Source organism: Equus asinus, chromosome X, assembly GCF_041296235.1.
Source record: "Equus asinus isolate D_3611 breed Donkey chromosome X, EquAss-T2T_v2, whole genome shotgun sequence".
Lineage (NCBI taxonomy): Eukaryota > Metazoa > Chordata > Mammalia > Perissodactyla > Equidae > Equus > Equus asinus.
This window is the reverse complement of record NC_091820.1, coordinates 137,176,995-137,237,942: the sequence shown is the minus strand read 5'-3', so window position 1 is coordinate 137,237,942 and position 60,948 is coordinate 137,176,995. Positions and strand designations below refer to the sequence as shown.

The 60,948-nt window shown below is 48.7% G+C and overlaps 3 protein-coding genes across 3 annotated transcripts; 1 reads left to right on the top strand and 2 right to left on the bottom strand.

Annotated features, from left to right (window-relative positions):
- Positions 1-4,165: 4,165 nt before the first annotated feature.
- Positions 4,166-5,390, bottom strand: LOC123282707 (melanoma-associated antigen 10-like). Its single transcript, XM_070503225.1, has one exon. The coding sequence runs from the start codon at positions 5,388-5,390 to the stop codon at positions 4,284-4,286; it is 1,107 nt and encodes a 368-aa protein (XP_070359326.1). The 3' UTR covers positions 4,166-4,283.
- Positions 5,391-16,209: 10,819 nt separating this feature from the next.
- Positions 16,210-17,502, top strand: EOLA2 (endothelium and lymphocyte associated ASCH domain 2). Its single transcript, XM_014846980.3, is given in 2 exon segments — positions 16,210-16,462; positions 17,279-17,502. Coding segments are annotated over 2 exon segments (477 nt in total).
- A 1,270-nt stretch (positions 17,503-18,772) lies between these two features.
- LOC123282544 (heat shock transcription factor, X-linked member 3-like) lies at positions 18,773-20,273 on the bottom strand. The gene is made up of 2 exons (XM_044763908.2): positions 19,779-20,273; positions 18,773-19,363 (listed from the first exon to the last, which is right to left on the bottom strand). The coding sequence occupies exons 1-2, from the start codon at positions 20,271-20,273 to the stop codon at positions 18,773-18,775; spliced, it is 1,086 nt and encodes a 361-aa protein (XP_044619843.2).
- Positions 20,274-60,948: the final 40,675 nt, after the last annotated feature.

Sequence of the window (60,948 nt, the reverse complement as noted above, 5' to 3'; positions counted from 1 at the left end):
TCTGTCAGGAATAAATTATGTAATTGGTCCTGGTACATACATACTTTAGCTTCCAGGGAGCAGTTTCAAAAGTGAAGTTGATCTGCATGTGCTGCCAGGGGAAGACCCTCCATCCTTTCTATCAAGTGACAGAGGCGAGAGGCAGATCAATATGCATATCAGACCCTATGGACGTGGAATAAAACAATATGTTTTCATAGCATATCTATCTATCTATAGAAAAGACCATGGATGGCTTTAAAATAACACACACTAGACTTTTAACTGTGGTGACCTCTGAGCAGGAGGCTGGATTGTGGAGAAACTTTGAAAAGGGAATGCTGTGATTTATCTGTATTTTTAGAATTTTTAGCAATAGGAACACATTCACTACTACCTTTGCAATTAAAAGATTTATATAAAGCTCACAATAGAAAGTAGCTGTGTCAAAGCAACTGCTAGTTGATACAACAGACCAACCCTGACATTTGAAAGGCTAACACAGGAAAGTGTATTTGTTGTGCACATAAATTCTGACATGGTTTGCGAGGGGCCTTCCCCTCTAGGTGACCCAGGGATCCAGGCTGCTTCCATCTTGTGGTTCCACCATCTCAGTGCGGGGTCACTATGTTTACTGGTGAATCGAGGGAGAGAGCATGGAACCGGCATACTGGTTCTCAAATGCCTGGATGTGACAAACAATGTTTCCGCTCAGGTCTCCCTGGCAAAGGGTCGTCACATGACCCTCTGTAACTACAAGTGGCCTGGCAATGTAGTGTCTCCTGTGTCCAGGAAAGGCAGCTAGACAAGATATGGGTGAGCACTCTACAGGACGCCATGTTACATAGTAGGTGCCCAACATAAAGCAACCATTATAACTTGTTATGACAACAACCATGCTCATTGTGTGGAGGAGTTTCTGAGGTTACATTTGCCTTCAAATTCTCTGAAGTGTTAAGTGCCTACTATGCAACAGATGCTCTCAAATACAGAACCACATCTCACTCTAAGAGGATCCTGTCAATCTCAGCAGGTAGGGTCGCCTTCTTCACTCTATGGCACTTTTCTGCACTCCCTTTGCAATACCGTCTATAATCTCAGTAGGCTTCCTTCTGATGCAGGGGTGAAATCTTAGCCTGTGAGTCTCGGCTACCCTCCACAGGACTGAACTTCCCTGAACAGCGTGACCTCAGGCTCACTGAAAGCCAGGACTTTCCTGTGTGGCAGGTACCAGACCAGAGACAGTGGGAGAATGGTTGTTTTTTCTTTGTAAATTTGACCTAACACGTTCACAAGGGAACCATTTCTCACCTCCTAGGAGGATTCCAGGGTTCATAGGAATTCAGCTTCATTGGATGATTCCTCCTCATCTACTGCTTGTGATGAGGCGTTAGTTTCTGACCACTTTAATCAGCTCTTTCATCTGTGTATGTGTTCAGTTTCCAGCATCAAATAAGGAGCCTGTTAAAGTCCTACTGCAAACACCAGGATGGCTTCTCAAACCCTCTATGTAACTTCAGGGTTGTATCCCAGGCCCCAGTAGATTATAGGCACCATCAGACTCTACACACAGCCCATTTGGCAAACAGCAAGTGTGTCGAAGGCTCCCAGGGAGGGATGACCAGGTGTCTAAACGTCACAGTCCAGAGTAACCTTTTCCATGAAAGCGGCTGTGGCTCTCCGGGATCGAGGGTGAGCTGTGGGAGGGCACGGGGACCCCTGCGGGGAGTAGGAATGCTCTGTGTCACGGGGAGGACAGGAGGTTCTGTGCAGCCTCCAGAGGAGGCAGCAGTGACGAGTACGTCAGCCAACAGGTTCCAGAGTTGGATGGGAGGACACACGGGGGAAGACCAGAGGAAGGGTGCTGTCACACCAGAAAGAGCTGGGACTGGACAAAAATGGCGAGACCTGGAGTCAGCTCTCAACAAGCCTCGGACAATCCCCAAATTGTATTTGATTCTCATTGTTGCCTTCCTTCTTTAGGCCTGTTTTCACTAACCGGGCCTCAGGGTCCTAATTTTGTCACCTGAGAGACATCATGGATAACTGAGAAGAGAAATGAATGATGAGTCAGAAGGCGGGCCAGAGGCTGGGATGGGTGGGAACAGCATGGCTCTAGATGAATCTGGACAGGGGTCTAATCTGTCTGTCGCTTACTAGCCATGTGATCCTGGGAAAGTTAGCAAGTGCTGTGAGTCTCTGGCTCTTCCCCTTGAAGGCAGTGGGTTGGTGAGCCCTGTCTTGTAGGACTGCAGGAATGGATGGGATGTGTGGAAAACATCTGGCACAGTGCCTGGTATATATGGGATCTTTGAGGACTGGCACTTATTTCTAGGATTGTTTTTCTTTTTACTGAGGAAGATTGGCCCTGAGCTAACATCTGTGCCCATCATCCTCTATGTTGTATGTGGGATGCTGCCACAGCATAGCTTGATGAGTGGTCCATAGGTCCGCACCCAGGATCCAAAGCTGGGAATCCTGGGCCGCAGAAGCAGAGTGTGCGAGCTTAACCACTATGCCACCGGGCCAGCCCCTCTAGCATTGTTTTGATCCCAGATTTTCCACTCTCTCCTCTGGAATTTTGCTTGTTTGTTATCCAGGTCATATCAGAGAATATGTAGCTTAAGAGGACATGGAAGAGCTAATCAGCCAAAAAGGATGTTTCATAAATAAAACTCAGTAAATCTTCCCAGCTAGAGGATATATGTGAAAATTCGGGGGTGGGGGAGTCTTCCCAGCTGGATGGAACACAGAGCTCCTAGAAACAGAGTCAAGGACCGACTCCTTGCCTCCCTCCAAGCTGCTCTTCATCCAGACCTCTACTTCCTTTCATTTCACCCCACCAAAATCTAGCCCTTGATTACAATTGGCCAATTAAACTCAATTAAGATTAACACCTAATTTATGCTGTGGGCTCTGGTTCTCCCAGGCCTGGGAGAGGAGTGCCAGGCCACTGACTTCTGGGAAACACTTCAAAGGAATGTCACCGTATTTCTCAGGAAATCCTTGGAGATGATGGCTGTCAAACACCACGTTCTTCACTGTGTTCAACGGCAATGCGACAAGAGCCCAGGACACCTTCCCTTCCTGCCCAGGTGGAGATTTCTCTCTGGTTACCTGTGATCCCTAAGAAACTCTTCAGAGAAATTTTCCAGTTCAGACTTGCCCCTCAGCCCTAAGACACACTGTGAGTCTGGCCATTGCCACCACCAAGCTTCATGACAACCAACTCCCACAGAAGGAATCACAGTTTCCCGAAGCCCCACACTGCCCTGGCTCGGGGCGTTTACACGTGAGCGCGCTCTCCTCGGGCCGCACCACCTCCCACCTTCTTTGACTTGTCCTGGAGGGGACACCTCACCATTTTCCTTCTAGGACTGCGGCTCCTAGACTCTCATTCTATGGTTGTGAGGGGCCCCTGCTTACCCTCGTGTCCCCACAGCTGACACAGAGCCACCAGAGAGCAGAGGCTCAGCAAATGTCTGGGGACGAAATGAGCCAGTGAGCAGAGAGTTGATTTGCTGCTATTTAATTTCTTCTACATTCTTGGATAAGTTAAGAAAATCTTGGTATATATCTCTTCATTTTACACAATGATAGTCTAAAAATGATAATTCAAAAAGGAACCATTTAATTTTTTTCTCTTTTACTGCTAAGTTCTTTCACATTTCCAGTGAAATTCCTATTCCAATGTCAAGTTATCTTGTTACAGAAGAAATAAAACAGAAGGTATTCCTCTTTTATTTTTTCACAAAATGGCAAAACTTTCTTTTAAACTGGATAAATAGCAATAAATGTGTGACCAATGTCATTCATAAACTTAGATTTGGAAGCTAACACATGTTCAATTAAAAGTAACAACATTTTAAAATGTAAAAAATAAAAGAAGAGGGGCCCGCCGGGTGGTATAGCGGTTCAGTTAGTGCCCTCCACTTTGGTGGCCCAGTTTTCATGGGTTTGGATCCCTGGCACAGACCTATGTGCTGCTAATCAAGCCATGCTGTGGTGGCGTCCCACGTACAAAAGATAGAGGAAGACTGGCATAGATCTTAGCTAAGGGACAATCTTCCTCAAGCAAAAAGAGGAAGATTGCCAACAGATGTTAGTTCAGGGCCAATCTTCCTCACCACAAAGAAGAAGAAAAACAGAAAGAAAAAGAAGATGATACATTTCAAAGTCACCCCTATGGAACAGGAACACAAAGCTGTTATGCCCTATAATACCCTCAGCCCCAGCCTGGCCCTCCACTGCTTAGATCATTGACTGCCTTCCTAAAACACAGAGTGAAGAATCTGCTTTAGACTTCACTCAGGGCAGGAGGAGCTACTGGGCACGGTACTACAACTTGCACTGGCCGTGTCAGTAGCATTATCCGTGCTGGCAATTCTGGCCTGAACTCTCTCTTCCTGATCTCTCAAAGCTTCCTCATACGACACTGGGAAGGACCTGGGGTCACCCCCAATGGCACTGGCCAAAAACTCCAGGACACTCATCTTGCTGGTTTCAGCATGGGCCCTGGGACCCCACAGGAACTCGTAGCGAGCAGGATCGCTGCTGGGCACCTGCCGGTACTCCACGTACTGCTCCTGCACCCAAACTTTAGTGATAAGCTCCCTGGGCTCCCCGTAGATGAAGTGCTCCCTCCCGGCACGCACCCCCATGACACTCAGTGCTTCCCAGACGTCCTCCTCAGGGGCACAGTCGCCCTGCAGGAGGATGACGCCCAGGAGCATCACCAGGAGGCCGGTATTGGGCATGCTCTGCTCATCGCTCAGCATCCCATCGTAGGTGAGGCCCAGGGTGGTGACCAGGACATAGGCGTGGTCGCTGGGGTCCACTTCCTTCACGTCAACGCCAAAGATGAGCTGCATGCACTCAGAGGCTTCACTGAAGATCACAGGGAAGTGGTCCTGGTAATCTCTGAGGACCATATTCAGCATCTCCGCCTTTGTGGTCGGCTCCTTTGTGTGATACTTGACAAGCAGGAACTCCACCAGCTCAGCCACCTTGCCATCAATCACATTTCTGGGAAAGGACGCAGTGTATGGCAGGGCCTGTGAGGTGCTCGGACCCTCCTCTCCTCGGCTGCTGGAGCTGTCGTCTTCAGACTGGCTCAGTGGAGGGGAGGCCATGGCAGTGGGGGAGGGGCGGGCACTCTGAGGGCTCTGGGGAGGACTCGGGGCCCCAGCGACATCATCAACCTCCTCTGGTGTGCTCGACAAGAGAGGATAGCAAGAGGAAGAGGAGGAGGAGGGGAAAGAGGAGGGAAAAGAGGAGGAGCAGGTGGAGGACGAAGAAGTATCCTCTTCCACAGCCACAGGAAGCAGTGCACCCACTGGGCCCTGCGTCTCGCTTTGGGACTGAAGGCCTTCCTCAAGCATGTAGCGCCGTCGCTTTGGAGCACGAGGCATGATGACTCCTGTCAGGGCAGCCGACAGGAGCGTGGGCAGGAGGAGACCAATGGGGACCCACGGGCCTGGGGGGAGAGGGAGTGTGAGCAGCCTTAGGTGAGAAACACACCCTTGGCGGCTCTGACAGAGGTGACTTACGGGCCTCCTCTTAGGGGCGCTCTCGGCTTCACAGGGCTCTGTTGTCCAGGGCGGCCTGTGTCCTAGGGATCTGAAGGAAGAAGTGAGTCGGCCCCTCAGGGAGCACCCAGCACAGCCCGAGGTTCTGGGGCTGACTGTGGGCTGGGGTGGGGTGGGCTCCAGATCTGTGGGGTCTGACAGGAGGGCTGGGCTGGACTCTGTGAGGTCGCCAGTGTTCTGGGGTGGGCGGTCCCCTCTGAGCTCACTCAGGGTCCTCACCTTTCCCCTGGCTGGTCCTGGGCCCCACCGTGCTGCTGCCCTGAGGCAGACCTCTCAGAACAAGACCATGCACCACTAAGACTGAGTAGAAGGAAGCGAGGGGGCCCACATCTGGCCACAGTTGCAGAGGGGCTAACAGGAGGCACCAAGGGACAAGAAGTGAGACCCAACTCTGTGGGTTCCATCTGTCCTGGGACGGGTGGTCCACTCAGTCTTCACCTCGACACCCTGCAGGGCCTGGGTCAACTCCTCTGTTGACCTGAGGCCACCCTCCTTCGGCCAAGGCCTGGATTCCCGAAGACACCGGAAGGGGAAGTGAGGGGGACTGAATCCACCCACCGATCCCGGGTGTCCCCACGGCAGACAGCAGGGTAGGGCTGGCCTGAGCTGCACGTGTCCCGGTGTGTGGGGGGGTCCCCAAACCCTCACCATGACCCCGGCCAGGGCCTGGGATCCTGCCTCTGCTGACCTGAGTCCAGACCCTCACATCGAGGCCCTTGCCCCCTTCCCGAGACACCGACCTGGAAATGAGGAGGGGCTCAGCCAGACAGGCCCTGCCGGGGGTGCCAGGGCTGACAGTAGGGCCAGGCCAGATTTCCGTGGGCCCCCTCTTTGTCCTGGCGATGGGGGTACCCTCACTCCTCCCTCGGGGTCCTCACCTTGACTCCTGGAATGTGTGTCAGCTGAGCAGATGTGCTTCCTCAGATGACCTGATGTCGTCCTCGCAGACCAAGGTCCTCACCTCCCTGAACCTCTGAGAGAAACCGGAGGAGATTGCACATCCACGCCCACCCGCCTGCCCCCACCGCCGCCATCCCAAAAGGCTGGCAGCAGGGACCAGCCCTGTAGCCTGGGGTGGGACTTCCCCCAGTACTCCTGTAGGTTATTCGTCTTTCCTCCTGGCCCCCCGTCTGGGACAGCTGACGTCTCCCCCTTAGACCAGGCCCTCTCCTCCTGAGGGCCCCCCACCTTCCTGCCCAGGCTAGAAGTGAGCATGCCATGTGGGACCACCGCTGACTGTTCCTTCCAGGGCTGAGAACAGGGAACAGCCAGATTCTGTGCCGTCCTTTCTTTGCTGAGGTGGGGGTACCTTCAGTCCTCAGGAAGGGTCCTCACCCTGACACCGGGCAGATCCTGGGACTCTGCGCTCGGCTGACCTGTCGTGTCCCTCAGACCAAGGCCTCACCTCCCTGACATCCCCCATCCCCAAGCATGTGTCAGGAATCCCAGCAGGCCACGTCCAGCCCTCCCTGCCCCGGGGCCTCCCTGGGCCGAGAACAGGGGAAGCTGGCCTCTGTGAGGTCCCTTCTCTTCTGGGGTGGGGGGAACCTCCATGCCCTCCGTTCCTCCCAAAGGCTCCTTGTCTGGAGTCCGGGCAGATCCGGGACCCCTTCCTCTGCTGACCAGATGTGGCTCCCTCTGCTGACCCGCCGACGCCCCACAGAACAAGGCCTCACCTGGCAGAGCTCGAGGCAGAGGTGAGTGGGCTGCACCACCTGCCGCCACCCCTGCCTGGGGTCTTCAGGGGTGACAGGGGCAGGGCCGATTTCAGTGGGCCCCCCTCTGCCTGGGGTGGGAGTCCCCTCATTGTCCTCAAGGTATTCCTAGTTACTCCTGGCCAGGCCTGGAACCTTCCCTTCTGCTAACCCGAAGTAGCATCCTGCAGGCCAAGGCCACCACGCCACTGAGACCCCGAGCAGGAAGTGGACGGGCCACCCCTCCTGACATCCTGCCTGGCCTCGCAGGACTGACCACAGGGGCAGATTTCTGCTGGGGTCGCCTATGCCTGGGCTGGGAGTCTGCTCAGTCGTCTCTCGGGGTCCGGGGACCCCACCCTCAGCTGACCTGAAGTCACAGTCCTCACCTCCCGAAGACTCCGGAGGCAGAAGGCTGGACACGCCTCCTCAGGTGGCCCTCTCTGGGGCCTCCCAAGCCCGAGCGCAGGGCCACAGGCTCCCTCTCTGTCCTGGGGTCCAGGGTCCTCAGCCCTCTCGGCGTCTCCCAGGGACTCCAGCAGGCCCTGGGCGCCCCCCTCTGGCCCCTCAGGTGCTGCTCTCTGACCCAGTCCCCGGTCTCTCGGACACCCGGATGCGGAAGGCGGGAAAGGCCGCCTCTGGTAACGGCGCCCCGGGGCCTCCTGGTGCTGACGGCAGGGGCGTGTTTCTGTGCCGTCCCCTTCTGTCTTCCCTCAGGGTCTTCAGCCTGAGCCCTGGCAGGTCCCTGGATCCTCCCTCTGTGGACCCAAAGCCCTCACTGCTCTGAGACCCCCGGGGAATCTGTGGGGGTCACCTCAGGCCACTAAGCCAGGGGACGCTCAATGCTGAGGGCAGGGGCTGGGAGGGAGTCCCTGGGGTCCTTGGCCGCCCTCTGCTCCTTCCTCAACCCCCAGCAGGGCCTGGCTCCGCCTCTGCCCCAAGTCCGCTCCCTCCCCCGGGCCCTCCCCAGCAGGCTCCTCTGAGGAGGGGGGCGGGGGCTCAGCAGGACCACCTCCCGTCCCCCAGCGTCCCTCAGGGCTGACAGCAGGGGCAGAGGTGGACGCCGTGGGCCCGGAGTCCTCCCTCCCGGGGCTCCCTGGGCACCTGGCTGAGCCTCGGCTCCTTCCTTCTGCTTCCCCGGATCTGGCCTCCCTCAGTGAGGCTCTCAGCGACCCCCGATCCGAGGCGGAAGCCGGGGTACACGTCACATCCGAACACCGTGGCCAGGGGTCTCCCAGGGCTGATGGCAGGGGCAGAGCGGCGTCTGGGGATCTCTTGGCCAGCCTTCTGCTGCTCTCCTTGACTCTCGCCCGCCCTGGGCCGCAGCCCCGCCCTGCCCCGTGTGTCTGCACCCCTCACCCCCAGGCTCTGACCCGTCGTTGTCTGCAGAGGGGGCGGGGAGCCCTCGGCTGACAGCCCTGCCTGGGGTCCCCCAGAGCGCACAGGAGGGGCGCGGGGCTTCTGTGGGCCTGTGCTCTGGGGCGGGGGCAGCTCTCCGGCCTCCCTTGGGAGGGTCCTCGTCCACCCTGGCCGAGAAGGGCTGCCGTCCCGGGGAAGGGCTGGTTGGGGGCTGCGGTGCCCAGGGCCGAGGGATTCACGGGAGAAGCCCCCTTCCCGTGGGGTCTCGACACCAGCCAGCCGGACTCTGCGAACCATTTCTTTTCGGGATCGCGTTTGTGCTGACGAGGCTGAGCAGCTGCGGGGGCTTCAAGATGCTCCTCCGGGTTTATGGTGACCTCCTATTGCATGCTCAGTGCAGGGATTTTCACTCATTTATCCTCCTTCCTAGTAAGAAATACATTGTACATGTCTGCCCACTGCGGGAGCCCTGTATCTACATCTAGAACACATTTGTAGCTGGTATGTGCTTCTAGACACCTGTTTGTACATATCACAGGAGTATGCAGCTATGCACATGTATATGCACGTATGTTCCTATTAGGTCTTTATAGCTATATGTAGACTATACGTGTGTATGCTTATTTCGTGAAAGAAAACCTTCTCTTTATGTGATTCGCTCTGATACTGCCTATTCCGTTTCTTGTCTATTCTTTAAATTCTATTAAAATGAGAATCTTTTGAAAGCCCAGTCCTCACGTGCTAAGATGGTTTCAGGTCGTTATTAGCACAGACTCCGGCCTCAAATGCCTTAATCAACCCATCTTTCCCGCCGTCCTGGTTTTGCCCCAGGGCCACTGGCCTGTGTGTCCTGAGGGCCTGCTTCAGATGTGTGCAGTGAAGCAGGAGCAGAAGTTTGAAACCTTTCCTCCTACCCATCCCGTCATCTGCATCTTTCCAGCCTACAGCCCTTCCCAACTTGACTGCCACTGCCCACGCCCCCACCCAAACACAAGCACCAGCTCACCACAGTCTTCAGTCTCCCCCAGGGCTTTCTCCTGTTCTGTTGTTTAGATGTCATTCATATTGTGTGTTGTTTTTGAAGGCTTTATTCTTTTTTAGAGCCTCTTAGGTGCCCAGACAAATAAGAAGGAAGGTACAGAGATTTCCTGCTTACTTACACCCTGCCCCCTCACATGCATCACCTCCCCCATTATTGACATCTCCCACCAGACTGGGACGTTTGTTATCATCGATGAACCTACATTGACACATCGTATCCCCCAATGCCCATCAGTTACATTAGGGTTCACACTTGGTGTTGTGCATTCTGTGAGTTTGGGCAAATGTGTAATGACATGTGTCCATCATTAGAGTGTCATCCAGAGAAATTTCACGGGCCTAAAAGTCCCCTGTGCTCTGCCTGTTGCGCCCTCCCCTCACAACCTCTGGCAACTGCTGTTCTTTTGACCATCTTCATTGATTGCCTTTTCCAGGATGTTCGTATAGTTGGACTCACACAGTATGGAGCCTTTTCAGATTGGCTTTGTCCACTTGGCGCTATGCCCTTAAGGTTCTTCCATGTCTTTCCATGGCTTGGCAGCTCATTTCTTTTTTGCACTGAATCATATTCCATTCTCTGGATGTACCACAAATTATTTACCCATTCACCTACTGAAGGACATCTTGGTTGCTTCCAAGTTTTGACAACTATTGGCAAAGCTTCCCTAAATATCTGTGTGCAGGGTTTTGTGTGGACATACATTTTCACCTCTTTTGGGTAAATACGCATATGATTGCTGGATCATATAGTGAGAATACGTATGTTGGGTTTTGTAACTGCCATACCATCTCCCAAAGTGGCTGTACCATTTTACATTCTCATGAGCAATGGATAGGAGTTCCTGCTGCCGCACTTCCTCGACAGCATTTGGTGTTGTCAGTGTACCAGATTCTCACTATTCTAACAGGTGTGTAGTTATTGTGTGTGTGTGTGTGTGTGTGTGTGTTTACTTTCATTCTCCATTCTGTGGCTTCCCAGGGTTGATTTTGGGAGTGGAAGACAGAAGTCCGAGCTTGATTGTCATCTTGGTCCCTACAGCCTTTCAAGCAGAACTGACAACTTTGCGCTATTCTGTCCTCGAGGAACATAGCATACTGCTCCCTCTGGGAGGACTTCGTCTACCTGAATTGATCAGTAAACTTGTATCACTGAGTTCATAAAGATCTTGTGTGTTTTCGTTTGGCTTCTTAGTTAAATTTTGGATCTTGTTGCTGTCGTGAATGGAGATTTTCTGTTACTGCACATGCTAAATAGTTTTTGCTGTGTTGTGGCAAGGCTCTTGATTTTCCTATAGTCGTGATCTGCCATCCACTCTTTTCCTGAAGTCTGTTTTTCGCTTGAATATTCAATGTTCCCATTCCTCTCAATTTTCTAGAAAGGTGATGATCTTCTCACACCCAATAGAAACTCTTTCTTTTCGATGCTCATACCTGACACTTATTTGGACACCCATGGCTCTGGCTTTGTGTTCCAGTGTGGCTTCAGAAAGGAGAGGTGACATCATGTATCTGTGACTTGTCTCTGACAAGAGTGCTTCCAGCATTGCACACTTCAGCGTGTTTTCTGTTGCTTTCAGGAAAGCGAATTCCCCTTCTAATCTTCTTCTGCTGGAAGTTTTTTTCCACGCACTTGTGTTGAATTTCATTCAAAGGATTTTTCTGTACCCATTGATGGGATCAAAGGCTTTCTCCTTCTTATCCCTGCTAATTTGTAGGGAATTACAATTGAAAGTGTTTTCTACTGTTAAATCATATTTTCATTCATTGGACACAGCCTGTTTGTCCATTTAATTCTCTACTATGTTGATTATGCTATTCATTTATTTAGAATAGCTGCTGCTATGTGAGTGATTTTGTCCTAAGTGTTCTTTTCATGGTGGGGTCCTCCTCCAGTGTTTAAATCAAGGGGAATTTGCTTGGGAAAATGAGTTGAACAATTGCTTGTATTTTCTATGGTTTGAAAGAGTTTACATAAATGATAACGAGTTCTCCCTGACCGTTTGGTAGAACTGGCCTCCAAAACTGCCCCATCCTGGAATGCTTGAGGGCAGCTTGAGCTTAAATACAGTTTCAGTTTCTATCATACTACTTTGGTTTTCCATTTTTTCTGTGGATCCATTTGGTCATTTTTAATGGTCCATTTTAGCTAGGATATCAAATGGAATGGCATATTTATGATAAAAGCTTTGTATTCCAGAAAATCTCAAACATGTAAACAGTAGATAATCGTGTCTTGCACCCGTCTACCTGACACCCAGTGTCACCGGTCTTCCGCCCATTTTCCTCCCAGATTCTCAGAGGTCATTGACATGCTGAGGGTTTTTAGGTCTTTCAAGCGACATTGCAAGCCTGCAGATCACTTGGGTCAAGCGGGGAAAAGGCACAGCCAGGCTGACTAACTTTTGAGGGTCTTACCCAAAGCATTGGCAGCAGCTTCCAGAGCATCATGTGCACATACTCCTGTCCTGGGGACGTCGTCCCTTTTCTGGCTGCTTTCTAGGAGGAAACACAGAAAAGGAAATTGGAAACATCACAGCAAAAGGAAGTTTAGGGCTGGCAATTAGGAGCTCAAAATGTTTCACACCTTGAAAGAGCTTGTGTGAGCACAATGGTTTCAAAATGACCACGTGGAGGGCAGACCCTCCACGTTCGTGCTGTGCTTTGGGGGAGAATTGGGAAGGTGGCTCCAGGGCTCCAAGTAACCGTGCAGATGGGAGCTGGGGGCAGGCCCGAGGTAATGCGTTCCTTTCAGCATTCAGGGCATCCATCCACCAGGAGGACCCTCCCTCGCAGAACTTTGGGGTGCAGAGTTTCGAGCAGGAGGTGGGCCTGGAGGAGGTCTTGATGCCTCCCCAGGGCCAACTCCCACAGCCCAGTGTCTTCTCTCTGTCCCAGCCCAGGAGTGCTGACCATCCCCCCGGCCGCCTCTAGAGCAAGTTATAGCATGTTTGCCCGGTTCTGACATGTCAGATGGACCATCCTCAATAGCAGATTTTCAGCCAGAAAGGAAGGCCACCTCAATCAGTGTACACAGGGGCCAAAAGACATATACTGGTTGAGAGTTGTCACAAGGTGGGGGGAAGGTACATCTTAGACACACAGTGACAAGACCTACGTCTACTGACCAGCTAACTTGGGCATCTTACAAGAAGGTCACATCGTGTATAAACTCACACCAACGCTTTGAGCTTGTGCTGGTGCTGCGCCCATCCTACAGATCAAGAAATTGAGGCGCAGAGAGTTTACGTGATTCGCTCGGCTTATGAGCAGCAGAGCTCATATTCAAGCTGAGCTTTCCACGGGTGCAAAGCCCTGTCCCTGCACTGGCCTGAGCTGTCTCCCCCACAATCAAAGGGGTTCCAGCGGTCCTCCCTGGTGACCTCATGTGTGACGCTTCATGCCACATAATTTAGGGACTGCAAGGAGGCCAAGCAGTGGTGGCAAGGAGAGCCTGACACTGGACCCTGCCTACAGGGCCTCTCCTAGCCTCATCGGGTTGCCATTTCTCCTGACATGGAGATGGGGGCCTAGGAGAGAGGCGGGGTCTAGGACGGAGGGTGTGAGGATAGAGAAGGTTATACTGGGACGTGGATGTTGGAAGTGCGGCCCTTTGAAGGCTGCTCCTATTTTCAGGCATGGGCCATGCTCTCCCAGTCACCTGCCCAGTCTGCTCCCCTTCTCTCCCAGCTGGTTTGGGGCTCGATATTTTCCTGAAGGCTCACTCCTGCGGGCAGGCTGGACGTCAGGCACATGGCAGGGCAGCAGTCCAATGCACAGAGTCCACGGGGCTGGAGACTCTCATGCATGCACACTGGTTAAGTGTCTGTGGAGCCCTTTGAACAGCCCCTTCGTCTGAGTACTGGGCAGACATGGCTTTGCCCCCTGATGCTGTCTTGTGGCTGTCCCTTGGCATCACACCCTTCATCTGCCATCAGACCAGCCCTATTCCTGTGCCCAGCCCCGGCTCAGGGACCGAGAACAGGCAGAGGCCTGGGACGCCGTACTTGCTCACGAAGGGCCCTGGGGCAGCGGCCAGTGATATTTGCCACAGAGGAGGGCAGGTGAGAGCCAGGGAGGAGGTCAGCCACTTGCCAAGGAGGCTGGAGTTCTGAGCAGGCTTCAGCCACGGCTGGGGAATGGGGGCTTCTTAGAGAAGCAGGACCATGGCTGAGATGCCTCACACAAGCCCCTCAGGGGGCAGGCTCAGGGCATCAGAGAGGATGTCAGAACCTTCCTGCTGATGGGCAGGGGAGCTGCTGTGTGCTCTGCCCTGCCCTATTCTGGACTGGCTGGGGACCCGGTGTCATGTGCCCACACAGAGCCTGCTGTGGAGGACGCTGCACCCTGGAAATGCCTCCCTGACGCACCCTGTGAGGCACTTGGTGCATCCCGGCTGCTGCAGCCCTGTGGTCCATGGCTGCCCTGGGCGAGCGCTGTCCCACACCAGTCAGTTCCCTCCAAGAACGGACACGCGGGGTCCCTGCTTCCATTCTGGAGTGCCCCACAGGGGTCTGGTCCTGGGACTTGTCCCATGAGCACCCACTTCATGATGTGGTCCGGGGATCCAGCTCACCTGTAGCCGCATCTGCTGCCACGTCCCTCCCCTGGGGGAGTTCAGATGTGATCTGGAGGGTCCTCCTCCTTCCACCTCTCCTGGGAGCTGACCCTCTTCACAGCCTGCCTCCTGGGAACCCAAAGCCCTCTCCTGCCCGGCTCCTTTCCAAATACACCTTTGAGTCTAGGGGTGTCTGGGTCCTGGGGAGCATCCTGGTGACCATGCCTGCCATCTGCTAGAAACTTTCGTCTGCTCAAACTCTCTGTTTGGGGACACCAAGGTCCTAGCTGGCTCTGTGAGTGTCTGAGAAGACACTCCTCCCTCTGGCTCAGCCTCAGAAAGCAAAACCTCATAGTGACCCTGACCAGGCCATCATCTTAATCAAACCTTTGGCATTACATAGGGAATTATTTGAAAATGACTTATAATCATAGTGATTTGGCTCACACCCACATGGCAGTGATTATTACTTACCAGCCATTAGGAGACTCAGCAAAAGGCTACATCATGTCCTGCCAGCTCTCCCTGAACTTCAGCTGCGCTGAAAGAGGATTCTTATCTGGGGACCTCCAAAGTCAGATATGTGCACAAGAACATCGGCCCCGGGGACTGAGCGGTTGTCAATAGGGGGACAGGCGGGACAAAGCCCCACGCTGGGCAGACCCAGGAGGCCAGGTTGGGGAGAGAGTGGGCAGAGTGGACAGCAGGGCTGATGGAGGCACAAGGCTGAGCCCCAGGAGGAGGACACCCTCAATCCCTACAGGGTCATTCGGCAGCAGGCTGCTGGCCTCCTAAGAGAGATGCATCACAGTCCTGAGGGGAGTGAGGGGTGTAGCACAGGGGTCTAAGGGAGCAGGTGGCAGGAGGAATTCCTGAAGCCAGCCTCCTGTGGGGCAGATCCTGTTTTGAACATCTTCACCCCTGCCCAGGGCCCCGAAGGCACGGAATCTGGCATCTCACCTCTAAGGGTCTAAAGTGCATGGCTTAAGTCCCTGGGTGGAGAAACAGCGTGGTCAGTGTCCTGTGTTGTCACAGCTTGAGAATTAATCCACAACCCCTGTGGTGCCTTCTATAGAGAAGGCTGTGGCAGACAACGCACCTGCTGCTATCAGCAGCAAAGAGTCCTCATAGGACCCTTCCTGAGCACAAGAGGACTGGCAGTGCAGTTTCCCCATTAGTCCAGGGAGGAGAGGAAGACGAGGTGTGGGGGAGCCCTTGACGTCTCTCCAACACGTACTACCGTCGCGTAATAGATGCTCAACAAAAAGCAGCTGTTATAATTTATTACGACAAAATCCCCTTCATTTGTGGGAGGGGTTTCTGAGAAAGTCAAATTTGCCCCGACATTCTCCACTTTTTGCATGTGCCCACCTACTATGTGGCAGGTGCTTCAAATCCAAGGTCACGTCTAATTTTCACATTATCCTCCAGGTCTCAGCAGGGAGAGATTGCCCTCTTCACTCCACAGCACAGTCTTAGCCTGGGAGTCTCTGCTACCGTCCACATTGCTGAACGGGCCTGAACACGTGGACACGGGCGCATACTGGATCTTTACTGGCCAGTAGTCATTTCCAGGATGATTTTGACCCTGGCTCCTACCACTCTCTCCTCTGGAAATTTTTGGTTTCCGTGACGTCTCAGAGAATTTGCAGCTTAATTGGAAACTGACTAGAAACTCAGCCCCAGTTGCTGCTCTGCACGGTTCCCTCCCTGAGGCTGTATTATTCCATTTCAGTGTGGGGTCTTCCCCAGCCAGGGGCACCTAACTCAAAGCTCCCAGAATTCCCATCAAAGACGGCCTCCTTTCCTCTTTTGCAGCTGCCCTTCCATTCAAACTGCCTATTTTCATCCCTTTAAAATCGAGCCCTTGCTTACAATTGGCCAAAATAAACTCCAGGTAGCAGTGAGCTTGGAGTGCTGATCTGCAATGTTTGTTGATGTTCATTGTTCTGCATTTCCACAGGCCACATGAGGCCCAAGGAGCTCTGGGGAGATGAAGTTCAGCTGCCTCTCCTTCCGGCAGCCCTATGCAGGTTTTGTCTTAAATGGGGTCAAGACCATGGAGACGCGTTGGCATCCCCTGCTGCACAGCCCTCGGGACTGAACCATCGCCATCCACATTGCTCACAGGGACTGTGAAGACGCAGCCTGGAAGGAGCTGCTGGTGGAGAGGCTGGGGAGGACCCCCGCTCAGATTCGGGCCTTGCTCCGGCAAAGGGAAAAGTGTGGCCGTGGAGTGATAGCCGGCAAGTGCTGCTGTGCTGAGCACCGCTCAGACACCTCCCAGGGCCGCCCCCAGGACTTGTTTTCTTTTGAACTGCTGTGTGTGGGGTGTGTGGTTTCTTTCAGCAACACACCTTCAGAGGGGGAGCAGGGGGCCCTGGGCTGGGGGTCTGCCTGCCGAGGTTCCACGACCCGGGGTAAATCTTTTCTCCATCCTGGGCCTCAGTTCCCATTTGTGATCCAAGGGGCAGGGTCAGGTCCAAGTCTGCATGTGGGGTTTGCCTGTGTGTATGTGCTTGTGCGTGCATGCGAGTGGGAGAGACCCTGAGAGGCAGCACAGCACACAGAGCGGGTTGGACCGGCCTCTGGACTCAAGCTGCCTGCCTGGCTTCACGTGCCTGTCCCACCCCCAGTGCCCGCTGCATACTGGGCAAGTCCCCTGACCCCTCAATGGTTGAGGCCCCACATCAGCTCCTGTCCCCTGGTGAAGTGCTTGGGGGCCTGATGGCCTGTAAGTTCCCTGCAGGGGCCGGGGCCCTTGTGATCTGTTCCCGCTGCCCTCAGCAGTCTGGCTGGGATCTGCCCGTTATTTTGGTGGGGTTGTTGAGGACAGGACCCTCTCCTCCTCATTGTCCCTCACTCAGCCTCTCTCAGAATCCCTTGGACAGAGTTTGGCACGTCAGGAGTGCTCACTCAGAGTGACCCACTTCACTCCGTGTCCATTGGGCGATATCATCTTAGTCTCCGGTGGCTGTAACTTTGAATACCCATGTTGTCTGACAGGCAGCCCTTGGTTTATGGAAGGAAAAACATCTCTGTGCTGCTCCCTTTGTGCACAGGGCTCGTTGACATTGGGGAAACTTTGCAGGGTCCAGAAAACTTAGCTCCCGATGAGGTGGTGGAACTGGAAAATCAAGCCGTGCTGACCAACCTGAAGCAGAAGTTCCTGACGGTGCTTCCAAACCCCAGGTGGCTGCTGGAGCCCATCCCTAGGAGAGGCAGAAAGGATGTCTTCCAGGTAGACCTCCCAGAGCACCTGATCCCCTTGGGGCAGGAGGCCTGAGGAGCGTGGGCTCCTCAGAGGAAGGTCACCGAGAGACCAGCTAAATTGTGACCCAGCAGCTCGTCACATGGTGGACGTGGAAATCGGGTTCGGTGTGGATTGGCACTGCAGGGGAGCGCGCTACCCACTATGTGCTGTTCACCTAGACAGATTCTCCACTCAGATGCAGGGACGGGGAGCGGGACTTTCCTTGCAAGATGCCTCTCTGGGCTCAGTGACAGTCTCAAGGACTTTGACCTTCAGGAAAAAGGGAAAGCTGCCAGGGAGTTCTTGGCGCTGCCACTCATTTTGGTCCAGCTGATTTCTGGATGGACCAAAGAAATACGTTTTAAGAGGACTCATTAGTGTTCTCCCTTCTCTTTGTTCTGGTCAAACTCAGAGTGTTTGCACAGCACCCAGGGGACGTTGTGTAGAGGCTGGGAGCGGGCGCTGAGTGATTGCTGGAGAGTGACCAGTCCTGGATGGCCTCATTCCTGATGAAGAGGACCTCAGACTTGGAAACAGAGCACCTGTCTGTCCTTGCAAATGACTCTTTCTCTGTTGTAAAAGAGTCCCTTGGCGCATGGAGCATGCGTGTTAGACATGTCGCACAGCTACTTCATGTGCAAAGAAAGGAGCCTAAATACAGCTCTTTCAGAAAATTGCTAGGTAGTGTTGTTTATTTTGTGGGAAGTCTTTTTTCTTTCATTCTCTTTTTTTTGGTCATTTATTGGGAAAATTTCTAATGGTTGTTACCTATGAGCATGATGGGCTTTCCCCCAGGCAGTGGTCGGACATCCCTCGGCAAATGAAGTGGCCCTACTTTTAGGTGGACCTCTTGGAAGACCCCTGGCTCTTGGGCAAGAAACATTCAGCTGCTATTCAGAAACTTCCTGGCATCATAGGGGGACCCATGAGGAAAGACCCTCCAGTTTCGAGATATGTCAATAGTGGAATAGTGTAAGGTGATACCCCCAATCAAGAACCGGGCTGTTCTGTGTCCTGACCACCAGGCCAGGCTCAGGGAAGGAGATCTTCTTGGGCTCCCCAGTCCTTGGCTGAATGTGTGAAAATGCTGGTTCTTCAAATGAAAGAGGACAACGGGCACCAAAGCCTGTTTGGGGCCTGGATTTCCAGCCTCCTCAGGCTTATCTGGTGAGGTGTGTATAGGATCGCAAGTTAGAAAGAACACTGACTCACAATTCTCATAAGATTGTTTATTTACTCCATCAGAGTTTTGCATCATGGTCATAAAATGGTAGTTTTTATCTATCACCAGTGACCTGTGAGCTTAGGGACCTGGATTGTCCTTGAAGCGCTCACAAAGTGCACACTTGTAATCTGAGGAGCCTTCCTGCTGCTCGTCCTCATCAGGGACCTCATGTGGAGCCATCACTGAGAGGGAAGCCAGCAGGATGGAATAACAGGTGTTGTATAAGGACATCACCGAATCATAATCGGGGTAATCTGGGGGGCTGGTGGGTGGTTCCTCTGCACCGTCTCCCCCGGCAGTAGCCAGGGGCACAAACATAACATTCCTGGATGTGCCCTCCCCACTTGGGCTGCCTGGCTCACTTGGGTGACGATTTTCTGTGGCATGTCCTGCTACACTGCTCACAGAGTGGTTTTCAGAGCACACGAACGACCAGGTGTCACTGGGTCCCTGAGCTTTAGGGCTTTCCTTCTGGGCCTTTCTGTCACCTTCTTTGGTGGGTTCATTGCGATGGATTCGTGGGGAGCGCCTCGTAGCTTCTACCTGCTTCTTTCTCTTTGGAGTTGTTGCGCTGGCCCCCGGCTGAGTGGTAATTCTCAGGTTGCCTCTTCTCCGAATGTTCTCAATGAGCAGAGGCTTATTTCTCTGAAAGTTGGAGTTACGGTACATCTGAAACGAAATCAATCCTGTTAGTCATCCTGGGAGCAAATATTCATTCCCCCCATTTCTAATCATAATGGTCTTGTTTTCCTAGGGAGAAAAGATCTTTTTAACTTGCTGGCAAGTTTCCTTTTGCCCTAGAGCCTGAGCTCACTCAACATACATAATGCCTAGGTTAAGGTGCATCTATCTCCTTGACATTAACTGACCTCTCAGAGTCTTTCGTCACACCTGCAGATTACCTCTGAGGGGGCTGTCCTTTCAAAGGAGCAAATATACCTTCTCATCTTTCCATAAATAAAGCCTCATGTGAAAAAAGTTATCCTCAGAAATTAAACCCTTTCAGTGCATCATTCATCTTGGTCTACTAGGAAGATGTTCGAGGGACGGAGAACATGGGAAACAGAAGGACGTTCTACTTTACCATCATTCTCTTGTTCCCTGGAGAGTGAACCGAAGGGTCGTTTGGACGTATTTTGCTGAAGCCGTAGAGATTCAGTTGGCGGATAAAACTCTTCAAGCTGTCTGTTTCAAAAATTCTCCCTGGGCCTCTCCGTTGAAGAATCTCCCTCTGGAAAAGATCCTCTTCAATGATCACGGTGTCTCCCTCGTCATTCCAGCGCACAGACGTGAAGGCGTCGTCCTCAGCTACCATCCAAAGCTTTCTTGGGAAGGAGAGCCCGAGAAGGTGGTGGTTTTCTTCCACGTGGACGATGCCTTGGTTTGGGTCCTGTGGTCGCAGGTTGTCTTGGGGGCCTGGATCTTGGCTCATGGCTTGGTCACTGTGGGTCTCCAAAATCTCCCTGGAATCCAGATTTGGATCCAGGGATGAATTAGTTGGGACCCCTGTTGCTGGCTCTCCGTCACCCGATGGGGCCTGCTTGACTTCATCTGTCTGGTCGGTACCCTGACTAGCCATGGAGCTAGTCTAGGTCAGGAGCACTTTCTATCTGAGATCATATCCCTGAACTCTCAGGTCAGAAATGCCTTCGGTCAGGGTGGGGATGCCCAGTAAATACTGTCCACAAAATTCTAGAGTCTCGGTAGTGCGGCAACCGGCTGCTTAAGTCATCGTTCCCTTTAGTTGTCACATGATGTCACAAAGGTGGCTCACAGCTGGTCTGGAGAGGAAGTTCTGGCCAAGTGTGGGGGAGGGGAGGGGTACAGGGTCCCAGTTTCTCTCTTTTCTAAAAGGAGAGAAACGCATGGTTCAAGTTCCCAGAAAAGGCTCCCGTCAGTCGCCAGGCACATTGTTTCCTGGGGCCAGGCCCTGGATGGGTTGAGAAAGCACGATCCTATCTCCACTCCCACCCCTAAAGACGGGGAGGGGGCCTGTTGCTGACCCCTCTGATGTACTCAAAGGCCAGGCCCTGGTTAGTCCTAGCTTGGCTCCCACCAAGACTAGGCGGGTCAGATGGGCCCCTGGGGGACCGTGCCTCCCAGAAGACGGTGGTACCTAGCAGGCTGATTGGCAGGGTCTAGGTTGGTAGCCCCCTCCTTCTTCCTCCTACCCCTACTTCCTGCTTTTGTCTCTTCCGGCTCCTCCTGCTGGTTGATTGGTCCTGCTCAGATGGGCCCAAACATAGAGTCCTGTTTTCTTGCCCCGGGTCAAGTTGTCTCCAGATTAAGGCTGTACTGGAGAATAGCGGGAGTGCTCCTCGGGTTCTTCAACCTCGGTGTCACCCAAAGCACCTCAAACACAGTTTTACCCACAGGACCAGCATGTGAGTGGATAGCTGCATCCTCCACGGTGCTTGGGAGGGAGTCTCCTCTTGAACTCTGCTTGCCTCCAAATCTCATCCTTCTCCAGATCACAGTGGGATTGTCTTGAGTTTCCGTTACCTCCCCATGGAAACTCTTCTTCTTGCCCAAGACGTGCTCACTTTGGGAACACCTGTGTTTGCCCTTTTCAAGTCACCTTCCCCAGATGCCCTGATTCAACCTCCTTTGAGGCTGTCTCTACAGCCCTTCTTTAATTTAAAGTCCTTTCTTTAATAGAGTGGTTTGGCTTCTGCTCTCCCAGATTTCTGGCCTCCCACTTCCAAATTGGATCTCTTTTCGTACTACTTCCCCTTTTAATTACTTGATTTGGGGAGTTCAGCATCTATTCTGTTCTGTTGAGACAAAGCATTTCACTGACCCATTCCCCTGAGCCAGCCTTGCTCTCCTTGCCCCAAGCCCACCCCCACCCCTGACCCGTGTGTCCCTCCCCCGCCATTACCTGGTTGGTTAGGTGCACTGAATAATTTTTTTGGTCTTGGGTTAGATACTTTTCAAAGGGCTTACTTTACAGAGACAGGAGTTTTCGTTTGGCTAGCCATGAGTAAAGGAAGCCAATATGAAGGTACCCATCAATGCGTGTTTGAAAATAGATGAGAATCTGGGTGTGGGATGGGACAGAACTCAAATGAAAGTCATCCTTACCACAGAGGAGAGGATACGACAGTGATTTTGGTGATACGTGTTCTCTAGCTGTTGTGGGCAACTTTGTTCTTAATATTCACTCTGCATAGAGAGATAGAATGGTACCATGGGAAGGCCTTGCCTGCAAGGATCCTAGGTCCTTGTCCCAGCTCTGCCACTAAGTAGGGTCCTTTGCCCTCTCTGAGGGTCAATCTTTTGTTTCTAAAAGGGGAGTGCAAAGAGGGATTGAAAGAGAATCTCCCAAGATGCCTTTCAGTCTGGGGACTGTAATCCTTAACGGGGCCACAAGGTCCACATTTGGGCTTGGTCTGTGGTCTTTGTGCTTCTAAACAGGTTTCCAAAGCGTTTATTCAAGAAGTCAGTTTATCCTGTGGGGACATGCCCTCAGAGGCTAAGAATTTAAATGGAGGCCATTGGTGGCTTCTCAGAAGGGGGCTCCTGGAGTCTTTGGATGAACAGCCAGCTTCCTTGAGTTGCACACCAGAGTATTTTTGCCTCAGTGAGTTCTGTAAAGACTGAGAATGAAATTTCCTTGTGGCCTGTGCTAGCTCATGAACTCGGCTGATGACTTACACAAAGGGATTGGGCCGTTTGGTGGGAGAGGAGAAAATGACTTGGGATACCACAGTCTGGCATCCTGCAGAGAACCAGTATTTACTTGATGTGATCTAGGCACTCTTACATCCTAAGTGTTCTGTAGGACCATTAACTCATGTTCTATGTTTCAGGTGTCACCAAATTTCCGCTGGGGTTAAGAATCTAGGACACGAGGCTCATCTTGTCTTCTGAAGATGAACTACTCAGGGTGCTGACTTCAGTCTAGTTGATGAAAGGTGTTATGGAAACAGCTTCCCTTGACTAAGCCTTCTCAGTCCCAGAATTTGAAACCTGGGTCCTGTGGCTGCCAGTCAGACGATCTTTATCAGGCACCTACCGTACTCAGGACCCTTTGAGAGAAATGACTGGTTGGCTCTTCAATTTTCCAGAGGCCCCAGAGATGACTCATAGGTGTCGCTGCCTTATGGATGAAACCCCCAGAGTCAGGTCACTCTAGCAGATCACAGCTGATTGGGCTCTGGGGACAGCCACCCCGGAGGGAAAGTAATTTCAGTCTGGACTCCCTATGGGTTCTGCACAGCCTGCAGCCATGGAGAAAGTGCCTAGCTATGTGGCCTTTTCTGCCTCCCCCTCCTTCCAGCCCCCCTTGCCGCATGGGTCCAGGTGGGAGCTGCGTCCTTACTGGTCTCCCTCCCTCCCGGGTATCAGTTGTGCCGTTGCAGTTGGTTTGCTTTGCACCCAAGGGATTCTTCTCAGCCATGGCACAGACACAGTCCCTCATGACATTGGGGACCTGACTTTTCTAGCCTCCCGGCCACTGTGCTCCTCTTATCCACTCAGGTGTCTGCCAGCCCAGAGGCCCTCCAGCCTCTTTCACTCACCATCTGCTGGTCTCCAGGCCTGGGCCAGCCCCACTTGGCCCTTGGCGCTATTCTTTGACAGGGAATGGTCCTCCTGCTGACCCCTCATATGACAATTTGTTTCTCTGTCCGGGGGCCACTCAGCTTGTCGGGATCTTGCTCCAAGGCTGCCTCCTGCTGAGTGACATCTCTTAGACACGTGGGCCCCCTCTCCAATGCCTCTCTCCCAGCAGCTCCCTTGCCTTCCCCCCTTAACCTGCTCCGGCTGCTGTAACAAAATACCACAGACTGGGTAGCTTATAAACAACAGAAATTTATTTCTCACCATTCTGGAGGCTGGAAGTCCAAGATCAAGGCGCCAGCATGGTGGGGTGAGGGCCCTCCTCCTGGTCCCTAGCCGCCACCTTCTCGCTGTGTCCTCACATGATGGAAGAGGCTGGGGATCTCTCTGGGGCCTCTTATACGAGGTGACTCCCATCCATGGGGCCTCTACCCTCATGACTTAAGCACCTCCCACAGGCCTCGCCTCCTAATGCCATCATCTTTGGGGGTTAGGGTTTCAACAGATGCTTTTGGGGGGACACAAACATTCAGATCATAGAGCTCCCCTTCTGATAGTGCCCTCCTGACCCATAAACCCCTGGACGATCTCATGCTGTGAGGGACTCCCTTCTAATGCAAACCTGTTGAGGCACCACCCAGTAAAGCTTGTGGTGTGTTGCTGCCTCCCCTGGTCATCTCTTCCTCCTGGGTCAGCCTCCAATCCCTCGAACCCCCTACGGTTGGTTGAGCTCTTATGAAATCACGTGTCTGACCCTTAGAGGCTGATGATTATCCAACCTGAGGTGTGTTGTTTTCAGGGGTCAATTGGGAGGGACTCTAAGGCTGACAAGGCAGAAAGGGCTTAGGGAAGCGTTGCTTGTCACTTGGACTTGGACCCCTGCTGTCTGGCCTTGCAGCGTCTCAGCTTTCCTGCTGCTGCAGAAAAGCCACTGACTTTCTTCAGTACCCCAAACCCACAAATCCTAATTGGCGGGCTTTACCTCTCAGCTCAAACCTGAAACTGTCCATGACGGGCTGTTTCGGCCTCAGCATGAGCCCTGCTGAACGGAAAGCCGGCCAAGCTCAATGAACAGGTCTTGGATTCGGGGACTGTTGCAGATTTGGGACACCCTTCTGTGGGTATGAATCTGTCAAAGCATCTTTAGAGCTGTTCTGCACCGTCTGGGTCTTTTGCAGATGCCCACGATGAAGGGCTCGATATCGGATGGGACCAAGTGAGATGGAGCTGCTCATGGGCACTGCATTTCCGAGGCGGACGGTTGCACTCCTAACTTGGAATGCCTGTGGAAGTTGTACATTGGGGGCAGGCCCATCACGGGGACTGGGATCCCTCCAAGCACTCCAGACACATCCCACTTAGACCCCCTCTTGGGACGTTCCTCTGCCATTGACTAGGCGGGTTGGTTGCAGTTTGCAACAAGGACTGACTGTCTGACTGTTTGCCTCACCTTTCTCCTGGTGCACGCACCAGGCAGTGTGAGTGTTAACGGAGCTGTCCCCAGAAAGGCCTTGTCTTCTTCTCCACCCCTCACTGGATAAGCGATCAGGACGAAAAGGATTATGTAAGTCCATTTTGAAAATTGTTGAAAAGTCAGGATTTCATCCTGACCACTTCCTGAATATGATGTGTCTTTCTGGTTCACTTGTATGACAACGTTCGTCTGGGAAAATGCCTTTGCCCCTCTTGCATACAATCCTTCCAGACAAAAGGGTCTGGGGGAGAAGAGGGGATGATGGAAACAATGTAAAGTTTGATCACTGAATGGGACACATTGATTTTGTAACGATGGAGGAAAAATAAAACTGGGCACTGGGGGATATGTGGTGCAGGGGAGAGCTTTTTGATCTTGGTTCCCAGAACTGCTCCTGGAAGCTTTGCTCTCCTCCTGAAGGAAAACTCACCATGCTGCCTTTGCAAGCTGCCGCAAGTGATGGAATCCAAACTGACTGCTGAGCCTGGGAGCACACCTGACAGCACTGACTGTGACACAGCCCGGGGTGGGCCCAGCTCTGGCACTTTCCACTGAGAACAGCTGCACCACACGTCGTCGACACTGGTCATGGACAGCTAAAACTGTTTGTAACAAAACTCCTTCACCACACTCTCTGGCTCCCAGGTGACCCCGTTGTGGTCCTCTAGCTAAAGAGTAGGTCTTCAGTCTCCTGACACTACTGTGCACTTCCCCTGAATGGGTCTGACTGCCTGGCCAAATGGCAGGAGCTTAGAGAGATAAACAACAGAAAGCATTCCTCTCACACTTTTTGTTCCCTCTGGCTTCTTTCAAGAAGTTGTCTTTCTCTTTGATTTTCCTCAGGTTGAATATGGTATGCCTAGATATAGAATTTTTCGGTTATTTATCCTACTTGATGTTCTCTGAACTTCCTGAATCTGGAGTCTCATGTCTATCATTCCTTTTGGGAAATTCTCAGGCATCATCACTTCAAATATTTCTTCTGTTCCTTTCTCTCTTTCTTCTCATTTTGTATTCCAATTATACATATGTTACACCTTTTGCACTTGTCCCACATTTCTTGGATATTATCTTTCATTTTCTTCATTCTTTTTTCTCTTTAAATTTCTGTTCTGGAAGTTTCTGTTGACATTTCTTCAAGCTCACTCATTCTGTCCTCTGCTGGGTCCAGTCTATTGATGAGCCCATCCAAGGCATTCTTCATTCCCGTTATAGTGTCTTTTTTTAATAAAATACATTTGTTATTGTGGTAAAATACACATAACATAAAATTTACCATCATATTTTTAAAAATACAGTTCAGTGGTATTTTTTTTTTTTTTTTGAGGAAGATTAGCCCTGAGCTAACTGCTGCCAATCCTCCTCTTTTTGCTGAGGAAGACTGGGCCTGAGCTAACATCCATGCCCATCTTTCTCCACTTTATATGTGGGACGCCTACCGCAGCATGGCGTGCCAAGTGGTTTCATGTTCGAACCCTGGATCCAAACTGGTGAACCCAGGGCCGCCGAATCGGAACGTGCAAACTTAACCACTGCGCCACTGGGCCGGTCCCAGTTCAATGGTATCAAGTACAATCTTATTCTTGTGCAATCATCACCATCATCCATCTCCAGAATTCTTTTTATCTTGCAAAACTGAAACTCTACGCCCATTAAACAATAACTCCTCATTCCACTTTTTCCAGTCCCTGACACCTATCATTCTACTTTCTCGCTCTATGAATTTAACTACTCCAAGTACCCCATATAAGTGGAATTGTACAGCATTTGTCTTTTTGTGTCTGGCTTATTTTACTTAGCATAATGTCCTCAAGTTTCATTTGTGTTGTAGCACGTTGACATAAACAAATAAACAGCTGGTTATTTTACCAGAAAAATGGGTTCTTTTGGGAACAACAAAGAATTGCAATTGGGGACATGTGGTCTGTGGCAAACCACAAGCATATCCAGAGAAACAAAGGAGGAAAACATTCTCTTATGAAGTTGGGTGGGGCTATTATGTACACAGAGTCCATTGGAGAAACTTGGAAGTTCGAAGTCTAGTGAGTTTTCTTTGGTGAGTTATGGCCGTCTCTCATTGGCTGAACTGTTGCTGGACAAGGAGGAATTTCTTCCTTCCTTCCTTCTGCTGGGGTAGTAAACTATATCACTTCCTGTGGGAGATGCAAGGTATGTCTCTTCCTGTTGGGGTCTATAGTGTTCAATGAGAGGCTCTGGCATGAGTGTTCTCTCTTGTTGCCTCCTGACTCCATTTAAAATGAGGTTTCTTCTTACTAATTTTAACAAGCATATGTCAGAATTTCCTTCCTTTTTAAGGCTGAATAGTATTCCATTGTATGTTTGTACTACATTTTGCTTACCCAGTCACCTGTTGGTTTACTCCTGCTCTTTTAGTGTTCTTAGACTCAATTTCCACATTGGGGTGGGAGGCAATTCCCATACGTACAAAAAGCACTTCTCGGACACCAACAGGGTGTCCAAGAATTCAAGTCAATTCTGATACTATCTACCCAGAGACAGTGTCAGATTCTATAAGTTAATGGTTCAGTCCTACAAGATTGCCCCACCCCCCACTTCAGATGCCAGTCACAAGCTCAGGTTGTTACCTGTGCTTCTAACTGACCAGCTACAGATTTGAGGTTCCAACGACCCCCTCCAACTCAGGGTGCCAATCGCAAGAGCAGGTACTTCTGACTAACTGGCTAGAAATCAGAGGTTCCCATGACCCCCTCCTTCAGTTAAATTAATTTGCTGGAGCAGCTCACACAGCTTTGAGAAACACGTCACTTACTAGATCACTGATTTATTGTGAGAGGATATAACTCAGGAACAGCCAGATGTAGAACTGATAGGCACTAAGGCACGTAGGAAGGGGCATGAAGCTTCCATGGCTTCTCCAGACAGACCACTCTCCCCACACCTCCACTTGTTCACCAACCTGGAAGCTCTCTGAACCCTGTCCTCTTTGGTTTTTATGGAGACTTCATTACTTTGTCATGTTGATTCAATCATTGGCCACTGGTCATTAAATCAACCTCTAGGCCCTGTCCCCTCCAGAGAGTTCAGGGGTCGTGGGGGAGTGGTGGGGTGGGACTGAAAGTTCCAAACCTCTAATCACATGGTTGGTTCTCATGGCAACCAGCCCCCATCCTTGGGTAGAGTCCAAAAGTCACCTCAATAACATAACCAGAGACACCTCTGTCACTCTCAACACTTAGGAAATTCCAAGTGATTTGGGAGCTGTGAGTCAGGAACCATGGACAAAGACCAAATATATTTGAAAAATATATATTTTCCTTATAAATCACAATATAGCACCCACATTTAGCTATTATGAATAATGCTGCTATGAATGTGGGTGTACAAATATCTTCTTGAGATTCAGCTTTCAACTCTTTTGGGTATATACTCAGAAGTGGGATTGCTGGGTCATATGGTAGTTCAATTTTTAATTTTTTGAGGAACCACCATACTGTTCTCCACAGTCGCTGTATCCTCATACATTCCCACCAACACTGCACAAGGGTTCCAATTTCTCCATATCCTTGCCCACACATAACATTATCTAGGTTTTTGGGGTTTTTTTGATAGCAGCCATCCGAATGAGTATGAGGTCATATATCATCATGGTTTTGATTTGCATTTCCCTAATGATTAGTGAGGTTGAGCATCTTTTCATTTGCTTATTGGCCACATGTATCTCTTCTTTAGAGAAGTGTCTATTCAAGTCATTTGTCCATTGTTGAATAGGGATATTAGTTGGGTTTTTTTAATTAATATTTTTTTGAAGCAGATTAGCCCTGAGCTAACATCTGCTGCCAATTCTCCTCTTTTTTGTTGCTGAGGAAGACTGGCCCTGAGCTAACATCCATGCCCATCTTCCTCTACTTTATAGGTGGGACACCTGTCACAGCATGGCTTGACACGTGGTGCATAGGTTCCCAGCTGGAATCTGAACCGGCGAACGCCAGGCCACCAAAGCGGAACGTGCGAACATAACTGCTGTGCCACGAGTCTGGCCACTAGTTGTTTTTTTTCAAGTGAGGTAGATCTTTATGTGCTGTCATGGCAATATCCTGCATCCATCTTATTAAGTGGCAAAGGCATATGACAGATCATCATGTATGTTATTACCTATGTACTTTAAAAACACCACACATTTCATAATGTATATATGTATGAAAAATCCTAGAATAAGCTTTGAAATAATGTACAGCAATATGCTATTTGTGGTGACCTTAGCGGAGGGGGCTGAATTTGGGAAGAATTTTGTAAAGAGAGAAGTTGTGATTTAAGCCTAATTTTAGAATTTTTTGCAACAAGAAAAAAGGCAATATATGTAATATATAATACATGAAATATACTGCAACCTTCATATTATAAAATATTTACATAAACCTAGCAATAGAAAAGTAGCTGTGTCAAACTAACTTCTAGTTGATGCAACAGACAAACCCTGACATTTGAAAGGTTAAGACAACAAAGGTGTATTTTTTGTTCATATAAATTCTGAGGCGGTTTGCCAGGGACCTTCTGCTCTAGGCCACTCAGGGATTCAGGCTGCTTCCATCTTGTGGTTCCACCGTCTCAACACGGGGTTACCATGTTTACTGGTGAAGTGAGAGAGAGACAATGGAACTGGCATACTGGCTCTCAAATGCCTGGATGTGACAAACAACACTTCTGCTCAGTTCTCCGTGTCAAAGGGCTGTCACATGACCCTTCCCAACTATAAGTGGATTGGCAATGTAGTGTCCCCTGTGTCCAGGAAGGACAGGAAGACAAGATATGGATGAGCATTGAAGTTTCTCCCATGCCCCGTTACATAGTAGGTGCCCAACACAAAGCAACCATTATAACTTGTTATCACGATAACCGTGCTCATGGTGTGGAGGAGTTTCTGAGGTCAGGTTTGCCTTGAAAGTCTCTGAAGTGTTGAGTGCCTACTATGCAACAGATGCTCTCAAATGCAGAACCACATCTCACTCTAAGAGGATCCTGTCAATCTCAGCAGGTAGGGTCGCCTTCTTCGCTCTATGGCACTTTTCTGCACTCCCTTTGCGATACTATCTATAATCTCAGTAGACTTCCTTCTGATGCAGGGGTGAAATCTTAGCCTGTGGGTCTCAGCTACCCTCCACATGACTGAACTTCCCTGAACAGCAGCACAGGTGCCCCCAGGCTCACTGAAACCAGGACTTTCCTCTGCAGCAGGTACCAGACAAGAGACAGTGGGAGAATGGTTGTTTTTTCTTTGTAAATTTGACCTAACATGTCCACCAGGGAACCATTTCTCACCTCCTAGGAGGATTCCAGGGTTCGTAGGAATTCGGCTTCAGCGGATGATTGTTCCTCATCTACCGCTTGTGATGAGGCGTTAACTTCTGACCACCTAAACCAGCTCTTTCATCTGTGTATGTGTTCAGTTCCCAGCATCAAATAAGGAGCCCATTAAAGTCCTGCTGCAAAGACCAGGATGGCTTCACAAATCCTTATGTAACTTCAGGGTTGTATCCCAGGTCCCAGTAGATTATAGGCGCCATCAGACTCTACTCACAGTGCATTTGGCAAACAGCAAGTGTGTCAAAGGCTCCCAGGGAGGGATGACCAGTTGTCTAAACGTCACAGTCCAGAGTAACCTTTCCCATGAGAGTGGCTGTGGCTCTCCGGGATCGAGGGTGAGCTATGGGAGGGCCCGTGGTCCCCTGCAGGGAGTAGGAATGCTCTGTGTCACGGGGAGGGCAGGAGGTCCTGTGTAGCCTTCAGAGAGGGCGGCAGCAAAGACCCTGTCAGCCAGACAGGTTCCAGAGTTGGACAGGAGGACACACGAGGAAAGACCAGGGGAAGGGTGCTGTCATGTGGAAAAGTGCTGAGACTGGACAGAAATGGGGACACCTGGAGGAGTCAGCTCTCAACAAGCCTCGGACCATCCCCAAATTGCATTTGAATCTCATTGTTGCCTTCCCTCTTTAGGCCTGCTTTCACTAGCTGGGCCTCAGGGTCCTAATTTTGTCACCTGAGAGACATCATGGAGAACTGGGAAGAGAAATGAATGAGGAGTCAGAAGGTGGGCTGCAGGCTGGGATGGGTGGCAACAGTGTGGGCTCTAGATGAATCTGGACCAGAGTCTAGTCTGTCTGTCACGTACTAGCCATGTGATCCCGGGAAAGTTAGCAAGCGCTATGACCCTCGGGCTCTTCCTCTGCGAAGGCAGTGGGTTGGTGAGCCCTGTCTTGTAGGACTGCAGGAACAGATGGGATGTGTGGAAAACACCCGGCACAGCGCCTGGTATACATGGGAACTTTGAGGACTGGCAGTTATTTCTAGGATTGTTTTGATCCCAGACCTTCCACTCTCTCCTCTGGGATTTTGTTTGTTTGTTATCCATGTCATATGAGAGAATATGCAGCTCAACAGGACACACAATGGCTAATCAGCCAAAAAGGATGTTTCACAAATAAAACTCACTAAATCTTCTCAATTAGAGCATATAGGTGAACATTCGGGTGTGGAGGATTCTTCCCAGATGGATGGAACACAGAGCTCTTGGAATTAGAATCAAGGCCCAACTCTTTCCTTCCCTCCAAGCTGCTCTTCACCCAGACCACTATCTCCATTCATTTCATCCCCACCAAAATCCTAGCCCTTGATTACAACTGAGCAAATTAAACTCAAAGGAATTAAGATTAACACCTAATTTATGCTGTGGGCTCTGGCTCTCCCAGGCCTGGGAGAGGAGTGCCAGGCCACTGACTTCTGGGAAACACTTCAAAGGAATGTCACCGTATTTCTCAGGAAATTCTTGCAGGTGATGGATGTCAAACTCCTCGTTCTTCACTGTGTTCAACAGCAATGCGACAAGAGCCCAGGACACCTTCCCTTCCTGCCCAGGTGGAGATTTCTCTCTGGTTACCCGTGATCCATAAGAAACTCTTCAGAGCAATTTTCCCTTTCAGACTTGACCCTCAGCCCTAAGACACACTGAGGGTCTGGCCATTGTCACCACAGAGCTTCATGGCAATCAACTCCCACAGAAGGAATCGCAGTTTCCCGAAGCCCCACACTGCCCTGGCTCAGGGCGTTTACATGTGAGCGTGCTCCCCTGGGGCCGCACCACCACCCATCTTCTTTGACTTGTCCTGGAGGGGACACCTCACCACCTTCCTTCTAGGACTGAGGCTCCTAGACTCTCATTCTATGGGTGGGGGTGTCCTGCTTATCCTCACGTCCCCACTGCTGACACAGGGCCTTCCAGAGGGCGGAGGCTCAGCAAAAGTCTGGGTAAGAAATGAGCCAGTGAGCAGGGTTCTTATTTATTCAGATTAAATTTCTCAGACTTTCTTGAATAACCCAGCAAATCTGAGTATACATATATTTTTTAGTTTGATAGAACGACAGACGAGAAGGGATAAGAAGCCAAGAATCAAGTGCCTTCTACTTTTATTTCTCTATTTCTTGACCCCATCGTTTTGACTGCTAAGTTCTTTCGCATTTCTAAGGAAATTCCTGTTCCAGTACCATGTCACCTAGTTCGGATCACAGACCACAATGGAAGGTGTCCCAATTTCTTTTACAAAACAGCAAAACTCTTACTCTTGGACAGGATAAGTACAAATTCATATGTGATCAATGTCATTCACAAACTCAGATGCTAAAACTAATTAAACCTTCTATTAAAAGGAACAACATTTGAAAAATTCCTAAGGGAAACCAAGATCCATCTCCAGGATCCACCACAGAGGACAAGAACCCACAGACACTACCCACCGTGTCCTCCCACCTCGGCCCTCCACTACTTAGGACACTGTCTTCTCTCTCTTGAAACACACAGTGAAGAAGTGGTCTCACTTCATGCCCTGGACGTGGGCGTGGACTATACCTGGCTGTACCCAGGCTCAGGCGCCTCTTCTTCATGGCTCACAGCCTCCTCCCACAGGTGGAGGAAGGAACTGGGATCCCGGCTACCGAGGGGGGGATGTGGCCTCCTCCTCCTCAGACCTGGAAAGCTGTGCATCCACCAGGCCCTGGGCCTCTCTTGGGTCCTGATGGTCTTCCTCATGCTTGCAGAGATCTCTTATCTCACAAAAACGCATGATGACTGGTCTTAGGCAGCCAGCAGGAGTGTGGGCTCAAGGTGACTGATGGGGACCTTGAAGCTTGGGGGAGAGAGGGAGTGTGAGTGGCCTCAGCTGAGAAATGCACCCTTGGTGGCTCTGACAAAGGCAAATTAGAGGTCTCCTCTTAGGGGTGCTCTTGGCTTCACAGGGCTCTGTCCTCCAGGGCAGCCTGTGCCTAGGGCTCTGAGGAAACAAGTGACTTGGCTCCTAAGGGAGCACCAAGCACAGCCGGAGGTTCTGGGGCTGGTGGTGGGCTGGGGTGGGATGAGCTCAGGCTCTGCAGGGTCCCTTCGGTTCTGGTGTGGGGGAGCCCCTGGATGCACATTCTGGGTGTGTCCCTCGCCTTGACTCCTTGCACTGCCTGGGCCTCCTCTGCTCTGCGACCTGAGGACACGAACCTCAGCCCATGCCTTTGCTTCCAGGTTCCTTGATCCCTTGTAAGAGGAAACATGGGGCACCTCAGGGTGCAGACTGTAAGCACAGCCCTGGGCCCCCAGGGCTAACAGGAGGGGTGGGCCAGACTCTGTGAGGTCCCCACTGTTCTGGGGTGGGTGGTCCCCTCTGAGCTGACTCAGGATCCTCACTGTTCCCCTGGCAGGGCTGGGACACCATCCCTATGCTGGCCTGAGGCAAACCTCTCAGAACAAGACCACACACCCCTGAGACTCAGCAGAAGGAAGTGAGGGGGCCCACATCTGGCCACATCTGCCCAGGGGCTAACAGGAGTCACCAAGGGACAAGAAGGGATAGCCAAACACTGCGGGTTCCATCTGTCCTGGGATGGGTGGTCCGCTGTCATCACCCTGACACCCTGCAGGGCCTGCGTCAACTCCCTCTGTTGACCTGAGGCCACCCTCCTTCGGCCAAGGCCTGGTTTCCTGGAGACACCGGAAGAGGAAGTGAGGGGGACTGAATCCACCCCCCGATCCCGGGTGTCCCCATGGCAGACAGCAGGGTGGGGCTGACCTGGGCTGCATGCGTCCTGGGGTGTGGGGGTCCCCTCAGTCCTCACCGTGACCCCGGCCAGGGCCTGGGATCCTGCCTCCGCTGACCTGAGTCCAGACCCTCAGACCAAGGCCCTTGCCCACTTCCCGACACCACCGACCTGGAAATGAGGAGGGGCTCAGCCAGACAGGCCCTGCCAGGGTGCCAGGGCTGACAATAGGGCCAGGCCAGATTTCCATGGGGTCCCCTCTTTGTCCTGGCAATGGGGGTACACTCACTCCTCCCTCGGGGTCCTTGACTCTTGGAATGTGTCAGCTGACCAGATGTGCTTCCTCAGATGACCTGACATTGTCCTCGCAGACCAAGGTCCTCACCTCCCTGAGCCTCTGAGAGAAACGGGAGGAGGCTGCACATCCACACCCACCCGCCTGCACCCACCGCTGACATCCCAAAAGGCTGGCAGCGGGGACCAGCCCCCGTGTCCTGGGGTGGGGGTTCCCCCAGACCTCCTGTAGGTTATTCGTCTTTCCTCCTGCTGGGGCCTGCCCTTCCTCCCAGTCCCCCACCTGGGACAGCTGACATCTCCCCCTTAGACCAGGCCCTCTCCTCCTGAGGACCCTCACCTTCCCGCCCAGGCTAGAAGTGAGCATGCCATGTGGGACCACCGCTGACTGTTCCTTCCAGGGCTGAGAACAGGGGACAGCTGGACTCTGTGCCATCCTTTCTTTGCTGAGGTGGGGGGTACCTTCAGTTCTCAGGAAGGGTCCTCAGCCCGACACCAGGCAGGTCCTGGGACTCTGCCCTCGGCTGACCTGTCGTGCCCCTCAGACCAAGACCTCACCTCCCTGAGATCCCCCATCCCCAACCATGTGTCAGGAGTTGGAGCAGACCACATCCAGCCCTCGATGCCCGGGGCCTCCCTGGGCCGAGAACAGGGGAAGCTGGCCTCTGTGAGGTCCCTTCTCTTCTGGGGTGGGGGGAACCTCCATGCCCTCTGTTCCTCCCAAAGGCTCCTTGTCTGGAGTCCTGGCAGATCCAGGACCCCTTCCTTCCTCTGCTGACCAGATGTGACTCCCTCTGCTGACCTGCGGTCGCCCCACAGAACAAGGCCTCACCTGGCAGAGCCTGAGGCAGAGGTGAGTGGGCTGCACCACCTGCCGCCACCCCTGCCTGGGGTCTTCAGGGGAGACAGGGGCAGGGCCGATTTCAGTGGGGCCCCCTCTGCCTGGGGTGGGAGTCCCCTCATTGTCCTCAAGGTATTCCTAGTTACTCCTGGCCAGGCCTGGACCCTTCCCGTCTGCTAACCTGAGGCAGCATCCTGCAGGCCAAGGCCACGACGCCACTGAGACCCCGAGCAGGAAGTGGACGGGCCACCCCTCCTGACATCCTGCCTGGCCTCGCAGGACTGACCACAGGGGCAGATTTCTGCTGGGGTCGCCTATGCCTGGGCCGGGGGTCTGCTCAGTCCTCCCTCGGGGTCCGGGGACCCCACCCTCAGCTGACCTGAAGTCACAGTCCTCACCCCCTGAAGACTCCTGAGGCAGAAGGCTGGACACGCCTCCTCAGGTGGCCCTCTCTGGGGTCTCCCAAGCCCGAGCGCAGGGCCACATACTCCCTCTCTGTCCTGGGGTCCACGGTCCTCAACTCTCCCTCAGCGTCTCCCCGGGACTCCAGCAGGCCGTTGGCGCCCCCTCCGGCCCCTCAGGCGCTGCTCCTCTGACCAAGTCCCCCGTCTCTCTGAGACCTGGATGCAGAAGGCGGGAAAGGCCACCTCTGGTGATGGCGCCCCGGGGCTCCCAGCGCTGACCGCAGGGGCATATTCCTGCGGGGTCCCCTTCATCCTCCTTCAGGGTCCTCAGCTTGAGCCCTGGCAGGTCCCTGGACCCTCCCTCTGTGGAGCTGAGGCCCTCACTCCCCTGAGACCCGTGGGGAAGTCTGTGGAGGTCACCTCAGGCCACTAAGCCCAGGGACTCCCAAGGCTGAGGGTAGAGGCCAGGAGGGACTCCCTGGGGTCCTAGGCTGCCATCTGCTCCTTCCTCGACCCCCAGAAGTGCCTGGCTCCGCCTTTGCCCCTGACTCTTGTCCCACCCCCAGGCCCTCTCCAGCAGGCTCCTCTAAGGTGTGGGGTGGAGGCTAAACCTATCTGCTCCTAGTCCCTCGGGGTCTCTCAGGGCCGACGGCAGGGTCAGACCTGGACACCCTGCGCCCGGAGTTCACCCTCCCGGGGCTCACTGGGCACCTGGCTGGGCCTGGGCTCCTTCGCTCTGCCACCCTGAATCCGGCCTGCATCAGCGAGGCCATCGCCTCCTTCAGACTCCAGAGGGTGAAGCCAGAAGAGGTGACATCTGGATACCATGGCCAGGGGCCTCCCAGGGCCCAAGGTAGGGGCAGAGAGGGCATCTGTGGTGTCTTGAAGCCTTCCGCCTATTCTACACTGTGACTCTGGCAGTGCTGGGCCCCCTGCCTTCTCTGGACATGAGTCAGTGTCCCTCAGACCAAGGCTCTGACTCCCTGAGTCCCCTGAGCAGGTTGGAGGACAGAGAAGTACAGTTTCCCACATGCAAACATCAAGCCCAATTTTTGTCAGGTAAATACCTGCCTCATCTCCCTACGGTGTTAAAACCCAAGCCTATGTACTATCTCTACTGAGATGAACATGACCCCCAGATTTGAAACAAGACTAAGATAGAAATTTGAGAAAATCTATTCACTGAAGACAGATTGAAGGCGGTGATTTCAATCTTGAAAACAGAAAACTGAGGAGAGCTATGTGGACACTGGGAAAAGGAAGTGGGATGGAAAATTTCCCTGGCAGTAGCCAGGAAGTGAGTTTCAAGGTGCATAAGAGAAATTTTTAGGAGAGTGAGCTAATTCACATCTCCACAGAAACTTAAATATATCCACATTACCTTAGAAGGACTTTAGGTAAGACATACAAAAACTATAGTGTTCATGGTGAAGGATGAGAAAGAACAGAATGAACCATCGAAATGGGTGGTCATGGGGAAATGTTTGGAGAAAACATCCTTTCTCTGCCATGCAACCCACCAGAATTGAACATAGGGTGGTGAGGAACAGTGTTCAGTCAGTTTGAGAAGACTCTTTCGGGGTGCTAAAGAAATGTTCCCTTTCTCAAACTAAAGTATCTTGGTCTCCTCACCTCCCCCACTCTACATGGAGGTGTCAGGATGGTGCTTTGTGATATCCAAACAGCACTTGGCCTCCCCAGCATCACCCCAGACAAGGACACATCAGTATAGTGCTTTGTGATGTCTAAGCCCCTCCCCCAGGGCTACCATTGGCTGTAGAAAAGCTTTGCTAACCAATCAAAGCCTAAGTGTGTGGCTCCTCATTATCCTGGGAATGGGTATATATATGCAGGTCAGGTGGCATGGGGTAGACCACCACTGGGAGGTGCTAACATGGCAAAGGTGACCAGGAAGCCAAAAGTTTCTAGCACAGTTATGGAACAACTGACCCCAAGCAGCAAAAGGTGGAAGAAGAGGAAGATGCCCTGTCAACCCACATCCAGAGGCAGAGTCAAGGTGAGATGACCTCACCCAAGCTCCTCCTTCTCTTCCCTGGTAACACTCCCCACAAGGCTCCTTTCCTGTTCTTGCCTGGCAGAGCCCCTCCTCAGTCACACTCCTTCTTATGAAGCCCTTGTTCCCATCCATCCCTCATCATCCTCCCCCAAACCAATGTCCTTCTTTGCTCACCCTGTTGTCCTTGCAGGTGTCCAAGACAACCACAGGAGTAAAAAGACTCCTTCAAGTGAGTTCAAGAAAAAAAAAACCTCTCCAAAAACTACCACCCTTTCAAGGAAACTTAAGAAAGCTAGAAAACCAACACTATTTGGTTACTATCACAGGCTGAATGAAGAACTGAATAAAGTGAGCCAGAGCAGGACCCAGAGAGCGTGGAGAAGTCCACCACTTCAAGTGATGACCTGGTCAGCCAGTAACTTCAGAGCGAGGCCAGAGACCTCAGAACTATCTTCAAAGTCTCTGAGATCTGGCCCCTGAAAAATCGCCAACAGTGTAGAGTCTAAATCTTATACCTACAGGGTACGCCAATAGTGATGATTAAAATAAAATCAACAAGTTATTGAAAAAATTTGTGTGTGTTTGTGAGTTCTCTGAATGTGGGGAGGAGGAAGGAGGGAAAGAGGCAGGTACATGAGAAAGGAAGAAGATTGGGCATCAGACCAGAAGGGCCACAGATAGCCAGACATGAACAATAAGGACTGGGTGAGGTCTCAGCACTGAAGACAGACAACAACAAAAAGATTATACTTTATCCCATAGACAAGGAGGAAAATGGCTTGGTGTTTCTGACTGTGTGTTTTTTAGGGGAGCAGGGCACGATGTCAAGGTGTAGATTGCAAGAACCTATGTGGAGTGAGTGATGTGCATGACTGTTAGTGCCCCACCAAAGGGCAGACAAATACATCACTTCTAGGCCACTTACCTCATAGTCATGTTTGTTGTGTCCCATCCTATGCTATAAGCAACTGAAGGTCCTCAAAATGACCAAAAATCTCATGCTACTAAAAGTCAATATCAGCACTCCCCAACATTGAAATAATGGTGTTTGGACACCCAAATACCATACCGGTTAGGCCACTTTCTTCTTAAGAAACTTGAGGTGGAGTAGTGGCTTCCCAAAGGTGGGGCAGTGGGAGTGGTTCACCCACAGTGCAGGCAATAAATTGCAGACAACTTTTTAAATTAGAATTTTAATTTTGAGATAATTGTAGGCTCAGATGCAGTTATAAGAAATAGTAAAAAGAGCACCTTTGCAGCCTTTAGCCAACTCCCCCAATGGTACCATGTTGTAAAACTGTAGTGGTACAACATCACAACTGGGATATTGGCATGGACACAGTCAAGATACAGAACAATTCCCTCATTTCAATAATCCCTCATGTTGCCCAATTATGGGCACATCCACTTCCCTCCTACCTCCACCCTCTCCTTAAACCCGGTAACTATTCATTTGTTCTCAATTTCTATATTGTTATTTGAAGAGTATTATATAAATTGAATCATATAGTGTGTACGTTTTGGAGATTAGCTTTCTTTCATTCAGCATTATTTTCTGAAGATTCATCCAAGTCATTGTTGTATATATCAACAGTTCTTGTCTTTTTTTATTGCTGAGTAGTATTCCATGGTGTGTATGTACTACAGTTTGTTTGACTATTACCGCATTGAAGAACATCTGGATTGTTTCTGGTGTGTGTCTATTATGATTAAAACTGTTCTGAATGTTCGTGTATGGGCTCTGGGTGAAAAAAAGTTTTCACTTCTCTGGGCAAATGTCCAGGAATGTATAGATCATACAGTAGTTGCATATTTAGTTTTATAAGAAACAGCCAAACTGATTTTCAGAGTGGCTGTACCATTTATATCCCCACCAGCAATGTATGAGTGGTGCAGTTTCTCTGCATCCTCACCAGCATTTGTTGGCACTATTTTTTATTTTAGCCATTCTGGTAGGTGTATAATGATATTTCATTCTGGTTTTGATTTGCATTTCCCTAATGGCTAACAATGTTGAACATCTTTTCATGTGCTTATTTGCCATGTGTACATCTTCTTTGGTGAAATGTCTCTCTTGTCTTTTGCCTGTTTTCTAATTGTATTGTTTGGAAGTTTTTCACTGTTAAGTTTTGAGAGTTCATTATCCTAGTGCCTGGTGCTTTATTGAATATGTGGTTTGCAAATATTTTCTCTCAGTCTGTATCTTGTGTTATCAACCTCTTAACAGATAGAGAAAAAGCTTTTAATAATTATAAAGTCTAATTTATTAATTTTTTACTTTTGTGGATCTTGCTTTTGGTGTCAAGTTGTAAGAACTCTTTGCCTGGCCCCCTATCCTAAAGATTTCCCTTGTTTTTTTTCTAAAAGTTTTATAGTTTGGTGTTTTACAATTAAGTCAGTTATTCTTTTTATGTTAATTTTTGTGTAAGGTGTGAGGTTGGAATCAATTATTGTTTTTGTTTGTTTGCTTTCGCCTACAAATATCCATTTCCTCCATTGAATTGCTTTTGTGTCTTTATCAAAAGTCAATTGGGCATATTTGTATGGTTCTATTTCTGTATTCTTTTATTCCATTGATCTATGTGTCTATTTCTCCACCAATCTAACATAATTTTGATTGCTGTAGCTATAGAGTAAGTCTTGAAATAGGTTAGACTGATCCATCCCAATTAATTCTTCTTTTTCAAAAATGTCTTAGCTGTTCTAGTTCCTTTGTCTTTCCATATAAATTTTAGAATAAACTCATCTATATCCACAAAGGTCTTGCTGATATTTTGACAGGAAGTGCATTATAGCTGTGTATCAGTTTAATAGATACAAGACCAGAGAGGTCATCTATTTCTCCTTGGGTGAGTTTTGATAATTTGTACCTTTCCATGAATTGATCTACTTCATCTAAATTATTGAATTTATGGCCCTAGAGCTGTTTGTAGCATTCTGTTTTTATCGATTTAATATCTCTAACATCTGTAGTGATATTCCCTCTTTCATTCCTGATATTGGTAATTTGCGCCTTCTTTCTTTTTTCTTGGTTAGCCTGGTTAGAGTTTGATCAACTTTATTGATATTTTCAAAGAACTTGTTTTTTGTTTTATTTATTTTCTTTATTGTTTTCCTGTTTTAAATTCATTGATTTATCCTCTAATTTTTATTATTTCATCTCTTCAACTTACTTTGACTTTAATTTCTTTTTCTTTCTTTAGTCTCCTAGGTCAGAAGTTTAGGTTATTGATTTTTAGATCTTTTGTATTTTACAACATAAACATTTAAAATATGTTATAAATTTCCCTCAAGGATGACTTTAGCTGGATCCCACAAATTTTGGATGTGTATTTTTATTTTCATTCAATTTAACATATTTTTAAATTTGTCTTGAGACTCCCTCTTTGACCTATGGATTATTTAGAATTATGTCTTTAAATTTACAATTTTTGTACATCTTCTAGATAGCTTTCCTTTTTTGATTTTCAGTTTAATTACATTATGGTCTGAGAACACACTTTTTTGTTTCTTCTCTTCTTTCCAATTTGTTAAGGTTTGTGTAACAGCCAAGAATATCATCTCTCTTGGTAAATATTGCATGCATACTTGAGAAAAATGTGTATTCTACTATTGTCGGGTTCAGGGTTCTGTAAATGTTAATTAGGGGCTTCCCTGTGGGACCTTTTCCATAATTGGCATAGTGGCCCAGCTAAGACAGCCAGAGCTCTGCTCCTGAGCAGCTGCAGGTCCCTTTGCCTCCTTTAAAGAGAGTACTCTACAGATCAAGGGGGAGCTGTGATTGCCAAGGAGGTAGGCTGGCAGATCCATCAGTGACCTTTGAGGTCCTCATTGTATGAAAGAAGAATCTGGGGACCAGAGACAGCAGGGACTTGCCCAAGGTCACCAGCAAGTCCATCAGTGGCAGAGCTCAGCTGCTAATGCCTACCAGACCTGAGATCTTCCTAAAGTGCCATCATTCCCTGCAGTTTTACCTGCCCATGTGAGTCCCAGAGAGGGTACTACCTACCCTCCATCTGAATAGGCCATGTGATTTGTCCTGCCAGCCTCTCTCCACCCCTCCAGGGTCAATCCCAATGGTCCCCACAATTCGGTAGCCAGGCAGAGGTTCACAGCCACTCACAGACCCCCAGATGACTGAGAGTAGAATGTCCTGAGAGATCCAAGACAAGACTTTGTCCTCCTAGCAGGGAGCCTCACCCACCAAAGGCCGCAGTCTGGGAGGCTGGGTCCCTTCCTCAGGATGCGTCTGTGGACTCAGCACGTCTTCCCAACAACCTTGAGAGGTCCTGCTTGTCACCCTCAGAAATGGAGGCTCTGGGGCCAGCCTGGTGGCATAGTGGTTAAGTTCGCATGCTCCATTTTGATAAGCCAGGGTTTGTGGGTTCAGGTCCCACGTGCGGGCCTACACATTGCTCATCAAGCCATGCTGTGGCAGCTTCCCACATACAAAATAGAAGAAGATTGGCACAGATGTTATCTCAGCAACAATCTTCCTCAAGAAAAAGAGAAGGATTGGCAACAGATGTTAGCTCTGGGCCAATCTTCCTCACCAAAAAAAAAAAAAAAGAAAGAAATAAAGAAAGAAAGAGAAGAAAAGAAATGGAGGCTCAGAAAAGTGAAGTCACTTGCTAGAAATCACATAGCCACTCAGGGGCAAAGCCAGGATTGGAACTAACTGCACATGATCCTCCTTCACTGGCTGACCTGGAATCTCTCACTAGGAGCTAGGAGGCAGCTGTGGTATAATGAAAACAAGATGCCTGAATTCCAGTTCCAGCTTGGCCCCCTCCTGGCTATGCAGCTGTTACACAGCCACTTCATCTTTGTGAGCCTCAATTTCCCCAGCAGTATAGTGTGGACCACATTGCCAACCCTTTCTAGCCTTTGGTCAGTCCACAAATGCTTACTGGACACCGATGTTGTGCCATATTGTGCTAAGCATTACAGTTACAGCCAAACAAAGTCTTAGGGAGCTTATAGTCTATTGAAGGAGGGCAGTTAGAATACATAAATAAATAACCATATTAGATTATGTCAGGCCTGCTAGTTTCTACAAAGAAAATTTAATAGAGAAATATAGTGAAAAGTGGTTGGAGGCGGCTTTAGCTAGGGTGGTAGGGTGTTAGGGTTGGCATGTAGCTCTAGTGGAATCCACATGTAGAAGTGCTCAGCAAACCAGGCCAGCGGGGGTGAGCAGTGAAGACTATGATGTGAGGGGTCAGGTCAATTTGCTTTTTACCATCAGAATCTCATATCTCACCCTCCTGGTCTCCCACTATCCCCAGCTTGAATCATTGCTCTGGCTCCGGGCCCTATTGCTCCCCACCCTTCATGCCTTTGGGACCTTATTCTTAACAATCTTGTCCTCCTGTCTGAGATTCATCTTTCTTTAGCTCCGGCTGAGATTAAGCTTCTAGAAGAAACCTGCCCCTCTGTAGCCCCGTCTCAGGACTCACACATCTGTCTTCTCATGCTCTAGCTCCATAGGGTGTGCTTCTGTAAGAGTAGCTCTCTGCATGTGGGTATTTCACTTAGCCTACCAGATAAGATCTCAGAGGGCCGTGACTGCTTCTGAGCCCTTTGATGGACCCAATATTACCCAGCACACTACTTGTCATAGGGGAGAGGAGGCACTCAGGTTATGCTGCATGGCACTGTCAACAGTGGCAGCAGGGCTTGCTAGCTCTCAAACTGATGGCTCTGCAATGCCCTGCATTGCTAGAGTAGAGCCAAGCAGAGGCTCGTGGGACGGAGGAAGGGAATGCAGGAGCAGAAGGCTGGATTTGTCCAAAGCCACTGGGATAGAAGACCTAGAGCTTTCTTCCTTCTTTGCTCTTACACAATACTTTCTCCTGCCTTTCTCCTCATCACTGGATGATCCCTCTCAGGTTTCTCCGTCTAACCATTAAGCGTATGTGCTCTTCAAGACTGTGCCCCCGGCCTTCCGGAACTCTCATCTCTGTCACCACACACTCCTTGTCTAATATCATCCATTTTTTGTCTCTGGCCTGACCTCTCTCCTGAGCCTCAGAGCTGAGTATATAGTTATCCCCCAGGCCCCTCCCCCTGGAGGTCTAACAAGCGTCTTAATTTCAACAAGTCCACAAAAAGCCTCATCTCCTATATAAGAGCACCATGATTAATCCCACAGTCAGCACGGAAACCAAAGCTCAACACTCCTGTCAATTTTACTCCTAAATTTCTTCTGACTCCATCCTCTCTTCCCTGTCCACATTGCCGGTGTTAGGTTACAAGATGGGGACCAGGGCAGCAAGCTAGAAATATCCCTTAGCTGCTGGCTCAGTTTCAGATTTGCTCCCCACAGAAAAGAAAGACAGCTCTCAGAAACAGCCTTGGTGAGTAATAAAGGTTTCAAGATCCCCTGATAAATATAGACCAATTGATTGGAAGCTCCTGATTTATCCACTTGCTACATTCTCAAGAGATTCCTGTCCCAACAACAGAGGACCATGGTGTACCTATAAAATAAGGTTAGAAATTTCTTTTCTTTTAATTTTATACTTCCCCTTGCTTGAAAATGGAATTAGGAAAATGTTCAAAAGTACTTGAAATACAATTGTATTTTTAAAGGATTGGGATATCAGGGCTAAAGGAAAATAGAAATTAATTAAAAAAAAGATGGAGCCAGGAGTAAGTTTGTACATACAATGCATGCTGTGGGATCCTGAACTTTCAGTTAAGCTTGATACCTTTCAGCAGCTCTATAGAGAAGAAAAGAGCTCTATTACGTGATCCTCAGTATTCAAAAGATAAAAACCGACCAGTTGCTCACAGAAGCCAAACTATTTTCAATGATGTGAGAAAAGAATTGCTTCTAGGTGTCTTCATGGAGGGGACAAGATGGACCATAGTGAGCAATATCCTCCAAAACATATAGCAGTAAGTGTTTTAAGAAAGGGTTCTATCAGAATTAGAGAAGGTTTTCCTGGATTCATGACTTAAATGTGTATGTTAGCAGAGTGTGTGTGTATGTGTGTATGTATGTGTATGTCCTGGAGTTATAGTTTCTCTGGTTAGTATTTTTTGCCATTGTTCTCTGAGACTCCTGCGTTATCATACTTACTACACTTGTGATTATCTGAAACCCTTTTGCATTCGCCTCTCCCTTGGTTGACGTGTCAGGTTTATGTCATTTGGGCATCTGTGTGTTCATCCAGCAATGACTTATGGATAACCTACTGGGTTCTCATAACTCAGTGGTGAAGAAGATTGACTTAGTTTCTGCCAATATGAAATTGAAAATTTAGTGTGGAGAGACACGAGATAAATAAGTTGATAAAAATAAAATAATTTCAGATAATTATGATGTCTTGTCAAAAATAAAACAGAAGAATGGGATAATGTTTAGGATGGTCTGAGAGATGCTAGCTAATTTGTATAAGATGGTCAGGGAAGGCCTTACAGGAGGTAATATTTGAGTTCAGATTTGAATGAAGAAAAGGAAGCAGGCATACAAAGTTCTTGGGGGAAAGTGATTAAACAAAGGGAATGATAAGTACAAATGCTTTGAAGTTGAAAGCAGCTTATTCAAGGAACAGGAAGAAGGTCAATGTATCTGGAAAGGAGTAAGCCAGGAGGAGAGTGGTAAAAGATGCACGTGGAGAGGTAGGCAGGGGCCAGGTCATGTAGGACCTTGCATGTCATAGAAAAGAATATGGGGTTTTATTCCATGTGTAATGGGAAGCCACTGAAAGATTTCAACGGGAGAGTGGCATGACCTGATTATGTTTTTAAAAGTTTACTCTGCTATGTGGAGAATGGATTGAAAGTGGGGAATAGTGGAAACCGGAAGACAATGAAATAGGATGCTGTTACAGTGGTACAGGAGAGGGAACATGGTGGCTGGGAGATGAAGAGAAGTAGTGATGAAAGTTAGATATGTGGGATGAGGGAAAGAGAGGAATCAAGGATGATGCTTAAACATTTGGCATCAACAGCTAGTTCACTGAGATGGGGAAGACTTCAGGAACAATAAGTTTGGGAAGAGGAGAATCAAGTGTTCTTCCCTGGACAAAATAACAAAATCCAAATCAAAATTGCTTCAACAGTTTAGGAACTGTGATGGCTCATGGAACGCAAAAAAGTCCACAGCAGCAAGGTTTCAGGCATGATATGATGAGAGCTCTGGCTTAGTTGTTTTTAATCATTCAGCACTGTCTTTCTCTGGGCATCAGTCTGACTTACTTCGTGGTGGCAAATTTGCCACAGTACTTGCAGGCCTCACATCCATACATCACATCTGTAGAGCAAGAAAGAACATATGTAAAATTCCCTGGCAGGAAAAAGTTTTGTAAGTCCACTTGGGTTAGCTTGGGTCACACACCTGCCCTGGAAGCAATCACTATGACCTAGAGAATGGAATGTGTTGGCTAACTGACTTAAGTTAGGTCATGCATTCCTCATCTAGATCTGAGTGGGTGGAATTAGGTTTTCTAGAAACATATGGATACCCTCAGAAAATCATGGGAGGTGAGGAAGCTATTGGGAAGCAGGAGGGAGGGACTGGATGCTAGAGAGGCAATCAACTGGTGTCCAATACAGATGTGTTTAATTTGAAATTCTAGTAGGACATTTAAGAGGAAATATTGGGGAAGCAGTTGGATTTATGAGTCTAGAGAGGTCTGAGCTGGAAATTGACATTTGGGAGTTGTAGGTTTATAGATGACATTTAAGGCCATTGGAATGGATGGACATTGGAATCTATTGTCTAATGGATGTCCGTTGGCTGAATATTGGAGTCCGTTAAGGTCATTAGAATGGTTTGGACATTGGGAAGGATGGACACTTAGAGGGTTGCAAGAACAGAGAGAAAAGTAAGGAGCTTCAAGGACTATGGCCTGGAATATTCCATTATTTAGAGTAAAAAGGACAATCAACAGATTGCAGCATCATGGAAGTTAAGAGAAGAAAGTGTTTCAGGAAGAAGGAAGTATATATGGGAGTTGAATACTGCAGAGAGATCAAGAAAGATAAGGACAGAAATGTGACTTGGACTAGGCAACATATGGGTCATTCTTGATCTTTACAAGACACATTTTAGAGGAGTTTTGGAGATAGAAATTTGATTAGAGAGGGTTGAGGAAAGAATATGAGGTGAGAAAGTAGACACAGCCAAGGAAATAATTCTTTGAAGTAGCTTTGCTGTGAACGGGAGCATGAACTTTGGGGCCTGAACCTTGTAGAAGATAAGCTCTGTGAGGGCAGAGTAGTTGCCTGTATTCTTTTTTCACTGCTGAGTCTCCAGCACTTAGAACTCTGCCTGATATGGAGTAGGGATTCAATTAATATTTGTTGAATGAGTTAATACTGATGCTGGAGAAGAGAAGGGGACCCAAGAGACATCTTGGGTGCAAAGGTATCCAGTAAAGTTCTATCCCTTCAGAGCTTCTGGGAAGAGTGTTGCAAGGTGTCAAGAACTCATAAGAAGATAGAGGGGACCACCCAGGAATCACATATTCAGTGTAAAGGTAGTCATTCAAGCAGCTGATTTCTCCATCTCTCCCAGAAACATGATGCCAGTTCTGACGGCTCCAGGATGAGCCTAAACCTGAAAGGGGACTATGAAATGATTTGATAGAGAGAGGAAGCTTTCCCTTTCTTATATGAGGTATTTATGGAATATCTCTTTTGGAGATAAGCTGGTGATATCCTTTGCCCGAGCTCCCATGACATCCAGCCAGACAGTGTGAAATCAATAACACAGCCAACAAATCTGTGAGTCAGAGTTGTGTTTGTTTAGTTTTAAGTTACCTAAAGACTCCAAAGTGCCATTGATGCTAAAATGAGTATACTAGGATCAGTAACCCATACCTCTTGTGTAGGTTTTTGTAATAGTCAAGGGGAGAAATAATGAGGACCCAGACTGAGATAGTGGCAGTGAGGAGGAGAAGTGAGGGACAGACTTGAGAAATGTTAATCAAAGGGAAATTATCAGGATGTAGTGACTAGTTGGATACCTCCCAGATTCATGTCATTGGTGACTGTGAGGATGAGGTAATTATTCTCTGAAACAGGAATACAGGGAAGGAGTTAATTTGCATGAGGTAGGGTGATGGGGAGATGACAAGATCATTTTGGACTTATTGCATTTGGACTTATTGCCTGAGCGGTGTCCAGTTGGTGATGTCAGGCAGATAGTTTGTTATATGAATTGGGAGCTCAGGATAGTTATAAGTTGCAGATATGTTTTAGTGTGGGTGGAGGACGTCATGAGCTTAAAGGTGCCAGTTGTAACCATAGTAGAGGAGAATGTCCAGGGAAAAAGTCATGGACTTGAGGAAGGAAACTTGGGGTGTCTAATATTTGATGGATGATCAAGTAAGTGGTGACCCCAAAGAGAATGGGAAGAGAAATAGTGTGACTAAGGAGTACAGTGTTTCAAGGAGGGAGTGGTCAACAGTATTCAATCCTTCCAAGGGGTCAAGTAAAAAGAGAATTGAGACTTGACAATGGACTTAGCAACCTGGAAGTCACTGATGACCTTGACAAGAGCAGTTTCTGTGGAGTGGTAGACAGAGGTCAGAGTACAGTAGATTGTAAGTGGGAAGTGGGCAAGTGGTGGAAAGGTTGAGCACACACATGTCTTTCCAAGAGTTTGGCAGTGGAGGGGGTGGAGGAATGATATGGTGGTAGCTGGAGGATAAAGAATCAAGAGAGGAATTTTTCTTTAGACTGCAGCAACTTGAATATGTTTTCAGGTTTGGAGAAGAAGATATTAGAGAAAAAGAGTATGAAGGAGCAGAAAAGAGAGGGAAACAGTGATGAGGTGACAGAAGGGGAAAGATTAAAGACTTAGGAGTGCGAGCATGAGAGAAGTGCTTTGAACAGAAGGAAGAGCCATCTCTGAGACTGGAGGTAAAGTGGTCATAGAAGAGTATCATAAAGTGATAAAGAGGAAGAGTCAGGAATTTGAGAGATGTAATTTCTGATGGCCTCAGTTTTGTCAGGGAAGAGCAAGGTTGCTTTCTGTAGGCAAGAAGGATGACAATTGACTAGGAATCTTTAAGATAGCAAAAAAGGTTGAGAGTAGTGACTGGTAAATGTAAACATTCAAAGAGTTTTGCTGGCCAGGTTATTAGCAGACATACAAGGGCTTTTTGAGCTTGCCTCTCACTCATAGCCTAGTGATCCAGCCTTATCTGCTGGATTAAAAATGGGGGTGAAGCTCACTATAGCCAAGGAAAGGATTGCCTGCAATGATGATTGCTCAACTAAGGATAGACTCTGATTTATGAGGCTAATCATAGTTGTGTGATGTTTTCCAGCTGGACTCAGGGCTGGGTCTAAAAGCAAAGTTGGATTGTAGATTATTAGTCTGTCCAGGGTTGGGGTTTTGTTGAGTGGGTGCAAGGGAAAGAAATGAATGCAAAGATATCAAGAGTAATGGAAACAGAATTGTTCCACTGATCCACTATGTATGGGGGCCTGGCTTGGGAGGAAGGAAGAGAGGCTTGGAGGAGGCTGCTGGGCTGAGAGTAAAAGGATGTATCCAGGGGCTGGATGCCTATCTGAAGTCAAGGAGAAGGTACATTGAGAGTGATGGTATGAAAGAGTTCAAAGGACTAGGGCACGTGGTCAGGGGATGTGATCTGAGAGCTGTTGTTGGCAACTTAGCTGGGTTTTTAGTATCTGAGCTTTTGGATGATGCTCCACATCTCTTTGCCCATTGGCTGACAGCTCCCTGGAATCCTGCCTCAGGTAAAATTTGGCAGCAGAAAGTGTGTGAGTGGACTTGGAAAATTCGAACTCCTTTTGAGATGGGGAAGGATGATAAACTTGGGAGCTGGGAGAATTATATGGAAAGAACATTTTCTTTTTTTTTTTTTTCTGAGGAAGATTAGCCCTGAGCTAACATCTGCCACCAATCCCCCTCTTTTTGCTGAGGAAGACTGGCCCTGAGCTAACATCCGTGCCCATCTTCCTCTGCTTTATACGTGGGACGCCTACCACAGTATGGCTTTTTGCCAAGCAGTGCCATGTCTGCACCTGGGATCCAAACCTGTGAACCCCAGGCCACCGAGAAGCGGAACGTGCGAACTTAACTGCTGCACCACTGGGTCGGCCCCTGGAAAGAACATTTTCAAATGAAAATGACGTCACAAATGACTAATTAGAAGAAGACTTTTTGTCTCCTGGATCAGTTGAGAGATGTGTATGATTTGGAGCATGGTGACTTTTTCATTTCCTTAGAAAGATATGGGACCACTATGGGGCTTTTCTTATGTGCAATGGCATTAATTGGGCTAAAATTGGCTTTGTTATCTAAAAATAATAATAAAAAAGGGAAATTAGCCAAATTAACAGAAACCTGAGTGTTCAGCGGAAATGATTTGTACACTTAACAACTTGGAGCAAGGCTGGACCAAAGAAATCACCAGAGGTTCAAATGCAGGGTGCTGAAATATGCTAGCTTAGTGATGTAACAAGCTGGCCTGGGTCACTGGCTGACCATCTTCAGCCAGGAGCCAGCTCTGAAGCTATCTGGCTGTGCACTGGCTGCGGAACCTCACAGCTTTGACACCTTTCCTTGGTCCTGCTGGGGCCAACATGATCTGGAGGAGTCGGCGGACCATGGGGAATCATAGTCAGCCGGCTCTGACTGCTCTGAACAGTCCCAGCATCCTGTTTGTTTGTGAGCATTTGAACCTGTTCTCACCTTTAGTTTGTTCCTGTGACAGACAGAAGATTATTAATGTACTGGGTTTTTTTTTTTTTCACTCTCCTCCTATGAACTCTCATACTGCTTCTCAAACTTTAATCACCATAGGAAACACCTGGGTAAATTGTTCAGCATAGATTCTGGTTCAGTAGGTCTGGGGTGAGGCCTGAGATGCTCCCAGGTATCCTGATGCTGCTGGTCTGTGAGCCACACTTTGAATAGTGAGGCTCTCAGCTGGGGTTTCCCCAAAAGAACATTCTCTCATTCACCACCTCCCCCCTTTTCCATGAGCATTTACTGAAAATCTCCCAAGGACCAATCAATGGGGTAGGGGATGTGAGGTGAGAAGAAAAGAAAGGGGATACATAAAGGAACACGATAAGAGAACAGGCAGTGATACAGAGAGATGAATAGAGAATTGGGGGAATACAGAGAAGAGACTAAATCTGCCAGGGGTTTCAGGAAGGATTCACAGGGGAGGTGACATTAAGATGGATCTTGAAATCTGAGTTGGAGGGAACCAGATGGAGAGGTGGAGAGATGGTCCCAGCAAAGGGAAAAGTCGTGCAAAGACCTAGAAATGTACAGCATGTTGGGCAATGGTGAGAAGTCCTGTGGCACCAGAGTCCTGGGGAACAGATGGGTTGTGAGTAAAATACAAGCTCACAAAGGCTTTGTGTACCCTGCTAAGAAATTTGTCAGCAAATATCTTTGCATGTTTACACTTACCATCTGGACAAAAGCTCAGACAGGTAGGTTGGACAAGCAGATATCTCAGAATAATAGTAACTTCCTGTTGCTTCTACCTTCCACAAATGCTCATTCCTCCTGGACTTGACTAGGCCTACACTGGGAGAAAAGGGATGACAGAGAGGAGGATACTGCAAAGGGGCAAAGCATTTCAAGAGCTACCATTTGTACCAAATTAATGTGCTAATTACAAATGAGTTTTATTTGCATATCAAAGCCAGCCCGAAAGCTCCAGGCTACTACTTCAAGTCTACTACTTTGCTGTGAGAATCCATGAGCTTTATGTAATTGAAATAAATGGACGGTTTTTCTTTAAAGACCATATATAATCAGGTCTTTAACCAATTTATACAGCCAGCCTCCATTTCCCACTATGCACGTCCACGTCACAGCCAGATTCCATCTGTACAATGAAGGGGCCAGGACCTGCTAAGTTTCTTTGATTTAGCAGGGTAAGGACAAAATGGAGAAAGAAAGAAAGAGAGAGAGAGAGAGAAAGAGAGAAAGGGAGGGAGGGAAGGAAGAAGGGAGGAAAGAAGAAAGAAAGAAAGGGAGGAAGAAAAGAAGAAAGGATGTAAGGAAGGAAGGAAGGGAGGAAGAAAGAAAGAGGAAGGAAAGGAAAGGAAAGAAGGAAAGAAGGAAAAAACAAAAAGAAAAGAAATGGTATTTTTTTTAAAAAGTAGCTAGGTAGCTGCCACCACAGACAAAACCGGAACTATGTAGAACATTGTTACACTCATTTTACGGTTTATACAATAGCTAATCCGTATTTTTAATTGTATATAGAAGGATGACATAATCTTTTCCTAGTTTAAGGCCTTTTAAGCTCATAATCAGGCCCTGTTCTAGTGAATTCTACCACCTGGAGCATAAATGTATGAGCGCAGGTGTGATGGTGAACTGGCCCAAATGGCCACAGCCATCAGCTCTGAGTATTTATACACTGGCATTCAGTTTCACTCCCACAATAAAATTACCCACCAGGATAAAAGACTCTGCCTTTACTTACAAACTAATTTTATTGGATTTAGTTGCATTGGTCACACACCTTTTATTTTTCCCCTGGCTGCATGGAGCTAAATAACTGACTTGATTAAGTCTCCCATTGTTGATCAATTTCTTTGGGCATAATGAAGCCATCCCACATGTACAGAAGAAGCGAGCAGGTATGTAATGAGCTGCTGCTTCCAATCTCTCATCCTAAACAACTGTGAGGATGCTAAGTAGCATCCCCTGGATTCATTACTGGGCCTGGATGATTCATGCATAGTGGCCCAGGAAATTTGGTTACTAACCACTGTGCCTCTTGGGGAATGGCAGAGGTGGCAGGAGAAAGGGGAAAGAAAGGAACTTGGTGGAGCCTGACTAAAAAATTTTCTGTCAAGCCTGAGAGACTAGAGAGGCAGATCTCCTGATTGCCATTAGAACTATGGACCTGGGTAGTTGTACTTGGCTTCCAATCCTGCGCAAGTCATTTCACCTCTTTATTCCTCCATCAGTGGAGGTGCTAACAGCTACCTCCCAAATGGAAATATGAGGGTCCATTCATTCACTTCTTCATTTAACAAATATGTATTGAGTACCCACTCTGGGTCACGTCACGTGGAGGAACTCAGGATACGTTAGTGAAAAGAGTAGACATTATCCTGCCTTCCTGGACTTTCTGTTAGAGGATCCATGTAATAAGCCAATAAACAAATGGTGTGATCAAAGAAGGCCTCCATAGGGAGGTAGCATTCGAGTTGAGATCTACATGATGAGATAGAGCCAGCCCTGCAAAGATCAGGGGGAACGGATTCCAAGCAGAGAAGACAGCATGGACAAACACTGGGAAAAGCCTGGCTTCTGAGAAGAAAAAAAAAGGACATGAGGGCTTCAGCAGAGTGATCTAAGTGAATACTGGTGATGCGTGAGACTGTAGAGGCAGGCAGGGCTCTGCAAGCCCATGGAAAGGTATGTGTATTTTATACGGCTTTTATTTGAAGTGTGATGGGAAACCACCGGAGGCTTTTAAGTATTGAAAAAAGATGAGCCAATTTAGCTATTTAAAAGATCCCTCTGGTTGCTCTGGGGAGAACGGACTGGAAGGGCCAGGAATGGATGCGGAGCGGCTGCCACAGTGATCCAAACACAAGATGTTATTGGTCACTGGAATTAAATGAACCCCTTGGGTCATGCCTCTGTTAAACAATTGATTTTATGTAGCTTCTCTTCCATCCTTCTGCTTCACTATCCAATTTCCTCTCACCCTGTTCATTACCCAGTCCTGAAAGTGAGCCAGAATTCTTTATTGGAAGTTCTGGGCAGTAGAACATGATAGAATGGAGGAATAGGGGTGTCTGAAGGAAGGAGGGGTTGGATGGATATTTGTGATGGCCCATGTCATCCTTCTATGTCCCCAATGCCCAGCAGAGATCCTTGACACAAAGCAGATCCTCAATAAATATTGACTGAATGGATGAATGAATGATATGATAAATAAGTCAGTTTGTCTCCAGAATGAGCAATCATGGATCCTCTGGATTTAGTGATGAAGGAATTATAAACTTTAGGTTAGAGAGAACATCCACATCTCTCATAAAGGAATACAGAACAAGAACTTAGGAAGAGGGGGCCAGCCCCGTGGCCAAATGGTTAAGTTCGTGCACTCTGCTTCCGTGGCCCAGGGTTTCACCAGTTCGGATCCTGGGCACGGACATGGCACCGCTCAACAGGCCATGCTGCAGCGGCGTCTCACATAGCACAACCAGAGGCTCTCACAACTAGAATATACAACTATGTACTGGGGGGTTTGGGGAGAAAGAAAAAAAGAAGATTGGCACCAGATGTCAGCTCAGGTGCCAATCTTTAAAAAAAAAAAGAAGAACTTAGGAACAATCTTTAGATAAGGTGGGCTCCACTTGAAGAAAATAGCTTTGCTGTTTTTGGTAAGAACAGACTCAAAGGAAATGTTTCAAAGTGACTTTAGAAAGTTATTTTACATGAGCACTGAACACATCTTCATCGTTGATGATATGGCAAGCATGAAGGATTTGGATTAGTTGTAAATAAGTTCCCAGTATCCCAAACAATTCAGCAACCCCCCTTCCCAAGTTTTCTCCATCTCAGTAAGGTGCACCACCTTCCACCCAGTCTCCCAAGCCAGAAACCTGGCAGTTATTCTAGACTGCATTCTCTCACTCGCTTACAGCATCTAATAGATCTCCAAGTCCTCTGAAACATTGTACCTCTTAAACATCTTTCTGATCTACCCACTTCTCACCCTGCCCACTGACACCACCCCATTCCAGGCCACCATTATCTCTTGCCTAGACTTCTGTGAATGCTTTCATAATTGATGCGAGGAATGACACATATAGCTAACAGTTGCTGCTTAGCCCCTTTAAATGAAAAGCTTCACTCATCAGAGTTTCAAACATTCTGCTCGCTTTTTACCCTTAGCCCCCTGCCTGGAGGGTCTATTCTTACACCAAGAGCCAGCAGCAGCCCTGTGTCTATCCCTAACCGAGACAGAGACTTCTGGTCTTGGATTTTGCTACTCTCTAATTGGCTATTAACTTTTGACCGCAGGCTGCTTTTTGCAGGACAACAGGAGACAAACAAACTAAAGGTGTAGAGTCCATGAACTTTTCTCCTTTTGGTCCCATCCAAAAGCAGACTGAGTTAAGAGTTTGAGGTATGTGCAGAAAGCCCTATCTTCTCACAAATATTGCTCACTGACTTGTAAACTTGCCCAAGAATGGGTTAAGTAAGGAAGCATAGGCTTCATTTCTGTAGCCATCATCTGCCCCCTCTAATCCCATGCCCAAGACCAATAGGTGTGGCCCACAACCTGACTTTGACACTGAGACACCACATGTGGAGGGTGAACGTACCCTTTTACTATCCCCTCATGATCAAAATGCACACCAAATGCATGAGCCCTCATTTTTTGCTGCATCCTCAATAGCCTTCATCTGAGCGATAGCTCTTTCTTGAAGTTTAACGGGGCTAGAGCCCTGGAGCCTTGTAGGAACTAAACCAAGAAGTGGTGTTCTAAAGTCATGAGAAGAAAACCTGAAGGCAGGAGTGGGCAGAGGGCAAGGATCAGGAAGCAGGTCTGGGTTTTCGGTTGTCAGGTTAGAAAACACATTAAAAATGTCTCATCCTTTAACCACCTGCTTTACCTGTCCCACACTTTGCTTGCACATTCACATTGCTTCCTCTAACACTTGTCCAGCATAGTCCTAAGCACAGATATGTGGTTAAGATGTATGGTTTCTGGAGTTAGATCACCAGGGGACAATATGCCAGCCTTACCATCTCTTAGTTCTGTAACTTTGGCCAAGTTACTTAATCTTTCTGGGCCTAAGGTTCTTCATATGTAAAATGGGAGTTGTAATAGCACCCTACCTAATGGCATTGTAAGGATTAAATGAGACAATTCACGTAAAGCACTTAGAATACAGCCTGATTCCGAGTGTGCCAAAAATGTAGCCTACTACTATTGTTTTTGCTGTTAAAAAAGATGTTGAAAAGGAATCCCTGACCTGACCTGCAGCTGTACCTGCCCAAGTATGTGTGACTACTCAGCCTCTGAACTCTCTGCCACTCTAGAGCTTTCTTCTTTGTCCTCCTGTTACTGCAACTACCCTTTTGCCCCTCCTCCTGGACCTCCTGTCCAGCCAAGACCCCAAGATATCCAGGCTACTTCTGATCCCAGCTCAATATTCCAGCCCCACCTTGAATCAGTGCCACTCTTGTGCCAAGTAGAAAATGAAGAACCATCTGTTAAAGGATTTCAAAGATGACATTAATTTTTATTAGAAGAAAAAAAAGGGCTTCTGCCAAAAGTCTCTTTTATGTGCAGGTATATATTATGTCACACAGGCTGTAAAATAATTGCCTGGGTCTTAGCCGTTGCCATCAACAATACTTTCTACATTACCCTTTAACCAGGGCATAGCAATGCACTAAACTTTCTGGGTCATTCTCCATTTCTGTTGCTCCTAAGTTTGATCCCAGTAGTACTTGATATTAGGAATCTTCATTAAATTTTCCTTTTAAAAATAGCCTATATCCTTTCATGTGTAATTTGCAATTTTACTTATTTTCTATCTCTTTTCAGAAGGTTACCTGTACCTTTTAGCATTTTCAGATGTTCTGTGATCTTATCAGTTTTGGCCCTCATATTCAAGTCTATACGGAAATATTCATTCTTTCAATTAATATCTATTGAGTACTGTGTCAGTCAGGATATTCCAGTATTTCACATTGCATGTTAGGTGCTCTGCACTGGAAGTGACACACGCAACTTTCACTCAAAACTTATTGGTCAGAACCACTCACATGGCCATACTCAACTGCTAAAAGGCTAAGAAATGCAACTCTACCATGTGTCCTGAATACAAAGAGCCAGAAACAGCTGGTGAACAGCATTAATGACTACTATAATGCTTACTATGTGCTAAACACTGTGTCAGAGATAGGGATGTGTAAGTGAACAGGATGGATTAGGTCCCTGCTCTCACAGAGCTCTCCTTTCCGTGTGTGTGTGTGTGTGTGTGTGTGTGTGTGTGTATTGGGGGGTTATGACTGACATTGAAAAGTAACTGCAAATATGATTAGAGTTATAGACAGGAAGTACAGGATGCTATGGGGTGTATAACAGTAAAACAGGCGGGCTAATCTGGTCTGAGAGGAAAAATGAGCCCCTCTAACCAACCCCGGGGAATTGACATTTACAGTGAGCCTAGAAGGAGGAACTGGCTTTATCGGAGTGTGGCTGTGTTTTCAGCCTGCTCCTGTCTGCCAAGCTTTGGCTCTTGGCTGGAGGGTCAAGCCAAGGAGATCTGAGTTTTCATTCTTCACTCAACGTGTTAATACTTACCACTCTGACTTCATTCACATCCAGCAGGGCTGCTTCCAATCTAATAGAAACCTGCTCTGGAAGACACTGGACACAAGTATGATGACAGGGAGTATAGGGTGAACTGCAAGCCAGAAGACTTGCATCCACTCACCAGCTCTATGACCTTGGATAAATCATTTAACTTCTGAAGCCTCAGTATTTTCATTCTTTAGATGGAGATAATAAACAGTCCCTGCCAGCCAGTCCTCTATCTTCACATTGTCTGATCATGGATACCTTTATAGCCTTTGCACAGAGAGGTTCACCTTCAGGATTAGGCAATTACCATAATGGAAATGCCTGCGATCACCTACCCAAGAGAGTCTCAACTGAGGCTTATGCAGCCCCGTAAGAGGCATCTGAAAATGATGGGGTGTTTTTGGTTGTCACAATGCCTGAGGAGACATGACTGGAATTTTGGGGGCTAAACACCCTGCTGTGTGAAGGATAGTCCCACACAACAAAGAGTCCTTTACCCAAAATGCCAATAGTGCCCTGTTTGGAAAAATTGTACACTCCATTTGATATCAATGTGTCAGTGGGTGTGGAAGATGATCTCCAGCTATCCTGCTAGGAATACCTCCCAGCAACTTTGGGAAAGAATTCTGCCTGCAATTTCCCCATCACCCATGCAGCTCTTAATGACTTAGCTTGAAGACTGTATTAGTCAGGAAAAGCTTGGTTTCGCTGCAGAAACAAACAACTTCAAAATCTCAATGGCTTAAAAAGACCGAGCTTTATTTCTCATTCATATTACATATGCAATGTCAGTTGAAAGGGCTGCCCTGTTCATTAAAATCATTCCAGGTCCCAAGCTGATGTAGCAACTCATGCTGAAGTAAGCAAAGAAATGAACAGGAAAAAGATCGGGTGGCATTAACTGCCCAGCAAAGAATTAAAACAAGGTCATGTGATAGAGAGGGGCTGAGGAAGCTACTTTGAATCTGGCATTCAAGAGACGCTTCCCTAAGGAAAGCCAGTTGAGCAGGATGTCCCAGACAGAGTGAACTGCAAGTGACAGCAAAGAGGCTGGAAAGACAGGAGTGTAGCATCAAGAGGGGAGTGGAAGGAGAGGGAAAGGCAGCAAGACAGCTGGATCCAGAGTATAGAGGGCCTTTGGAGCAACCATAAGGACTTGGGTGCTTACTCTGAATGAGATGGGGGCCATTGTAGGACTTTAGGTGGAGAAGGGATGTGATCTGACTTGTGTTTTCGAAAGAGCATTCTGGTTGCTTTGTAGAGCCTAGAATGCAGGGGCAGGAGTGGAAGCAGGTAGCCCACTGAGAGGCTGTGGCAGTTGTCCAGAGGAAAGCCCTCTCTGCACTGTGCTTCCTAGGGAGAGGTGAATAGGACATGGGTTGAGTTTAGACCTGCTTCAATCACATGAGTGACTGAGCAGCTGGGAGAAGGTTCTTTCAGTACAGAGAGACACCTTTATTTATTTATTTTTCTAATGCTCTTCTCTTTCTCCAAGCTCTTTTATTTGCCCAGGAGTAACGAGGACAGAGAATATGACATCTTCCCTTCCAAGAAAAGCCTTCAATATGATTCCCAAGATTGTGGAGCTAGGCAGCAGAGAGGCCACCTGATGTAGTCAAGGCTGTAGCCCTGCTTTGCTGTGGGACCCTGGACAGGTTCCTGCCCCTTTGAAGATCCGTTTTCTCACCCTTGACCTGGTGGTGGGGTTGAATGGGTTTTGTGCTTGGCAGGGCAGTGCCCTGTGCCATGTCCATACTGCCACTGGGTATTGGGCTTTCTACTTCTTCTCTCCCAGCCTCTGTATGTTTGGGATTGGACTGCTACAGCTTGGGCAAGCTAGGTGCTCCCAAGATCTGGGCACTGATGGGGCTGAGGCCACCCCAGAGACTAAGTGGCCTGGAGCACCATGTCTTCTGAGAGCTTCTCCTCCCAGAGAAGATCAAAGTGGAGACTAAAGATACCTGCAGGCTATTAACAAGACTTAAAATACTGATTTATAATGATAGCAGGTGATATTTATTGACTGTTTACTATGTCCCAGGCACTGTGGAAAGTGCTCATACCAGAGCTCCAATACCAAAATTAATACACAAAATGAAATATAGTGGAAATACTTGGAAGAACAAATTAGAGAAAATTAAATGAAAGTGATTGTCCATGAACCATGTTCCATCCATCTGGAATCATTCATTCTATGATCATTTCCCTGGTACCAACTCTGGGCTAAGCATCTTGGATGTCATCACTGCACTCCAATTACAGTGGAAACTTTTAGAAGTGTTGCCCAGGCATGTTTAAGGCAGGTTATTCAGGTTGTTCCTTTGACAGTTCTTGCTGTCAGTCACTGCCTGTCTGGGTCTGTGCCCTTGTCATGAACCAGCCTTAGCCTTCTCCCAAAGGTCTCTGATCACTGGTCACCTACCCAAACTGATCTGTTCCCTAAAGGTGGATGGTACTAAAAGTACCAGCAAGGCATTGCCAAAGTCACAGTTGTCCTGCCCTTGCCCACTACTGCTACCTCAGCTCTCCATTTCCCTTTAGGGACTGGTAAAGAAGGGTCATGTTTCAGTTTCTGTCAAGCATTTAGGCCTTGGCTAGTGCTTGTGGGAACATTCCTGAGTAGTTTTGCAAGTCCTGAGGTCCAGATTAACTTGAGAGGACCAGGCAGAAGGTGGCGAGGGAGCATCGATGTGCTTAGGAGGGTGAGGGCAGGTGAGGAGCACCCTGGCCTGGCTGGAGACAGAAAACAGATCTGCCTGTGGCACTGTCCCCTCCCACTGCCATCATTACAACCCTGTCACACTGAAAAAAACCTTCTTTCAAGGCTGCCCAGTATGGAGAAAGAACAGCTGACACTGAAGCTTCCACAACAAAAAGAACCAGAGCAAAGGAAAAATTAGTAGTAGATGAGTTCAGAGGCTAGAGAAAGCTGGTTTTAAATAGGTCTTTCGTTGAGTATCAGCAGTGGTTAACAAAGTAGTACATTGAGCTGCATGCTAATCATCTATGCCCAAGGCCAGCCCTGGCAATGTCTTCCACTGGGAAGGGGTACTCTGAGCAGCCTCTCGGGGTACAGGCTCCTACCTACTGAGGCCCAGGGGCCCTAATTCTCTGTTGAAGCATTCCCAACAGAGGACTTCCCAGGCTTTTCCCCTGGCCCCCACTACCCAAAGCACCAGAGCCAGTGGAAGGAAAGCGTAGCATCCTGACTCCACAGCTGCTGCTTCTGAACTAGCCCCAGTGGGACAGGTGCAGTGGAAGACTCAGCCCAGGTGGGGTAGGGGTAAGAACACCAAGCCAGGAGTCTGAAGTAGTGTCAAACTTGATTTCACCCCTGGCTGGCTGTGTGGCTTTGAACCAGCGCATGCTCCCTATCTGAGCTTTAATGCCCTTACTGGTATAGTGCGGGTGATAGAGAAGGTGCACTCTGAGGGCCTGCCCATTCTACACTTGGGATGCTGGGATGCTGGGATTTAGGCAGTTCCTTATCCTTTTTGCCACACATGCCACCCACACTCATCCTCTCTCCAAGAAGGCTCAGATGGACTGGCCTCCAGGCCTTCTGCAGAAAAAGTTCCCTAGTTGGGTCCCCATCCAACCTATCAATGGTTCAACAAACGCCTGAAGGAAAGCATTTAATCCCAGCAAAAGAGGTTTGATCACTGAGTCCTGGTAATTGCCCCCAAAGGCCTCTAAAAGCTGCTAAAATAATCCTATTACTTAGGGGATTTTGCCAAAAAGAAAATGAACAAAATTGTTGCTTTTATTCTGCAGGCTATTTAACTGAATGTACTTCTCAGTAGAGCCAGAATCAGGACTGGGACCAGGTTGAGAACCTTATGGGATTTGACATCTGACGAAGCTTTTGGAATCAGGTGTGGCCATCCCTGTGGCAATGCACCCGTTCTGCGCCACTGCGTAAAGAGCAACCAAATTCTCTCCTGAGCTCACACTGGCAGTGCAAGTGCATCTGAAGATTTCACGGGAGCCCGTTCTCTCTCGGCAGCTATGCCCTGGGCTGCCCCACAGACATCTTGCACTCCAATGTGGTCAAACGTGACCCCATCAGCTCACTCCCACTCTCCTGCTCCTGCAGGACTCCCCATCTCAGGAGGGGTACCTTCATCTTCCTGGGAGATTCCTGGGAGGCATCCTGGGAACTTCTTTCCTCCTTCCTCTCCCTCTTGTGTATTTGAGGTACAAACCCTATCCATTCTATCTCCTTAGTATCTCTTGAATCTGCCCTCTCTTCTTCAACCCCAAAGCCAGTGCCTCAGATGAGATCCTCCTCAACTCTTGCTGAAATCCT

What these genes read in the sequence shown, in the direction of transcription:
- LOC123282707 (XM_070503225.1), bottom strand. Translation starts at nt 5,390, where the DNA reads ATGCCTCGTGCTCCAAAGCGACGGCGCTACATGCTTGAGGAAGGCCTT.
- LOC123282544 (XM_044763908.2), bottom strand. Translation starts at nt 20,273, where the DNA reads ATGGCTAGTCAGGGTACCGACCAGACAGATGAAGTCAAGCAGGCCCCA. An exon ending in CAGGGAACAAGAGAATGATG is followed by an intron (nt 19,364 to 19,778) that starts GTAAAGTAGAAC and finishes ATTTCGTTTCAG; the next exon opens with ATGTACCGTAACTCCAACTT.